Source organism: Miscanthus floridulus, chromosome 6, assembly GCF_019320115.1.
Source record: "Miscanthus floridulus cultivar M001 chromosome 6, ASM1932011v1, whole genome shotgun sequence".
NCBI lineage: Eukaryota > Viridiplantae > Streptophyta > Magnoliopsida > Poales > Poaceae > Miscanthus > Miscanthus floridulus.
Window position 1 is genome coordinate 126,255,895 of NC_089585.1, and position 70,778 is coordinate 126,326,672.

Sequence of the window (70,778 nt, forward strand, 5' to 3'; positions counted from 1 at the left end):
CCGCTTCGGCCGCGTCGCTGCGGGAGAGGCGGAGCGCAAGCAGCGTGGTGCCGGTGCCGCCCGGCACGGCGCGGAGCCAGCTGTACTCTGTGCCGCCCGGCGCCCGGGTGCGCCACTCGGCCGCGTCGTCGAGCTCGGCGCCCGCGCTGCCGTTCGCGGGATCCATGGCGGAGGGGAACGCGGCTGCCGGTGCTGCTACCGGCGCTAGTATGCGTGTGAATTTGGATCGGAGATGGAGCGATGATGTGTTGGATTGGATTGGTGTTTGTGTTCTGATGTGGTGGGTGGTGGTGGCTCTTGTCGTCTTGCTCGTCCGCTCACCAGTCAGCACCTCGTTGCGTGGCCGCCTTTGTGATGGTGAACGACGAGACGTATAATGGCCCCGTTCGGCTTGCGTTTCGGAATAATATTTTTCTTTGGTAACAATTTAATTAGAACAATATTTTTCAATCCGTTTTAATCAAGATTTAGCGAGCCGAACAAGACCAGTAATGTCATGCTCGGCGTTAACGGGTTGGAAATTGGCGCGAAATTCGCAGCTCCTCGTAGTCGTACCTCCACATAGTCCATGCTGCAGTGCCGTCCTGTGACGATCACAGTAACGAGAAAACACGGTCAACACACTATAGTGCGGCGATAACACGATCCGAGCTGCTCTTTGATTGGCAGCGCGCTTGCTAATCGGACTTCGAGCAGCCTATGCATGGTTCGGCGACGGCGAGGGAAGCCTGGCCTGCGTTTTCATCAAGATAAAAAAAACTGCAGGAAATTTTGGTGCCCTGGCGCCATCTGAAATTCTAAAACTGACCTGCCAACTATGAGAAAATTGCACTTTTACCGGCCCAAACAACATGCTTCGCAAAATTAGCATCTCAAACGTTGCTTTCATAAAAAATAGCAGCCAAAACATTTATCACTTCTTTTCTCTACCATTTTCCCACTTTTGGCTGCTAAACCGTAGAGAAAACAAGAGACAAATGTTTTAGCTGCTATTTTTACAAAAGCAGATGGTAGCTTTGCGAAGCATGTTGTTTGGTCCGTTAAAAATACAATTTTCTCACCAACTATCAGGTTACCTATGTAAAATTTTAAAAAAACAACGTGTCTATCGTTAGAACTTAGAATCGAGTGAAATGATCCTCGTAAAAGTTTAAGGATCCATAATGCACATCGCTCAATCATTATTATGTCAAGTTGGTGGTCAATATCTGGACAGAGACGGAACATTTTCTCCTTAAGGCCTTGTTTGGATACGTATGTATACGTCTTAATCCACATGTATTGAAGTGGATTGGAGTGGAATTAAACTAAGTTTCTTCCATTCCACTTCAACATATGTGGATTGAAGTGAATACACATGCATCCAAACAAGGCCTAATTAAGGGAGAGCCTGAGTATTAGAAAGCTACTTCAGTTGGTTATGTCTTTTTTGGTAGAATCCATCCATATGAGTTTAAATTCTTGACTTCACAACGATGCTTGTATTTTCTTAAATTCGTTAGGATTTAACGACGTTATTTTTTTAGTGGTAGATTCTTACCGCCTGTGACCGGAAGGTCCCGGATTCGAGTCACGGTCTTCTCGCATTGCACAGGCAAGAGTAAGGCTTGCCACTGACACCCATCCCCAGATCTCGCACAGAGCGGGAGCTCTCTGCACTGGGTACGTCCTTTTTTTATTCTTTTAGTGATAGATGACGTGTCCGTTGATAGCGAAGCTGTTGTGATAACTTCGTCAATATCAAAATCATCCGGGTTGATATCTAGGATGAGAATGTGCGTGCATGCATTCCTAGAGATAACCGAGTGAGTGTGCTTGCATGTATACGAGTGTTTGCGTTTGTATGGAGATGCAAAGAGCTCTCTTGTCAGGAAACAGGATGAGTGAAGAAATGGTAAGCGCAACGTGTTGCTAGAAAAGAAAGAAGGAAACATGCATAGAGCTCTGTTGTCAGGAAATAAAATGAAGGGAAGAAATCCTGACATTGTGAGCTTCCAGGACCCTCAGGTAAATGGTTTTGATGGCTAATGGCAAATTTGCTTTTGTGACTAACGCGTGTGTATTGGAGAACATGTTTCATGTTAGGTCACAAAACATGAAGATGAAAGTGTATTCAAATGATGATGAAAAACAAAATCGAGGACAACTTGACATGTGTAGCTAACGAGTGTTTTGAAGAAACAAAGTGTCAACGTTAGACCACAATTTGGCCCCGTTCGCTTCGCTGAAAAAACAAGCCGAAACACTGTTCCGGCTGATTTGTTATGAGAGAAAAACACTGTTCTGACTGAAAAAACAAACTGAAAAAGACGGATTATAAGAGAAGCGAACAGGGCCAATACATGAAGATTATGGTATCCCCAAATGTTAATGAGGAGGCAATAAAGAACTCAAGACTGAAGATGAAGATTGCTCAAGAGCCAAGCAAAGCTATCCAGGACTCAAGAACAAAGGTCTCGGAAGAGTCAAGTTACGCTATAAAGATTTAAAATTGAAGATTTTTTTTATAGAGTTGAGTGACGCAAGAAGGTGATTTTAGAACATGGAGCTCGACCAAGTGTTTAGTGTGCATGATGGTGCAATCTTGATGAACAAATGATCTAGAGAGCTTGGGCATGCAGTAAGGAATCCAATGAAACAAGTTTCACCTCAATCAGAGCTGATCTGGAGAATTTGGAAGTGAAACCAGAAAAATGCACAGAAGGGACAGTCCGACGCTAAGAAAAATTCTATTTTAGCTGAGTTGTAGGATCGATTTTGGAGTGTTTGATGCCTTTGGAACTCGTTCATATCACGGTTTGATGCCCAGTTGAAAGCCTTAAGTTTGGTTTTGATAATTCAATGACAAATAGTGTACTAATGCTTTCAATTAAGTTGTGATTGAGCTAGAATCCACATCAAGATGGTGTGCAAGGTTAGAAGATGGTTGAGAGGTGATCAAGCCATATGGAGCGATCTCACACTAGAGCCTTCAATTCCCGTGTGCATATATCAGATATCCAGATCACACAAAAAGCATGCATGAACCAAATATGGCAACAAAAAAATCCATTATGGAAGCCCAGTACCAGAGGCCGGAGATATATATGCTGTTCTCACCGTACATTAGGTTAGATAAAAGACAGATAACACAATCATCAACACGCATGCAAACTTTGGGATTGAAAAAGAGAATGTGCAAGGAAAAACGATAATATTAAGCACCGATCTCTTTTTTTATAACATCCAATAAATCTGCAGAAAGAGCACGGGATCATGTATACTTTCCTCTGTATTATTAACAGAAGGGTGCAACATGTCCACAGAAAAGAAGCAAAGAATTCTGGTTGGGCAACAATATGAGAGAAGAAACGTTATCGGTTGTCAAACTCAATATGTCACACTAAATGAAGGTTCCAATTGAAGGTACCACTCAATTTTGAACAGCTGATAGAAAGTTAGGGACCATGATCTCAAGTAGTCCTTTGGGATTGTCCACATGAACCCAGTGGCCAGAGTTGGGGAGAACGTGAAGTGACACTTTTCCTACATCAGGCTTGGACTCTCTCTTGGCTAATGCTTTTAGCCTTTGAACATCATCAGGGACCCATCGATCACTGCGCTCTGCTTGCACTATTGCAATCTCCAAGTCCTTAGGTGGGTGTTCCAGCAGTGCCCAATAGTCCCTTTCCCTGAAAATTAACAATATTTGAACCAGCAACATAAATTAACAGCAAAGCATAGGCCTGCCTGATGTTATGATTCATGTCAAAAATTAATTCTTGATACTCATGAATAAAAAAAAAGGGCAGACCCAGTGCCGGAGGCTCCCACATGAGTGGGGTCTGGGGAAGGGAAAAACCGAGGCAAGCCTTCCCCCCGCAAAATCTGCGGAGAGGCTGCTTCGAACCCGCGACCTGGTGACTCAGTGAGACAGCTCTCAAAGATACTCATGAATAATACACAGTTACACGAGAACTTCACTAAACTTTACCTATAAGAACTAAACATGTCTATGGCAGCCTGAAGATCAAAAGCCCAGGTCACATGATCATTGTCCTTCTTCAAGTTACTGCCAATCCATTCAGAAAGAGACTTCGAAAATCCAAGGCTGAGCATGTGGTCGACAACCCACCTGGTGGCATGCAACAACTGAAATCAGCATTAAGGATATGAACACATGTAAACCATTTAACATGTGCAGTTCCAGAATCCAGACACTGCTCATGCTAAACATTCAGAAAGGTCCAAAATATTTCCTATTCTTGAACATTAATAGTTGCTTGCCAGATTGAATCTACAATGAAAAGAAAATCAATGACCTTCAGGCTTCAGGCATCAGGCATCACAAGAGCATATTTCAAGTTTTCAGTGGACTACGACTCTTCTGGACTGTAATTCAGAAGCGATTTGATGAAGGACCATATCCTAGAATCTAAAAATACACGATCATCACTCATTAACATTAAGAAACAAAATTGTCCAAGACACACATACCTTATTTCTAAACCTGCTATGCTATCGAAACTGTTGTTAAAAATGTTCTACCCAAATTTTGCAACCACCCATACCTTGTTTATAAACAGTTATGTGGTTATAGCCTATGGTTGACAAGAGTTTAGTTATGGAATCACAACCCCACTTTCACAATTTATTCTTCATTCCTACCATTATTATCTATATGTTGGTGCTGTTAGTCTGACAGAGTGTTAGTCTACATACCCATGTAGCTATATATAAATACAAAGGTAGAAAGAATGACTAAACCGAGATAGTACTTGCGTGATGGAAGTGAAGAAGGAAGACTTGCTAGTGTTTGCAAAACCCGTTCAACTTCACCATCACTGTTATCCGTTTCTACTTGTCCAGGGACTGAATCAAGGACCCAGAGCTGTTCTGCATCGAAGGAAAATATAACATAGTGATACATATCATGTCCTCTTATCCAGTAACATGCACTGTATGCATGAACAACAACCACAATCCCACAGATGAGCAATTTATTCAAAGAAATGAACCTATAACACTGTGATACTAAAACAAAGGATGAGAAGTAATGAACTACAAGAATAGGACAGTTGTACATTCATGGCAGAAGCAGCAAAGAAATTGTCCAAAACCATACTGTAATTTAGACTCTAATTCCAAGTACACAATAAAAAGAATGTGCTAAGTGTTAACCAATAGAAGCATGAAATTCCAGTTTTCCACAGACAATAAGTTATCACATCATTTTGAGTTAGATAAAGCAAAACAATCTTTTGAATCTTTCTTAGAATAAACCATGCCAAAACTAATCATGGCTCCTCCCACCTGTTTAGGAAGATCAGCAGAATCTCCATACACACCACGAGAGCAGCTCTCCGCAAAATCTAGTGCCACCTTTCCACCCATGGAGTGACCCACAACAACATCCGGCCATGGCCAACCACGGGCCTTCACCAAATCGGCGAGGTCCTTAGCGGCAGTAGATATGCTGTGGGGTGGACCGAACCCCTTGATCCCAGCCGACCTGCCATGGTTCCTCAAATCCACGAGAACCATCCTCCACTCTGCACAGCAGTACACAGACGAAGCCTCAACAATTCAGCTCTATAAACAACTTCACAATGGAAAATGGGGAAATCAGTGTGCTTCATTATTGCACTACTGAAGGGGATACCGTCTGAAGGGGAGCGGTTATAGAGTTCGGAGACGAGGGCGCGAGAGAAGGAGCGCCAGTTGCGGCCGGAACCGAGGAGGCCGTGCAGGACGAAGGCGGTGGCGGTAGGCGGCTTCTCGGGCGACAGCTGGATCTCGTCGAAGGCGAGGGTTTCGGTCTGGTGGGAGGCGTCCGAGTGGACAGGCGAGGAGAGGAGGAGACGCCACGGAGAACAGCCAGAGGAGGACGAGAGGAAGCGCGAGCGGAGGGAGGACGAGGCCCGCAGAGACGCCGCCATGGCCGATCGCGTCGCGGGAGCCTTGTCCGAGGCCGCGGCGCCGTTGTGAAGCAGCAGCGATGGTTACCAAAGGGCCTGTCTCGCGTAACCAGTTGGGGCCGAAAGGAAGAGGCAAAATACGTGGTGGAATTTTGGAAACCACTTGCTAGACGGAAAAAAAAAACAATTTTTTAACTTAACATATTTATAGTTGTTGTATATAAATATAATCACATAAAAGTTTGAAATAAAAACTCAAGCTTAAAAATAGCCATAAAAATGACAAATATGGGGTTCATGTGTAGTATGAATTTTTTAAATGTGGGTTTGAATTTCAAATTTATCATTTGAGAATATATTTGTATACAATATGGATGTACCAAGTTTTAAAAATTTTCAACGATCCAAATATGTTTTATGAAGTGATTTTTTATGTTTCTATCTATTAGGTGGTTTTTACCACATTTTGTCAAAAGAAAGAAAAAGGAGAGAAGAAACTTAATTCGTGTGAAGAAAAATGTAGAGAAAAAACTGACATCTATAGTTAACAAAGGGCTTGGCTCGCTTAACCAGTTCAGAAAAGGAGGAAAAAAAACTCAATTCGTTCCAAAGAAAAGAAAGTTCTGGCCAAAAGAAAGTAAAAGGAGGAACATACTCAATTCATGCCAAACAAAGATGAAAGGAATAGGAGAAAATCTCAATTCAAAAGTGATAGATGAAAGACAAAAAAAAATAGAAAAAAAACTCAATTCGTGCCAAAAGAAAATAGACAAAATATGACAGCTGTGGGATTTTGTGGCAGAACCGCCTAATTTAATGCCTCACAGGAGTGCTTGTCTTCCATTAGACACTAAGCACTCAGGGGAGAACACTAGATTACTCGGTTCCGTCGGACACACCCCAGGGGAGAACCCGAAAATCCACATTTTTGCCATCAGGATCACAAACGAGAGAATAAAGCTTACATCATTCGTAACCAATTCTTACATCACTTTACATGTACATCAGAGTATAACATTTATTATTATAATAGCGGAATGTAATCATATAATCAGAGTTATAAACAATTTAATTAAACAGCGGAATAGAAACATATGAACAGAGTTACAGCGGAAATAAACATCTATTAATGACATGATGAAGTATTGATATATAGACTACGACAACAGATTATGAAACTTTCATTTATAAAAGTATTTGGTGAGAGTTATAAATAACAACTACGATCGCAGCGTAAAGGAAATCCTCTCTGAGCCCACCAGGAGGAATCCACACACAAAGGTCAGCTCTAGCATCCACCTGTCACCTGCAACAGGGGGAATAAAACCCTGAGTACTCAATTGTACTCAGCAAGACTTATCCGACAGGAGAAAAGAAAAGACTCCAAGGATATGCAAGGCTATCTGGTTTGTGGGTTGCATTTGCAGAAAGCATTACTAAGCGTGCGTCCTTATCTTTGATTTTTAATAATAGCCGCATTGGTTCATTAACTAACCATTCTATGTAAGCACCTGTGCTACTTTCAAGCAGGTGGTAAGCAATCAGACTTCCTTTGTCCATCTTCCATCTTTCATCTTTCAGTTCTTACTACGATGCTAAACCGTAGACAAGCCGTACCGGATAGCCCGGCGATTCGCGAATCAATGCCCCCAGCTGGGTACCCCGAAAAACACACGCCCCGCTTGTACCCCAGGGCACAAGCAGGACCAACCCAGTCACTCTCCTGTCCCGGGTGTCCAGGTCCCCGTCCAAACTGGGACTCCAAGCCCCCGCCCCTGAGTCCCGGACTCAGTGCGGTGCAAGGACCTCCTCCACCAAAATAAAACCCTGACAGTCGGTCCGGAAAGAGCCGGATCCGCGACAAGAGAGCAACAAGTCTTCCAAGCGCCCATACACAAGTATGTGCTCGGGATAATAAGTCTGTGACCTGCCTAGAGTCATATGCAACGATCGGTCCTTAATCGACCAGACAGGGAAAGACGGTGTAACCAAGCTATGACCCGCCTCCGTGGCGACACAACTTCTTACACCCACCAATACCCAAACCATATCCCTGTCCGGTCACCATTTTCTTTCCACCATTTATTATTTTCCAAGTGATAGTAATCCAATAATATATTTCCTATATCTCGCGAGTGACAGGCAATCACTCGACTTCTACCGGAGTCCTATAGCATAGCAATCTACACGATCCTGTCATACTAGTAAGACTCATAGGATAAAGATATATATGCAAGTGGGTTTCATTCAACTCCTTAAACTTAATGCACAAATATAATTTAAACTACAGAAGGTAGGGGTTATGCACCGGGGCTTGCCTGGGTAAGATATATATTAAAAAGTTAGTATCTGCATCTTCAGATCATCCACAATCATCTAGATAGAAAGCCCATTGCATCATCTTCTGGAGAGAATACCATTACATCATCTTTGGATTTCCAATCATCCTTTGATCGACCCATTGATCCATCATCGTACCTATATGATATGCATACGATGCAATGCAAAGATGTAATTAATCAGCTGCAATCGTGACTCGTAAAATACGACGTACGCCTCTCGAGTTAACGGCTAGTTCTGACGACGACCGTACTTATGCTACATACATACGTTGTCGGATAAGATGCTATTTCCCAACAATTATTTTCGTTACATAAACCCAAGTCGTTTCTTTATTAGCAATAGGACATTATTATTTATCTCGCAACTAATTATTCCGGAGCTACAAAATTTATGGTGAGTAGCTAATATTGCTAGAAACCTACTGTAAAGATTTCAGATCCACTACTATTACCAATTTACCACGAAAGTGCCTACAAGTTTATATTTTGCAATATTAAGTATCTTAGATTAATTATATGGCTCCCAAAAATATCAGCGAACCATGTGAACAAAATATACTAATAGGTAGATCCTAATTTTAAGAGACTAACAAAACTGGTTTCATCATTTTTGGACCACTACGCAAATTTATATTGATTTTTACAGGGCACTAACAACCTGTAATAGAAAAGCATTTTAGACAAAAGGAAAAAAAAACTGGTGGCCACCCCTAACTGGCTCCACGGCCCAGCACGGCCAGGGCCGGCGGGCAAGCAGCCCAGGCGGATGGGCGCATGACGGCCCAGGCGGGGCGCAACCGGCCCAACGCCACGAAACGGCGCGGAGTGCAGCCAGCGGCCCAAGTGGCACGCGGCCAGAGGCCCAGCGACCGGGAGCGGTGGCAGCGGCCCAATCAGCCGGCCGTGGCCCAGTCACGCGGCACGGTGAGCAGGCCGGCCCACAAGGCCAGGGCCAGACAGCGACGGCGCCAATTTGCAACGACGCCCTCGTATTGTCCTCAATTTAACCCGCGGTACGAAAGTACTATTCACTTGAGTCTTGTAGTTAGCAAATAAGACCCTGTATAAAACGGCGTCTTGGATTTATACCCCTTTCCTCACCTCATCATCTCCTTCGGTACAGAGTAGAGGCGGAGAAGCTCTGGCCGGCGACCAAAACCGGCCGGGGAGGCACGGCAGCGACGGGGGTTGCACGGGAACCCACCGGCGACCTCGGGCTGAGGAGGCCAGGAGCCGACGATGGCCACAGCAGCCAGTTGCGTGCGCCAGCGGCGATGCGGGACGTGGCGCTACGGCACGGCGTGGACCAAGGGCGTGCGCGCGTGGAGAAACCGAGCGACGGGGCAGCTGCGGTGAGACGCGCGGCTGCAACCGGCCTAGCCACGGCAGCCACGGACACGGAAAGAGCCGCGGCGGCTCAGGCGCGCCGCGAGCGCCGAGGCAGCGAGGGCAGCGACTCGCGGGAGGGCAGCGCCGGTGCGAGGCGCAACGAGTTGTGGCGGCATGGCACGTGGTAGCCGAGCCAGGCGCGCTCGAGGGGAGACAGGGCGACGATGGCGCGGCCGCCGGCGAGACTGCGGCTGCGAGGAGGCAGGGGCGTGGGCGGCTGTGCCTCGGCGGCACCCGGTGGGCGCGGGGGCGCGGCACGTCGGCCCGGCGCGCAGCCGCGGGCAGGCGCGGGACCGAGGGGCGCGGGCAACGTGGCCAGGCATGCGCTCGCGCAAGAGAGAGGGGAGGAGCCGGTGCCGAGCAAGCAGAGGGAGGCGAGGGAAATGGAGAAGCGCGGTCCTCTGCTTAAGACGCCCGAGGCAGCGCACAAGGCAAGGCGTGGGCTGCCCAGCTTCCCTGTGCGGTGCAGCGAAATGAGAGAGAAGAAAATGCACAGACCGACGCAGCATGCAGTGGTAGACAGACAAGACATGGTAGACAGAGGTAAAACAGGGAGTAGACTTGTGTGAGAGAGAGAGATGGGACAAGCAGCAACAGCTCAGCATTCACGCCATCCATTACTCCTCTGTACTAGTTCCTGTGTACGTACATGATTGGTTGGCCATGAGACAACGGACAAGCAGAGCCCAGGACACGACTGAGGCCGCAGAGACAAGACTGAACGGGCAGAGGAGTAGGTCAACTGGCACAGTTACACGTTGTTGATTTAAGTTACTGCCGTAACGTATATATATATATATATATATATATATATATATATATATATATATATATATATATATATATATATATATATATATATATATATATAACGGTTTACTACTTTAGTCAATTTGCAACGTCTAGGCATATGAAAATCTCAGTAAACCTCAAATTTAAATTTGATTCAAAAGCTATATATGTGTATATCGTTCTATTTATTAACGGATTTATTTTATTTATAAAAGTTGTTTTTCATACTTAATCTAATAGAACAAACTATTCGCTAGAATCGTCGTCAGACATTCACAAATATTCCTACGCACGGTGTAGTTTAACTTTGAGTGTTTAATTTGAGCCCGCGAAACTAAGACACACGAGATTCGCTTATCACTTCACGTATGTTTTTTTTAATCAAAAATTCGAGAAACTTGTTTCGAAAGTTTTACTTAGGCCTAAATCGCGGCTGCTAAAAAGAATCGTAACACCAAGGATGTTACAACCAACCCCCCTTAAAAAGAATCTCGTCCCGAGATTCGAAGCTAGAACCAGAAAAGGGGAAACGCGATTACATTCGTAGATCAGGGATTACACGAAAGGTTACCCGACTTCGAATACTAAACCACACGGGGATCTAGGGATACATGGTTAAGAGCAACTTGATACAACCAAGACCTACTCCCAAAGTCGGGATAGACGAGGGCAATGGAGAAACAACAGTAAGATGATTATCCAAAACATGGCGTAGCACCAACAGATCCAGAAACAGTCGACTGAGAAGTAAAACATCGTGAATCCTAAGGCATACTAACCAAGGAAACTTGAACTTCTTCGACGAACTGGATCCCTTCTTCTTCTCAGATCACACCATCACCTCAGACAGACGAACTTAGCTTCAAAGTGACAGCCGGATCTCGTAGCTATGCGTCGGAACGCGAGGGGAATGAGGATGAAGAAGAAGAGCAAGGACCAAGGGTATTTATAGTGGAGAATGGAGGTGGGGAGCAACACACCGGAGTGGAGATAAGATTGGACATGTTGCGCTCCCTGCGTGAGCGATGGAGGGGGGAAATAAAGGAGAGGAGAGGGGGACGGGTCCGCTCGACGAGGCAGGCGTGCGGGCGGTCGTGTCACCAAAAGAAGAAGGAAAAGAGAAAGAAATGGGGGGGGGGGGTCCGGTACGGTGAACGATGGTGTGGGGTAGAGAGCCGACCGAATGCTGGGAAAGGAGAAGTGCACAGTGCACAAAGATGGCGAGCACTACACGATGCCGCGGCCACGCAAAAATGGGACGATAATGGACCCGACACCGACGGCATTCACAGGGCACGCAGCGAAATAACCCGGCATGCGTAGCACGGTCAACTAAGCATAGGGCTTGGGACAAAACGTCCACTCTGACTTTTGCATCTACTCCCGACTATCCACTGCTGACCTTTCTCGACCACATCCGTCTTTTCTGTAAACCCAGATCATGTCATACTTCCTTTCTCCAAACCATCTCCTTTTTACCTTGAAAGACACTTTTGCATCCCCATTATGGACTTCCCGTTTGAACACCGAACATTTTCAAGGAGAAAACTTTTAAAACAAAACAGTACGGTGGTGTAACTTGGTAAAGGTACTTGGTCAAAAACCTCGATACCAGCGCGTGCCGAGCAGCGTCACCATGTGGTAGCTGTTCCACAGGGGGCCCTCAGGTTTCGTCGCGGCACCATAAGCTTTTAACCAGGCAACTACTACCAACTTACACGCCATGAAGGCAGGTGGGGTCATAGACCACAGAGTAAGGGGGTATCGCAAGGGAAAAATTCAACAACAAAGGTTTCCCTCCACAATAAGGGACAAGGAATTCAAATCCAACGACGGATTTGTTTTAAAAAGATTCAAGTGTTCTGTTGGGACATCCAAAGTTAGTCGATACAGTGTCCAATAACATCCAATCACGGCTGATCTGCTTGGCATCTGAATGACAACTTCTCTTGTAACCCGCTTAATATCGCCCTTGAAAATTTGGAGCACGCCGAACGAGGCTTTAAAGTAAATGAACGCAATAAACACAGCGAAATAATTAAAATGCATGTTCCAACGATCTTACACGGGTACAACGTACAGGCATTCAGGCTCACATTCACGACATAGCATTCACCTATGGTCGGACGATCTCAACAACTACGGACGACAACAACGGCAAGAGTAAAATACAGGGGGACAGCAACGAAAAACACTACTACTACGGGCACAACGTCCCAAGGCAACTAGTCTACATCCTGGCGGGGCAACGGCTGAGTGAGAGGAACCAAGGGCTCTTCATCTGACACTTCCGAGGGTGGAGGTGCGGGCGGTGCTATAACACCAGTTCTTCTTCTTTCTGGCGGGTGGAGAGGGATCCCTTCCAAGATCGGGGCATCCTGCCTTCCATCAACCAGCGACCTCCGCCTGGCCCTAGTGAACAGATAGGCCTCACCCAGCTGATGGACATGCCGATCTTCAGCCTCCTTCAGAGATTCCTCCATGGTAGCCTCTCGGCTCTCAGCAGCTGCAGCGCTGGCATGCGCTTCGGCGAGCTGCACCTGGAGCATCCGGTTGAAGACCTCGGCTTCCTCGGCGCGCCGAAGGCACGCCCTCAGCTCCAAGGCTTGACGGTCGTACTGCTCATCCAGAGCGAGCAGGTACGTGGTCAAGTGCACCATAGTGGGACTGTCCTCTTGCACATCCCGCCCTTGCAAAGCCTCCATGCGAGCCCTCCATGCCCGCCGGTTCCTATCCAAAGGTGGAAAGAACCGCATGGGGGTACGGGCAATGGGCTCCTCATAGATCTGGCAGAGGTACCGTAAGGCTTTGCGGGCCACAACCTGGTAGGTGTCGATGAAGCTAAACCCGGTTGCGGTCACACTCCAGGCTTCGGTGAGGTTAGGGAACTCTTCACTCTTCCCGATGTAGACTGTAACCTCACACCGCTCGGTGCCATGCTCCTCATACTCACGGCCCTCATACTCGGGGCGATCATTGACTCCGAGCTTTTGCAGGGTGGCATGCAGGATTTTGGGAAACCCCTCAACATTCAGGCAGTAGGTGCTAACCCAGGCTCCTGCCATCTCTGGCGGTGGTTGCAAGGAAGGCTGAGTGAAAAGCTGGCTCAAAGGAGAAGCTAAGCGAGCTAAAGTGCGCTGAGTGGTGGTACCAATGGCTAAGCCAGGCTCTACTTATAAAGGCGGAGCGTTCAGTGGTCCTGGCACGGTTCACCAGGGTTCCCGCGCGATATCACTACGGCGGATCGACCAAATTCCAGCGAGTTCGAGGCGAGCGACGTGCGATGCCATTACTGACTAGTACGGACTGCAGGGCAAGGGTCCGACAAGAGCGCAGAAAAGAGGTATGGGGAGACGTGGGTCACGACCGGCGTGAACCACGGGCGAACACGAAACACGAAGCCACAGTTCAAACCTACCTCTAGAATAGGACGAGACAGTCGTGCACAATACGACACGTGTGACACCTAGAGATGGTGTATCTACCAGCAATACGAGCGCTACCATGCACAATTGGAATATGCATGAATGCACGTCCTATACGTCCTTTCACTGTTGCCACATATAGGGCAACCGTTCTCAGAATTTTGGCACATCGTTCTCTCCCTGTAACTAGTCGATACTATTGAACTATGCTCGAGTCAGTGTACCTGCAGAAAACTTGATTAACCCTATCTAAGTCAGCTAAGTGCCATCTATTCTGGATACATAACCATAGTAATAGGGCTACTTATATAACTTCGCATATAAACGTCCTAACTTTTTGTAACAATAGGTTGTCAAATTTTAGTTTAGAAAATGTTTTCGAAGCTTTATTTCCTCATTTATGCTCTGATACCACCTGTGGCAGAACCGCCTAATCTAATGCCTCACAGGAGTGCTTGTCTTCCATTAGACACTAAGCACTCGAGGGAGAACACTAGATTACTCGGTTTCCGTCGGACACACCCCAGGGGAGAACCCGAAAATCCACATTTTTGCCATCAGGATCACAAATGAGAGAATAAAGCTTACATCATTCGTAACCATTTCTTACATCACTTTTACATAACATCAGAGTATAATATTTATTATATAATAGCGGAATGTAATCATATATCAGAGTTATAAACAATTTAATTAAACAGCGGAATAGAAACATAGTGAACAGAGTTACAGCGGAAATAAACATCTATTAATGACATGATGAAGTATTGATATATAGACTACGACAACAGATTATGAAACTTTCATTTATAAAAGTATTTGGTGAGAGTTATAAATAACAACTACGATCGCAGCGTAAAGGAAATCCTCGCTGAGCCCACCAGGAGGAATCCACACACAAAGGTCAGCTCTAGCATCCACCTGTCACCTGCAACAGGGGGAATAAAACCCTGAGTACTCAATTGTACTCAGCAAGACTTACCCGATAGGAGAAAAGAAAAGACTCCAAGGATATGCAAGGCTATCTGGTTTGTGGGTTGCATTTGCAGAAAGCATTACTAAGCGTGCGTCCTTATATTTGATTTTTAATAATAGCCGCATTGGTTCATTAACTAACCATTCTATGTAAGCACCTGTGCTACTTTCAAGCAGGTGGTAAGCAATCAGATTTCCTTTGTCCATCTTCCATCTTTCATCTTTCAGTTCTTACTACGATGCTAAACCGTAGACAAGCCGTACCGGATAGCCCGGCGATTCGCGAATCAATGCCCCCAGCTGGGTACCCCGAAAACACACGCCCCGCTTGTACCCCAGGCACAAGCAGGACCAACCCATCACTCTCCTGTCCCGGGTGTCCAGGTCCCCGTCCAAACTGGGACTCCAAGCCCCCGCCCCTGAGTCCCGGACTCAGTGCGGTGCAAGGACCTCCTCCACCAAAATAAAACCCTGACAGTCGGTCCGGAAAGAGCCGGATCCGCGACAAGAGAGCAACAAGCTTTCCAAGCGCCCATACACAAGTATGTGCTCGGGATAATAAGTCTGTGACCTGCCTAGAGTCATATGCAACGATCGGTCCTTAACCGACCAGACAGGGAAGAACGGTGTAACCAAGCTATGACCCGCCTCCGCGGCGACACAACTTCTTACACCCACCAATACCCAAACCATATCCCTGTCCCGGTCACCATTTTCCTTTCCACCATTTATATATTTCCAAGTGATAGTAATCATATAATATATTTCCTATATCTCGCGAGTGACAGGCAATCACTCGACTTCTACCGGAGTCCTAGTAGCATAGCATCTACACGATCCTGTCATACTAGTAAGACTCATAGGAATAAAGATATATATGCAAGTGGGTTCATTCAACTCCTTAAACTTAATGCACAAATATAATTTAAACTGCAGAAAAGTAGGGGTTATGCACCGGGGCTTGCCTGGGTAAAATATAATCAGAAGTTAGCTTTCCATCATGGCGACATGATCTCCAAAAGCACCATTTCTCCAGCAACTCCTGACAACTCCGTGATCCACCGACGTCCCTATTATGATATGCAATGTAATGCCATGCAAAGATATAATTAATTGACTGCAATCGTGACTCGTAAAATACGATTTACGCCTCTCAAGTTAACGAGCTAGTTCTAACGACGACCGTACTTAGGCTATATTTCCGTGTTGTCGAACAAGGCATTATTTCTCAACAATTCTTTTAGTTATATAAACCAATGGTGTTTCTTTATTAGCAATAGGACATTATTATTTATCTCGCAACTAATTATTCCGGAGCTACAAAATTTATGGTGAGTAGCTAATATTGCTAGAAACCTACTGTAAAGATTTCAGATCCACTACTATTACCAATTTACCACGAAAGTGCCTACAAGTTTATATTTTGCAATATTAAGTATCTTAGATTAATTATATGGCTCCCAAAAATATCAGCGAACCATGTGAACAAAATATACTAATAGGTAGATCCTAATTTTAAGAGACTAACAAAAACTGGTTTCATCATTTTTGGACCACTACGCAAATTTATATTGATTTTTACAGGGCACTAAAACCTGTAATAGAAAAGCATTTTAGACAAAAGGAAAAAAAAACTGGTGGCCACCCCTAACTGGCTCCACGGCCCAGCACGGCCAGGGCCGGCGGGCAAGCAGCCCAGGCGGATGGGCGCATGACGGCCCAGGCGGGGCGCAACCGGCCCAACGCCACGAAACGGCGCGGACGGGCCACACGGATGCGCGGCCTAGGCGGACCAGCGGCCGGGAGCGCGGCCCAGCACGATGACAGGGCGGCCCAGTGCGGTAGGTGGCGCGGCAATTTGCTAAAAAGCCCCTGAACTCTCCCTAACGCAACCGAGCTCCACGAGCACTATTCTACGAGTCAAGTATTTCGCAAAAGGGACCCTGTATAAGGCTGCGTCTTGGACATATACCCCTTTCCTCACCTCATCTTCTCCTTCGGTACAGAGCAGAGGCGGAGGAGCTCTGGCCGGCGACCAAAACCGGCCGGGGAGGCACGGCAGCAACAGGGGGTGGCACGGGGACCCACCGGCGACCTCGGGCTGAGGGGGCCAGGAAGCCGACGATGGCCACAGCAGCCAGTTGCGTGCGCCAGCGGCGATGCGGGACGTGGCGCTACGGCACGGCGTGGACCGAGGGCGTGCGCGCGTGGAGAAACCGAGCGACGGGGCAGCTGCGGTGAGACGCGCGGCTGCAACCGGCCTAGCCACGGCAGCCACGGACACGGAAAGAGCCGCGGCGGCTCAGGCGCGCCGCGAGCGCCGAGGCAGCGAGGGCACGACTCGCGGGAGGGCAGCGCCGGTGCGAGGCGCAACGAGTTGTGGCGGCATGGCACGTGGTAGCCGAGCCAGGCGCGCTCGAGGGGAGACAGGGCGACGATGGCGCGGCCGCCGGCGAGACTGCGGCTGCGAGGAGGCAGGGGCGTGGGCGGCTGTGCCTCGGCGGCACCCGGTGGGCGCGGGGGCGCGGCACGTCGGCCCGGCGCGCAGCCGCGGGCAGGCGCGGGACCGAGGGGCGCGGGCAACGTGGCCAGGCATGCGCTCGCGCAAGAGAGAGGGGAGGAGCCGGTGCCAAGCAAGCAGAGGGAGGCGAGGGAAATGGAGAAGCGCGGTCCTCTGCTTAAGACGCCCGAGGCAGCGCACAAGGCAAGGCGTGGGCTGCCCAGCTTCCCTGTGCGGTGCAGCGAAATGAGAGAGAAGAAAATGCACAGACTGACGCAGCATGCAGTGGCAGACAGACAAGACATGGTAGACAGAGGTAAAACAGGGAGTAGACTTGTGTGAGAGAGAGAGATCGGACAAGCAGCAACAGCTCAGCATTCACGCCATCCATTACTCCTCTATACTAGTTCCTGTGTACGTACATGATTGGTTGGCCATGAGACAACGGACAAGCAGAGCCCAGGACACGACTGAGGCCGCAGAGACAAGACTGAACGGGCAGAGGAGTAGGTCAACTGGCACAGTTACACGTTGTTGATTTAAGTTACTGCCGTAACGTGTGTGTATATATATATATATATATATATATATATATATATATATATATATATATATAACGGTTTACTACTTTAGTCAATTTGCAACGTCTAGGCATATGAAAATCTCAGTAAACCTCAAATTTAAATTTGATTAAAAGCTATATATGTGTATATCGTTCTATTTATTAACGGATTTATTTTATTTATAAAAGTTGTTTTTCATACTTAATCTAATAGAACAAACTGTTCGCTAGAATCGTCGTCAGACATTCACAAATATTCCTACGCACGGTGTAGTTTAACTTTGAGTGTTTAATTTGAGCCCGCGAAACTAAGACACACGAGATTCGCTTATCACTTCACGTATGTTTTTTTTAATCAAAAATTCGAGAAACTTGTTTCGAAAGTTTTACTTAGGCCTAAATCGCGGCGCTAAAAAGAATCGTAACACCAAGATGTTACAGATTTGGACCCACGCCCTTTGGGGCCTGAGCCTAATTCTGGCGCCTTAGACTGTCTCCAACACAGACAACCCAAAAATAAGGGTTATTTTGATTCATACCCTTATAATTTTTGCGCTTCTAAAATATACCATTACTATTTATCTATTTGGAAATTTACCATTACAATTTTGTCTCTACCTCATCTGTGCCATTTTCTACGTTTGAAACCATAACGGGACCACCTGCAGGTCACTGTATTTTCATATGACCTAAAATGCCCCTATCATTTTTTTTCTCTCCACCCACTGACCTAGAGGGCCCACATGTCATCCTCTACTCCCTTCTTCCTCCGTCCACTGGTGCTCGCCTACACAGGGCACCGCCCGCTTGCAGGTTCACCAAGGCGACTGGGGCTGCTCTTGAGCTCACCGGCGCTCGACGCAACGCGCAGGGGGAGGCCTAGGTGCAAGAGGCGAAGGCAGAGCCCACGACGTCGGAGGGGAGCATGCTGCGGCTGCCGGCGCCGCGAAAGCCGGCGTGGGCGCCTCTGCCGCAACAGCCTTCTTCCCCGTCGCGCACGACCTCACTACCGTGTTCCTGGCCCTGTTGCCAAAGAAGCGGATCCAGGCAGGTTGACAGCCGAGCGCAGGCCGATCCGCACTGCCGCGGCTGAACTCGGGACGGCGAGCTTGGGTGCCGGCGAACACAGGCGCGGGCATGGAGCATGAGGCATGGGCTCGGTTGAGGGCGTGCGACACCTCCTGCCTCTATCCCTGTTCGGCGCTCGTGCTTGCCATGGAGCGGGTGAGGTCGTGCTTGCCATGTCGCTCGCTGAACCGGCCGCCACCATGAATTCAGCTGTTTCCGCTCGTGCTTGCCATGATGTCCAGCGGCGGCGCACGGGGGCTGAGCCAGCTAGCAGCGGCGTGCGCGCAAGGCATGGCCAAGGGCGGCATGGGTGGGGAAGAAGCTGTTCTGGAGGAGACGGGAAAGGAGAAAGGAGATGACTAGTGGGGTCCACACGTCAGTGATTTATAGAGAAAGGAAGGTGGAGGGGCAGTTTTGTCCATACAAAAATACGATGATTCAGTGTATGTCTGCAAGTGGGCCTAAATCCTTTCCAAGTGTATACCGTGGCATATTTTAAAGAGATGAAGAATTATAATGGTAAGATTTAGAATAGGTGAATAGTAATGACAGTTCTCGAAACTTTAAAAATTACGATGATAGCAATCCAAATAACCCAAAACAATACCCGTTGAAAGGGTGACAGACCCAAATATCGCCTTCTCCCTGCCCAGGGAGGGCCGCCGCTGGAGCGAGCTCACTCCTCCATGGTCGGCGACGCTTCTTCCCCTCCTCCATGCCCGGCCGCCGCAGTCTAGAGTCGGCCCAACTCCCTCGCTCCTGCACGAGCAGTTTGGGTGTCGCCCCAAACCCTAGCAGCCGCCATATCCCCTCCGCCGCGTCACGGGCACGCGCGCGTGTCGTGCGGGCGTGGGGGATTCGTCGTGCGCGAGCACCAGGAGATAGAGAGAGAGGAGAGAGCCTTGGCCCGGCCCGCAAGCCCCTAGGCCGGCCACGCCCGCGGCCACCCAGGCCGGACAACGAGGCGAATAGCCGGCTGCTCGTGCCGTCCAGGAGGTACGGCGTGCACTTCTCAGCGTCCAGCTTCATCAGGCGGCGCTCACCGTGCTGCTCGCGTACTCCGGCATGCTCCGTCCAGATCCCGACGACGGAACCCAACAGGCCGGTGCCGAGGATGGGCCGGGCGAGGCATCGATTTGTCTCATTGGCCGCGGCGCGGGGCGGACGCGGCGGCGCGACGACGCTGCGGCAGGGAAGCGGCGGCGCGGTGCGGACGCGGCGCATCGTCGCTGCCACCGTCTCAGGGGCCGTCAACGAGGCCAGGAGGCGTGGGGCGCCGCAAGAGGCCGGGGAGGACGGGAGGAAGAACACGGACATCGGCACACTGGGCAACAGAGAGACGGTGTTTTTTTTTCTTCCGACTCGCCTGGTACTCGCACGTAAAATGGGTGCTTTGATTTCTTGGACGCAAATGGGTCGCCTTTTGCATGCGCTGTTGGAGACCGTCTTAGACCACTCGGCCAAACTGTCATTCTATATTGTTTGGCGCTCTTAATTTTATCTATTCACTAATAAAGACTCTCTAATTACCTCCAGTCCTCAATCAACCGCCAGGTCGAGCGAACCACACAACCCGTGAGACGTGAGGCCCATCAGCTTATCCATTCTTGCCCTCACGAACGAATACACAGCGCTCACCCGAAGAGAGCGTGTATGCGCAGCTGCAGCTTTGCAAGGCGGCAGATGTTGCTGACTCGCTAGCTCTTCTTGCTCGTCAACAGCGCAGCAGAGGCATGCGTGCGCCGGCAAGTTCACCGCTGCTTGCTGGAAGAAGCGTGAGAAGCTCCCCGGCTTGAGGGCCAGACTGGCCGTCAAGCCGCCGCGCGCTGCTTCAGGGAAGGGTGGCATTGTCCCAGCCAGCGACGATGACGACGGGGTCAGCCTCGGCACAGTGAAGCTGCCGGGCAACATCGACATCGCTCGGTTCGAGTCCTTGCTCTTCCAGGTTAGCCTTGTTCATGTCGTGTGCCTGAAAGAGTACGAGCTCCGTGCAATCTTTTTCGGTGCCTTCTAGAGAGACTGATGCTGTTTGACGCTGGCCGTGGGGGAACAGCCTCTGCCAAGGCGCCAACCTGCCACTTCCGGTGCCTCTCAAGGTAGGAAAAAAAAATAGCGAGCTACTGGTATGACTTGTTGATCCGGATCTCTTCACCGGAAGGAAAAATTCGTGTGCAGCCAGGTGGACAAGGTTGAGGGCGGCATCAGGCTAGGGTTCATCGCGGTCGACGACGGCGCGACGCAGACGCTGGTCTACATCGACTGCCTGGTTTCTCCGGCGCCGGACGGCTCCGGGCTGGTATTCCAAGCGATCAGGAACGGTCCTATGAAGGACAAGCAGCCACCTGGGGAGCCCAGGATCATGAGAAGCCTCCTTGAGGCTCTCCAAAAGTGTATTCAGATTGCTCAAGTTTGACCGTGTAAATGGCACACGATTAAGGGCTGCATCTCTGTAACTACTAAGAGCCCTATAAATCCTGCTATTCTAGTTCTCTCATGAGCACTTCAGGAATAAAACAAATCAAGCTAAGAAAGCTACAGGAAATTGCACCATGGTACAGCATTTCTTCATTATTGATTATATCATTATTACGAGATTCCAGTAGTTATGTCAATTGATCTAAGAAAGAAGACGGTTACAAGCTCAAACAGCAAGAAATGATGTCAACTGAATCTAACAGCTGGAGCATTTCCAAACAGCAGTTCAAGTATACAGGATCAGTGTCAAAACAGGCTGGGAAAAAAACAGCCTAAAACTCACCAGCTGCCAACCCCTATCCCAATTCCCAAACATCATGAGGAAACACAAATCACATTTATGATGTGGAACAAGCTTCAAGCTTTGGGAGGACGCTGCGCCATGCATCGGCAATGTCTTTAGCTAGCTTAGCCTGACCTTTGGCAAATTCATGGAATGCGAGTCCAATATCAGCTGTCTTTTGCTCCTGGAAACGAGCGAGCTCTTCATTCATTAGTCTAACTATGTGCTCAAACTTCTTAGTAGCCTCCTCACTGTCTGCTTTCAACTGTAAGAACAACAAGACATCAGTTAGCAAAAACTTCTGTAAACCTCATCGACAAGACTACATCAAGAATTCCTCAATGAGAAGTTACAGCAACTTGCCTCTCTAAACTCAGACTCTGCTTCGGCATACTTCTCAGGGTTCATGAACTTCAATTTTTCACTGCAGTGAGAACAGCATTAGAAAGTTCTTAAGTTGCAGTATGTAACAACCATGAGATCAGCACTACGAATAAATTAGAGAGTCCTAGTTGGTTGAGGACCCTGAATTTGGTATTGTAAACACACAGGGATTCCAATTTTCCTGATTACTTAACATTATTCTTGACTGGGCAGGAAAAAAAATGGACTTTGCAAAACGTACAGATTAAGCTCTTTATACTTCCTCTCCTGATCCAAATCAAAGTGCTGCCTGAAAGCATTGGCTCGATCCAGCATAGTGGCCTGTAATGAAACCCAATTTAGTTAAAATTTCTGACATCACAACAAATAATGCGATACCATAGAGATGGCGAGAGAGGGAAATGCTCACTTTTATAGATTGTACAGCACGCACATAATCTTTCAAGGGTTCTTCAAAGTTAAAGAGAAGGTTGTCTGCCTACAGTAGAAGTGTGCCAACATGATCAGGTCACAGAAACATCGATATAAACTGTTCCGTAAGATATCCAGTACCAAGCAGTACTATGTAAGAGTATATCATGATTACCTCTCTTTGCAGCTTTATTGACAACATCTCTGACTTCGAACCAACTTCAGAAAACACCTTTTCCATCAAATCTCCTTCACAAGCGCCCAAGAGCTTAATCGCCTTTCCGAAGTCCGCCAAAGATTGCCCAAGTTCTAATGAATCAAAATTAGGACTGCGTAACTCATCTTGCTATCCAGTTAAACAACCAGGAAAAAAAAATTGAGGGTCTTATTAATTGTCTTTGAGTTTGAGTTCCTAATGATGTTTAAGCCAGATCATTTATCTCTTTATTTTTGGAAAACCAAATTTAGAACAAACATTATTTGTTTGCTGAAATTAGTCAAAACAATCTCACCATGAAAAAGAAATTGTAAAGTTGCAAGGTATGTTAAACATGAAGAAACTCAAAGTAGTAATGAAGGGCCTTTTCAAAGGACCAACTGAATACCTCTGTGTCTTTTCACAAGACGGTATGCTTGTTTTTGGGCCTCTGCTAAATGATTTTCTAGCTCAAATATGTAATTTTTAAGCTTCTCATATTCAGGAGTAGATTCCTCCACAGGCTTTTCTTTTCCCAGAACAACATCACTGACTTTTGACTGTACATCCTAAAAAATGATGCCACGATTGTTAACATGCAAATGCGATATCAATAGTGACAGGGACAGAGGGGAGCTATACTGCATAATGTTGGTTATAATCCTGTAAGAACTAAGAACAGTGTTCACAAAGGAGCAAGGATGTCTCACTGGAGATACGAGAGACGGTACCTTAAATATCTGTAAGAAATCTGTTGGTTTCTTAAAAATACCAATCTCATAAGATCTTGCCCTATCCATTATCTGCTTCAAAAGCATAGGAAAAAGAAACATGAGCAGAAGGAATGCCATCAAAACCAAGTAACCATCAATGAATTATTTAGTCAAAAGAATGAGATGTGCAAGGCATGGAGTCATGGATATAGAAAGTTATAAGACAACCATCACCCAAAGCTGTGAGGTACTCCCTCCGTTCCAAATTATAAGTCGCTTTGACTTTTTTGGTACGTCCATTTTGCTACGTACCTAGATATAATATATGTCTAGATACATAGCAAAATGGATGTATAAAAAAAGTCAAAGCGACTTATAATTTGGAATGGAGGGAGTAGAAGGTTGCAAATGACTATTGCAAAGCCAGCAGTTGAATTCATATAACATACTCAAACTATCAAACCTTCACAGCGGACATATCTGACTTATTTATTTATGTTGTGATGGAAATTTCAGCAAGAAATCAGGTCAAATGATCACTAGACATAAGAGTTATGTGGCTATTGGCAGCTATCCAAAGGACACCTATGCATATCATGCCAAGAGAATTTCATCGAAAGAAAATGCCAAAAGATTTCAATTCACATTTCTCAAAATAAATCAATACTCAAATTTCAAGGACCATGAGTTTATGAAAACAAACTAATAAACTAATTAAATACCGATACCAATTTCGTGATGAACCTATCCAACAAAGTTTTGAGTCAATTCTCAATAAGAATCCAATGGAAATTTCAGCAAGAAATCAGGCCAAATGATCACTAGACATAAGAGTTATGTGGCTATTGGCAGCTATCCTAAGGACACCTATGCATATCATGCCAAGAGAATTTCATCGAAAGAAAATGCCAAAAGACTTCAATTCACATTTCTCAAAATAAATCAATACTCAGATTTCAAGGACCATGAGTTTATGAAAACAAACTAATAAACTAATTAAATACCGATACCAATTTCGTGATGAACCTATCCAACAAAGTTTTGAGTCAAATCTCAATAAGAATCCAAATAAACGCACAAGAAAAGGCGCAGCAGTCTGCTGATCTGCATCGAAACATTTTACCTCTTCATCTGCCTGCAAAAATGTCCTCAAAACGTCACTTTGCTTGAGTTCAGGGTGTGAAGCTATCCTGTTAACGAATAAATCCAGAGCTTGACGACGCAATTCAATGAACTCCTTGCTAAACCGGAATTTCTCTGAAGGAAATGAATAGAAATAGATCAGCAAGCAAAACAGATGCATTATCGCTACAACAGCAATCCAGAGATTCCCTGTCCTCAAGAGATTAAATGAAAAAAGTTGATACAAAAATCATAGTTTAGGATCTCACCAACAGCATTCTTCTCCGGAAGGGGAGGTATAAAAACGCCTTTGTACCTCTCAGCAAGCCGATCATGCAACCATTCAAAATCACTATAGCGTCGAATAACAATTTTCTCTGGTCCCTCAAATTCAGGGAGGTTAGTCTGCAGAAACAAATGTTACTAGATTGGCAAATCAACTAGTGTTGAAGGTGAACAAGGCACATATGTCGGTACAAGAAAAGTGCACAGTCACTGGCTATTAGACATAAGATTATCATGCCATTCCCATTGTTAAGTTGCTTAGATAGCATCTTTCATCTAATTGATACTGTTTTGGTCTCTTATTGAAACTTAAATATACATTTTTCACAAACTCCAACACACAACCACCTGTCAAGTCATAACACCACCTTCCTTCATAGCTCTAGTGCCACATAGTTTGTTCTTCATTGCTCCTCGACTTCAATGTTTCAGAAACACAATTTGATTTCCCACTGTTTTCTTTCCCCAGCAAGTACTTTGCTGATAGCTCTACTGATTAATGCTCTACTCAAACCTAGAACGACACATGAGTTTTGCAAACCAGTGAGCTCCAATTACTACTGGATTACATCCGATATTAGTTCCAGATCTGTATTAGGAGGTCATAATCCAAAATTAGAGTTCCACTGATCCAGCTTTTATATCTCCACACACACTGTGCAAAAACTAAAATTAGGCAAGCCCGCACGGGAACAAGCAAAGCATATGCTCGATGAGCACCATGTTACAAAAATCAATCACTAAACCAGGAGCAACTCACGACTGGTTTGGTAGCCGAGACCAAACAAGATTTTTACCCTGGTGATGACGCGGTAGGAGATGTAGGCCTGCACGCCGGTGCCCATCTTGACGGGATCCGTGACGGATATCGACAGGAACGGCGCCCCCGCCGGCGACCGCGGGCTCTGTGACGAGCTCCTCTCCTGCGAGAGCCCCATAGACAGATTCAGCGCCAATTTCCAGCCGACCAAACCAATGGTCAGAAGCGAGGCAGAAGAGATGAGGCGGAGGAGCGGGTATAGTGGTTACCGGCGAGATCATGGCGAGCTTCGCGGCGAAGCCTCCTCTCCCTGGTGCGGCACGGCGAAGCGACGGGAAGAAGAGGACGACTTCACAAGGAAAGGGAAAGGATTTTTTTTTTCCTCGATTGTATTTTCCGTGGGTATTTTTGTTGTAGATGGTTTGTTAGTTGCGGGATTACGCGGGGCTTGATGAGTCCCCGCTCGGCCCGAGCCCGAGCTGGACTGGGCCCAAGAGTGGTCGGTCCAGAATCGGATCCGTCGAAACGGTGCACGAATCTCAACACCCTGGCAAGATCTCTTGCCTCGCCGCTCATTTTCTCCAAATGGCTGGCTCCGCCACAGACTCGTGGACCCCAAGTCTGCATCGGCACGCCTCCCGTTAAATTCTCGCTGATCACCTGCGTACGCATCGCCGTCTCGCCACTTCTCACCAGTGACGTGACATCTCCCCCACTGGCACACGCGACGGCACACGCTCCGCAGCTCAACCATGGATCGCGCGCGCCACAGGAGCTTCCTCAGCTCCGAGCGCTTCCTCAGCTCCTTCGTCCGCTCCGCAGCCTCCGGCGAACAGTCTGCCTCTACGGCCTTCGAGCTTGACGAGGACGACCTCTTCTCCGCAGGATCTGGCTCGCCCGAGCCGCCGCAGCCGGTGCGCCGCCCATTCATCCTGTCTTCCGTCCGCCCTGCAAACCCTAGCCCTCTTCCACGCCTACGCCGCCCGCCGGAGGGCATCCTGGACGCCCTCCCCGAGCGCCGCCGGTCGCCGCCTCAATCCTCTTCGTCGACGTCCTCGTCCCCCGCTTCCCCGGCTGCGGCCCCTCCCCGCATGATCCCCGCCGTTCCCCGCCCGGCGCCGGCGCCGTATATGCCGCAATCATTGCCGGTCAACGTCCCTGTGGCGCAGCTGCGGAAGCCGCCCGTGGTGATGGTGATGGGGGAAGCGGAGGATGAAGACGACGAGATGCTACCGCCACACGAGATGGTAGCGCGCGCGCGGGCTCGGGAGTCGCCGATGACGACGTTCTCAGTGCTGGAGGGAGCCGGGCGCACGCTGAAAGGGCGGGATCTCCGCCAGGTACGCAATGCTGTCTGGCGGAAGACTGGATTCCTCGACTGACCCGTGCCGTTTGCACTGGCCAGTAGCCCTCAGGTAGATTGAAGTGATTGAAAATTTATGTCTGGACATCTGGTTGACATGTACACTATTGATGATTGGGTGTTAATTTTAGTGGCGCCTGTAAAACATGTCTGGTCTAGTACTTGTAAACTCTTCATTTGGTGTGGTATGAGAACTAAGATGAACTATGTCACATGAGTGATTCTGTGTTTGTTAGGAGTAATTTACTGCAATAAAGAATAAGGTGTTCATTTTTTAGTTCTACATTTACTAGAGGTGTCAGTTTGTGTACATTGGCGTGATAGAGGAGTGGAGCAGATTGGTTCAAGTGAAGCTTCTAGTGAAGCTTTGACCCCTCTAAATCCTGATTCTTCCGTGAATTCTAGTGAAGCTTTGACCATAGGATGTGGAGATCAATTTGTAGATGAATAGCTTGTTCCTGTGTGACATAACGGTGGGATTATCTGGATAGTATCCTATTAGTCATTTTTAATTTAGCCATTTCAACTTTTCAGGATAGATATTACTACTTTGTACACATATCCATGCTTGGTAGCTTTATTTTCTTAAATGCGATCTTTCCAATCCAATGAATAAAAATGAACCAAAAGGAAGGTATCCATCAATTAATATAATTTAGGCCTTTGTATCTGTATTGAACAATAAATTCAAAAGTCAAGAAGTTTGTTCTCGCGGTGCAACAGTAGCGGGATGAAAGTGATGAACTTCAGGGGAAATGAAACCCTGTAATGAGCAGCAGATTCAAAGCGGAGGTACTCTTCTTTAGGACGAAATCAGAGGGATATCTCTCCCTCAGTTCGTCCGTGGCTTGTGTGCTTGCCTACTTGGCTACACTGGTTGACCTTGACACTTCTTTAGTCACCGATAAACCCAGTTTTCCCTTCCCTTTAAATTTTGAGGAAAGAACAAGCTAAATGGAACTCTGTGTGAGATTCTAGGTTGGAGTATGATTAAATCAATGTCAAGTTTTGCTTTGCATCTTAGACTCTTAGTCGTAAAGTATTTGCCGAATCAAATCAGGTATTCAACCAAACTGTTGCAGAGTAGGAGTACAGGGGAATATCTCTTATTGCACATTTGAGATCTATTTCTGAGATTCTGAATATGTTTTGAAAAAAAATCATTGGGTAGGTACTGAAATGGTCATAAGAGAAACTAAACCTTACCGAACTCCATGATTTATCACTAGATTGAACCAAAAGAAATAGTAGCGATGCTTGTTACCACTTCCCAGCTATGCTGGAGGAACCAGGAACGGGTGAAGTATATGTTCATAGAAAAGGGTTGAATTATATGTGAGGGTTACATGTTTCAGGTGTTATATCCTTCTGTCTTAGCTCTTCTCTATGCAATAATGCAAATCATGGATTGATTCTCCCCATGGTTTCAAAAGTGACTAGGCGTAACTAGACCTCCAAGGCGATCTGGTCTGCCTGGACACCTAGGCGACGCCTTTGAAACAGAGATTCTCCCACTTAACAAGATCTTTGTATGTTTCAACCTGCCTCGCCTGCTTTGGTTTTTTAGATAGAAAACCTACCCTTGCTAAAGCCCAAAAGACTTGATACTGTAGTCAGGTCAGGTCCAGCCCGTTACACCAATGATGTATTTGAACATTCTATACTAAGAGGTTTAGTTCTTATTCAATAGCAAATCAATGCAAGAAAAACGGCAAGTTTGTGGTGCTCATTTCAGCACTATGATTCTAGTGAAAAGTTTAGTGTTCTTCATCTTCTCAATAGACTGTATTTGTGGCGTTAATGCAGACGTCTGTTGTGAAAGAGAAAAGAGGATGAAAGTTTTGTGAAAGACACTGAATTAAGCGCTGGGCCCTGCAATTCATAAAAGGATGAAACTTTTGTGCAAGAGCTGCAATACTTGATTTCACAGTCTAGATAGAACTAACTGCAGGTAAGCAGTATCATGCTTCCATGGATAGTGGTAGTGCCACTTAGATACCTGTGATGGTGGGCAGACAAACATGTCTCCTTCCACGTTCGCTTCGTTGAAAAAAACTAAGCCGAAACACTGTTCCAGCTGATTTGTTGTGAGAGAAAAACACTATTCCAGCTAAAAAAATAAGCTGAAAAAGACGAATTATAAGAGAAGCGAACAGGGTTGGTCAGCCATCCAATTCTTGCTCTTGTTTTTGTAAGTCTCTTTGTTGCACCATATCTGTGCTGTCCGTAGGCTGCAGTGCAGCCATGATAGAGCTGGAACAGCTGACTGGATGCCACCCAAACCCTGCTCCTTTCAAAAAAGGACTGGCAGCACTGAATTTCAGCATATGTAAGATTTCCAGGCTGGTTACAGTCGATGAACAGAATTATTTGGATACAAACAAGGGCAGGAAAATGATGGCTGGAAGTTTTTGGTTTCACTCGCCTCGTTTGAGTTTCACCTCCACATGTGTTATGATTCCCTAGGTGATGGCTGCATGTGGTTCACTGGCTTGTTACTTCCTATCATATTGGATGTTTAATACATACATGAAGTATTAAATATAGACTAAAATAATAACTAATTGCACATATTGCAACTAATTTACGAGACAAATCTTTTAAGCCTAATTAGTCCATGATTTGACAACATGGCAGTAAACATGTGCTAATGACGGATTAATTAGGCTTAATAATTTCGTCTCGCGAATTACTGAAGATTTCTGTAATTTGTTTTATTATTACCATCCGAACACTTTCACGTGACATCCTAAACTTTAATCCCTGGATTTAAACACGACCAGTGCACTGGTTCTATAGTGCGCCAATACAATTGAGACCGTGCAGACAACTGCAGCCAGCTTAGCTGACTAAACTAGTCAACTCTGAGTAGTGCAGTGAGCGGGCGAGTTCAGCTACCAAAAACGTAGACTAATGTGATTGTCTGGTTTGGTTGGTTTCTAGACTGGTTTGGGCTGGCTGGTGCTGGTTTGTTATGAGAGAAAAATATTGTTGGCTGACTGGTTTTGGCTGGCTAAAACTAACAAGCAAACAGGCTGAAAGGCTTGACGCAGTGACACCCGGAGCAGCTTTGGCTCCGATGGCTGCACTAAGGTGTAGTGACTTGTTGAGGTCATCAAGGAGACAAGGCTCTGTATCGTTCAAGGCAGTGAGCGGATTTTATTTTGACAAATACTGTGAGACTTTGTTAACTTCCAGTTATCTTGTTACGGGCTGTTTGGCTCCCAGCCAATGCCCGCCACGCCACAGCTTGTGGCTGCCACAGATATTCTTTGTGTCGTTTGGTTAGTAAGTAACTTGTGGCCGCCACAGCTTTCACAGTTCAACTTCTCGCGACAGCTTAGGCGGCAGTTTTCTTCGCCGCACCTTAGGCAGGGCCGCCACAGCGGCATGGCGGGCGTTGGCCGGGAGCCAAACAGCCCCTATCTCTGTTTTCAAATATATTGTTAACAATCAGTTATACTGCTACTGCCTTAATTTTTGAATGTATGACACTTAGGACAAGCTAATTGGTTCAAGTTTTTAAATTGAACTAATTAGGTATCGTAATATATTTAAAAACGGATGGATTGTTTCCCCATTTCAGCTGCCAAAAATTGCTTCCTGCTATAAGTATTGACAACACAGAGCTTTGTCTGCCTCAATAACGCTACACCGTAGAGAGTAGAGTGCCGCCATGCATCGAAGCCAATTAGCTGTTCTGACTGTCACTGGCCCACTGCGTCAGCGACCAAAGAGTTGGTCATTTTATGCGTCAAGCCTTTGACTCTGAAACCAGACAACGACATTGGTCTTCGTTTTTGACAGCTGAACTCGCTCCCTCACTGCAGAATGCACTATTCAGAGTTGATTCTTCAGCTAAGCTGGCTACAGTAGTCAATTGTCATGGTCGCATGTGGAGGTGGGGCCTTGTTTAGTTCCCCAAACTCCCAACTTTGACACTATAAAAAAAAAGATTTCCCGGTCACATCAAACTTGCGGTACATGTATGGAGTACTAAATGTAGATGAAATCAAAAACTAATTGCACAGTTTGGTTGAACTTTGCGAGACGAATCTTTTGAGCCTAATTAATCAATGTTTAGACAATAATCCACAAGTACAAACGAAATCGCTACAGTATTTGCTACAGTATTTGCGCCATATCTCACTGTGCAAACGCCGATTCGACCACGAACTAAACGCGGCCTGGAGTGCACAAGCACAACTCATGAGGCTGGAATAAAGACTGCTATTCCTTTACTTTTTTTTTTTACTAGCGTCCGCGAAATGCACTGCTGAATGCAGATGATGTTGATCAAGTAGCGGTGGTCCTCGTGCAGTCTGCCTTAGAATTGGTATCCTCCCTCCAAAACCAGAAGAATACTCCCAGATTTGATTGCTCTATGAGAAGGACTTCAAGTTGTTCACTTCTGAATGTATTACGGAGGTGGTTATGGATTGAGGCCCCGTTGGCTTCGCTGAAAAAACAAGTCGAAACACTGTTCCGTCTGATTTGCTGTGAGAGAAAAACACTGCTTCGGTTGAAAAAAACAAGCTGAAAAGTACGGATTATACAAGCGAACAGGGCCTGAGATCCAAATCCATTTATTTAGCTTTAAAGTCCAAGACCATCCAAGATGATCAAATAACAGTAACTTCTGCCTCGATGTGAAAGCAGAGAAAATAACACGAGAAGGGAGGGGAATTTCCTGCTTGATTGCGCTATGTGCCTTTGGCTCCATTCCCATGCAGTTTCAATCGAACAACGAATGGTACCTCGCTGTTTTGCATCGAACTTGATTCTATTTTGCGCTATGGGGCTCGTAAGTCTGAACGCGTCGCAGTTACAAATCTGGAAAAAGCGAGCTGTATTCGAGGATAGCAAAACCCCTTGCGACGGTGGTGCCATCGCACAGCACGGTAACGCCAAGCTGCGTGTAGTGTAGCTGACAGACGCAGTGATCCCGGACAAGCGGTAGCTGCGGTTGTCGGTTGAGTCGCGGCCCGTGAGGCGACCGTGTCCTGGTTGCGGTCGCCGTCAGCTCGGCGACGCAGGCGGCACCGGGCCGCCTGCCTCCCGTCCTTGCCGTCGTCCCCCGACGCCACGCATCCGCCGGTCCGGTCCGGTCCAGATCTTCATATCCCACGAGGAACAGCGTCTTGCTGTGAACTCCGCGAGATTCCCACGTCTCCGTTCCGCCAGAGCGCCCACATTTCTCATCCAGACACCCAGTCACCCTTGTTTCAATCCAGTGAATCCGGACGGACGAATCGTCTGCCTCTTCATCAGTGGATTTGGTCTCGCTGCGGTGCACCGCGCGGCCCCTGGCCACTGGCCAGTTAATCGCCCGCCCTAATTTTCGCCGTCAGCGCCTACGCAACCGCGGCCGGAGGAACGACGCGTCGGAAGCCCGGGCGCCACATTGACCGCAGCGATTCGCCGGTTCGCCTCAAGCGCACCTGGCAACTGGCAAGCACAACAAGCCCCGCTCGGCGGGCGCCGGGTCCTGCGTCTGCGCGCTCGTCTCGGCTTGACGGCCCGCGTGGCCACGTCGCGTCAGCAGCAGGTAACTGGTACGCCAGCGCGGGGGGCGCGTGTCGCCGTCGAGGTGAGCTGGTGCCTGCTGGTAAACACAACGCCCATTCACTGCCGGTACGCCACTACGGAGTAAACGGGCAGGACGCGGCAGGGAATTGAAGGGCGACTGGGTCCGTCCCTCCCAGCTCGCTGTCTCGCCGAGCGGGGAGGGAGCAGAACAGCAGTCGTGCCCGGCGTCAAGGCGACATGGACACCAGTATATAATATTACCAGGCTGGTTGGCTGGGGCTGAAATGATCGTATACGATCGTGGATTATTATTGCTGGCTGGTTTAGTGTGAGAGAAAAAATTTAATCGTTTACGACCCAGCCAACAACCCCTAATAATACGGCCAAGTTCCAATGCCCGACCGTCCAATCCTACCCCGGTCCGTCGTTCGTCTTCAATTCTGTCTCTGGGAGCGTCGAAAAATACTCTGCTTCTGGGCTGTTTTAAGGATTGATGGCCGGCTTTTATGAACCAGTCAATTGATAGCTTCTGCACCCGCATGACGGCGCAGATGCATGTCCACGGTAATTATAACGCGGTTATACTTTCTCGCTTTATTACTCCGGTAGCAAGTAGCATTACGACTAACGAGGACTTGGCCACTTACCTCGTTTCGTAGCTTCCTCCCGTCCCGAATGTGGTGAACTCGACAGTGAGAGGCAGAGAGCTTATTTGGTGTTCCTATGGATAAACATTTAGGTAATATACTTCCTCCATTCCAAATTATATGACCCCATTTAGCATAGCTCACCTTCATGTTTTTTTTAAACAACTTTATGATCAACATTCTAGGTGAAACTGAGCTGTTTTGAAAAAACTGTTTGAATAAACAGCTTCGCTGATAGCTTCGTGCATGAATGAGAGAGAGAAATGAGGAAGAGAGCTGAGATAAGCTATTTTTTTTTCTAGTTTCATCCCACTCATGCCTTGGTGAGAGGACGAGAAAAACAGCTTCATCCTTGAAGCTGTTTTGGAAATGAGTGTTTGGCAAAAAAAAAGAAGCTCACAACAACCCATGAAGTTGTCGTGAGTTGTGTCAAACAGGCCCTAAGTCACTTTGATTTTTTTATACATCCATTTTGTTATGCATTGTATTAAAAAGTCAAAGCAATTTATAATTTAGAAGAGAGGAAGTAGATATTAATAAAATATCTTGGTGTATATACCTTGATAATTAAGTTGCGTATTGCCATTCATTATTACAAAGCTACAATCATAACACACCACATTTATAAAATAGCCCCGTTCGCTTGGCTGAATTTGGCTGAAAAAACAAGCCAAAACACTGTTTCTACTGAATTGTTGTGAGAGAAAAATACTGTTCCGGCTGAAAAAAGAAGCCGAACAAACCAGATTTTAAGACAAGCGAACGGGGCTAGTGTCGGAAATGTGGCAGTAGAAATTCAAATTATACTACTAACCCCATGTTTAGATCCATCTGCCTAGGAGGGCAGTAAGCAAGTACGTCATGAGTGGACCACATTTACATTTTGAGATCCTCCTTTTGTAACAGAAGGCAAGAACTAACTCCAATATGCACCTCTTAGTATAATTATGATATACTAAAGCGTTGTCTTGTAGAATTAACGTCATTGTGGTTTACGCCTATTGTCCAACATGGGAACTTGCTTCAGCCAAATTTTTTTAGACATTTCCTCCCACCAGAACCTGATAGCTGATTTCTTTTTATTCAGACCATAAAAGCAAATCTTGAAACATTTGCTAGATATATAAGAGTGAATCTAACTGCTTTTATCAGGGTCAGCCGACCATGATAAAATTTCATAATCCATTGACAAAATATTGTTCATTCCTAAACTTGAATCTACGTGTCGGCGTTTTGGGTCCGGCAGGTCATCAACCGACTAGTGAAAGTATACTGCGCGCCCTTAATCCCGGATGGTGATGCAAAGAGACACAAGGTTTATACTGGTTCAGGCAATAGGTGCCCTACGTCCAGTCTGAAAGAGCGATCTTGTATTCCTTACACCGAGGTGCTTGTAGTAGGGGCTTACAAGCTGAGCGAGAGAGGGAGCTAGTCCCAGGTTTCTGCGTAGAGTGGCGTGGGTTGCTTGAGATGTTGATCTCTTACAGTGAGGGAGCGTGTGTGTTATAGAGCGTTGTGCGTTGCTTGCACGTGTGAGTTCCCCCTCCTTAGAAGCGGCACTGGTCACTCCCTTTTATAGTCGAAGGGAGGCACAGGGGCGGTACATGTATTTGCTACGTGGCGTTTTGTGAGCAGAGGCAGTATGTTTGAGCCCTACAGCTCGTCACTGTGGCGGCATAGTTGGTGGAGCGGTCTTGTCCTCGGTTCACTGGAGCGACGCGCCGGTCACGCCTGATCCTGTGCGACGTGGGAGCTCCTGTGGTGGCATGCGCGCCTTCTTCTATTGGAGGCGTGCTGGTCACTGTATGTTTGACCGGCGCGGAGAGCCGAGGCTGGGTAGATGCGACGGCGCGGGTGCGCTTAATTCCAAGGCTACAGGAGCTCGGCCCTGTGCACGACGTGGGAGCTCCTGTAGCTTGACGCAGGGCATGGAGCGTACTACGGACGACGTGTCGGTCCCAGAGTGCTGACAACGTAGAGAGCCGAGGCCCTAGTTGGTGCAGAGGCTGAACCATTGTGGGGGGCTCGGCGGGACACGAGTCCCGAGGCTATAGGAGCCCTAGAAGCAGATAGCCGAGGCTCGGAGGGTGCAGTTGGTCTTGTACGTCGATTCCTGAGGCTACAGGGATCCCGGACTTGACTTTCACACCGCGCACTGTCCTTGGAGCAGGGGTTAGGCAGCACAGTGCAGCACGGGTGTCAGCCGTGGGCATAGTGCCGAGCACAGCGGCCTGTAACCCCTGCCCCGTCCTGTCCCGGACGGACATGGCATCGATGTGGCTCCCGTCTCGTCGGCCACTCCGCTGTATTGTGCCGTCGTTCGGCTGACGTCACGGGAGTGGTTGGGCGCGTTAGTTGGACATGACGTCCTGTCAGAGAAGTCGATCAAGGCGGCGGTGACGGGGTTGATGCTGAGCCGGCCTCGAGCGAGTCGGTAACTAGGTGCTCGTCCGAGGCCTCGTGGCACGGGGTCTCAGGCGAGTCGGAGAATCGGTACCTCGTCCGAGGCCTTGTGGCGCGGGGCCTCAGGCGAGTCAAAAAACCGGTACCTCGTCCGAGGCCTCGTGGTTTCGTTCTGGGCCGAGCCCGTTTTGGGTGAGCCTGGATATTGTTCGAAGTGGGCCGGGTGGTTCAGCCGGGCCTCAGATAAGGTGGGGGTTTGTCGGTGGTTATCTCTTGGCTTCGATATTTACAAGGTCTAAGCGATTTTTTTAGTTCTTGCTTAGGGGACCCCTTTTTATGGTACCCGACAGTAGCCCCCGAGCCTCGGGGAGAGTATGAGCGCTCTCCCTGAGGTTTTGATGAGACTTGGCTCGCGGCAGCTCCTGGCGGGATGGTGTTTCGTACTCGAGGCTTCAGTGGGTGCGCGCGAGCGCACCCGCCGGGTGTAGCCCCCGAGACCCTAGAGGAGTGGATTTATTCCTCCAGGGGCTTTTTTCATGTTGAGTGAGGGGTTTTATCGCGTTTGCCGAGCCCCCGAGTGCAAGTTCAGGTCGTTGGGCCTCGGCTTGGTTGTAGGAAGAGCCCCCGAGCCTCTGCTCGAAGCAAGAGGGCGATCAGGAGTTTTCCTGTCTTTTTTGTGCAGCCCTCGCGCATCCTTTTCGTTCGGAAGGAGGGGTGGAGTATGCCAGGCTACCCTCGGTGGGCGAGCAGTGACACCTCCGGTGAGCTATTACCGGGTAAGTCCGAGTGGAGGCCCGTGCCCCATTCGATAGGGGTCGGCTAGCGGTCTAGAGACGCACTCCAAAAGTACCAGAGGGCATCTCTAGTGGGTCCTAGGGCCATTTGATTGGGCCTGGGGGCTCGGTGCCTCCCTACGGTGGGATCCTATTCAGAGACCTCCCTGCCGATCTCGGACACGACTTAGGGCATCCCAAGCAATTGCTTGCTTGGGCCTCGGCCATGTACGGGCTCACCCATAGTCATCCCTGACTCTGTTTGTCCTGGGGCGGCTGTCGAGGCCCTCGGGGGATTAGCCTTCGAACCCCTGGACCGTAACGGGCTCGGTGCCTAGTTCCTTAGTCTGAAAGGAATCGGGTGGGGGATATTCCCTTCCCATCGGCTAACGACGGTGGGTGCGCCTTTTGAGGCAGTTCCTCGGGGAGACGAAACAGCGCCTACCGTCGCTGTGGTCGAATGCGATGCGACGTCTACGGATGGGACGTTACTGTGTGTGCGCGGTTAATAAGAAAAAGGTGGACGCGTGGGCGGTTTAGTCGGATCCGGATTAATTGCGCTAGATCTGAGGGAAACTTTCCCGGTTTCGTCGCCCACCTGTTTTGCCTTCTTTCCTCCCTCATAAATACGTGACAAGTCACGCCCCATCCCTCCTTACCTTTTTTGCCTGAGTTCGCCCTTTCTACCCTCGAGCGGTTGCTAAGAACAGCGGAAGAGAGCGCCGGGGAGAAGAAGGGAGAAGGGGGAGGAAAGGAGAGAGAGAGAGAGATAGCGAGAGCACGCCTTACCGCCGTAGCCACATTCTCCACTACACCATGGTCGGCGGCGATGTTGTCCTCTAGGCGGATCCTTAGGGTTCGTCTGACGTGTCCACGGTGACGCTGCAGTTGCTCGTCGACGATGGTCTCCTCTGCCCGGTCACCGACCCCAACAGACCGGAGTGGATTGCTCCGGGGGATGAGTCGGAGCTGAGGCCACACGATGGCTACATCGTGAGCTTTGTGGCCTTCCACGAGCACGGCCTTGGCTTGCCGGTGGACCGGTTCATGCGGGCGCTCCCGCATTACTACGGCGTGGAGCTCCACAACTTCAACCCCAACTCCATCGCGCAGGTGGCCATCTTCATCACCGTCTGCGAGGGGTACCTGGGCATTGCCCCCCCCGGAAGCTGTGGCTCCACCTCTTTTGGGCGGGGCTCACCACCAAGCCGGCGGGCATGACGGGCACGCGGAAGGAGTTGAGGGCCGGCGGCTACACTCTCCAAGTGCGCCAAGACCGACAGCCCTTCTACATCCTAGCCCAGCTCACGTCGTCCAACCACCGCTGGTACAACAGCTGGTTCTACCTCCGCAATGATGACGGCGGGCTTCCCCCCCTATACCGGGCGGGGCATGGAGAGCCAACCGGAGAGGTGGAGGTACGATGTCCCATTGGCTAATCAGTCCAAGCTGCAGCCGCTGCTGAGGGCGCTAGAGAGGCTGCGTAGCCATAGCCTTACGGCGGTCATGGTCGTGGCGGCCTTCCACTGCCGGAGGGTGCTGCCGCTGATGGCTCGATGGCAATGCCTGTTCGAGATGACACCAGGTGAGCCGATCGATGGTGAAAGCATCTAGGCCCCTAAGTGGATTTTGGTGATTAGTGTCAATACAAGATTACTATGACTAATGTGTGTTTTGCAGAGGCAATTAAGTTAGGTCATGGTAATGGAGATCGATTGGGCAATTGAGGTTGTCATGCCCCTACGATGAAAATTGTTTCGGTTTTCAAAGGATGGACAACAAGGTTAAGGATAACTAGTTCTAAGTGTCAATTGAAGTTGGAGAGACACTTAGAGTAGTTTAGGACTTTGTTTTTTCCTTTGGCCGTACTATTAAGGGGGGTATGAATAGGTAGCTTGATCTAGTTGAGTCTAGTGAGTTAGGTGTGGTGCACACTTGTTAAAACTAGCTCTAGGTAGCTCCTATGAATGCCTAAGATCCTTTGGTGCAAACTTCATTCACATATGATCGAGAGTTGGAAGTGAATGGAGGGTCAAATACTGACCGGACGCTGGCTCTGGTGCGACCAGACACTGGCCGCAGGGTCCGGTCAGTTCATTTGACTGAGAAGAACAAGTCTGGAGTGATCGGACGCTGGAAGGTCAATGTGACCGGACGCTGAGAGCCAGCGTCCGGTCGACTCCAGTAAGGGTCTAGACTTGAGAAAGTGTGACCGAACACGTCCGGTCAATAGTGACCGGACCTGGAGTATCCAGCGTCTGGTCGATTACAGTAAGCATCCAAGAGTGACCGGACCCTGACAGCGTCCGGTCATCACATGAAAACTGTTGCGCGGGTTGAACTGACCGGAGCGTCCGGTCAAAACAATCGGAGCGTTCGGTCACCCCGCAGAAGCTCATAACGGTTCTTTTTTTAGGCTGCCTTATAAATAGAAGCTCCACTCGTGAGTGGAGTCACTTTTGCTCATTTCAACAGCTGAGAAACACGTTTGTGAGTGCCAAAAAGAGCAAGGTCCTAGTGAGGTGTTTGTGATTTGAGAATCCAAGAGTGAAACCTCATTAGTGAATCAAGAGTAGACAAGTGTGCATCCATCTTCTCATTAGGCTTCACGTGGTCAAGTGAGAGTTCGTGCTTGTTACTCTTGGTCATCGCCATCACCTAGATGGCTTGGTGGTGATTGGGAGCTTGGTGATCACCCGGCGGAGTTTGTGGGTGACCCAACTCAAGTTGTGAGCAGCTTTGGGTGATTCGCCGCGATGGAGTATCGAAGAATCAACCCGTAGAGAGCACTTGATCCTTGCGCGGATCAAGGGGGAGCTACACCCTTGCGCGGGTGCTCCAACGAGGACTAGTGGAGAGTGGCGACTCTCCGATACCTCGGCAAAACATCGCCGCGTTCCTCTCTCCATTTACTTTGAGCATTTACTTTAAGTATTTACTTTAAGTAATTCAATACTTATCTTTACATTCATAGAATTACTATGCTAGAGTAAGTTTGAAACATAGGTTGCAAGTCTTTTGTGCGTTGATTTGATAGAAACACTTTTCTAGGCACAAGGGGTTAATTGGGCTATCCGTAGCATTTGATTATTGCAAGAAAATTTAGAATTAGCCCAATTCACCCCCCCTCTTGGGCATCTTGATCCTTTCAATTGGTATCAGAGCCTCATGCTCATGTTTTTAAGCCTAATTGCTTAGAGCAAGATGTCTCACGGGGATGGACCTCCTCCTATCTTCGAGGGGGATGATTTTCCATATTGGAAAATTCGCATGGAGGCTTACCTAGAAGCTCTAGATGTTGGAATTCTTAGAGCCGCCTCTCAAGGGTTCCCAACACCTAAGAATGCCGCACAACTTCAAGGCGATGAAGTAAACTATGAAAAATGGAATGCAAAGGCTCGCAACACCATCTTTAGAGGCCTTTGCAAAGATGTGTTCAATCATGTAAGGAACCACAAAGACGCCCATGCACTATGGTCGGACGTTTGTGCGCTCCATGAGGGAACCAAGAGTGAGCGTGAGGAACGCTATCATCTTGTGATTAAAAAGCTAAATTCTTTTGAGATGCTTCCCAAAGAAATTGCTAATGAAATGTATTCTCGTTTAAATATTCTTGTAGAGGAAGTCAATGGGCTTGGACTTACTCAAATGTCACCATCCGACGTTGTGAGAAAGATCTTGAGTGTTCTTCCCATTGACAAATATGGGCACATTGTGATCGTGCTATATCAAGGTGATCTTTTCGCCGCTACACCGACACAAATCTTGGGAAAGATCAATGCTCATGAGATGTACATGCACATCACGCCACAAGATGGCTCATCCTCTACAAAGAAGAAAGAGAAGGACTTAGCATTCAAAGCGAGACAAGATATGGGCAAGGCAAGACTTGAGTATGAGAGCTCAAGTGATGAAGATGATGAAGAAAGTCTTGCTCTCATGGTGAAGAAGACCGCCAAGATGCTAAAGAAGCTAAACAAAAGTGGCATCAAGTTTGACGGCAAGAAGAAGAAGTTCTTCACTAGCTCAAGAAGAAAGCCAATCTCCGAGATGGATTGCTACAATTGTGGCGAACTTGGCCACCTAGCTCATCAATGCACAAAGCCCAAGAAAGACAAGTTCAAGAACAAGGGCAAGAAAGATGATTCAAGTGATGAAGATGAAAAGAAAAAGAACAAGCCATACAAGAAGAGAGATGGCAAAAAGAGAGACTTCTACAAGAAGAAGAAGAGTGGCAAGGCCTATATTATCGGTGATTGGCTCACGGACATTGATTTATCAAGTGGATCATCCGATGATGAGAGTGACAATGAGAAGGTGGCCGCCATTGCTATTGATCTTGCATCCTCACCGCCATCATCGCCATCATCCTCTACACATCTATGCCTTATGGCCAAGGGTGAACGCAAGGTAACTAAGAGTGATGATAGTAGTGATGATGAGCAAGCTAGTGATGATGATAGTGATAGCGATGATGATTCACCCACATATGATGATCTTGTCAAAATATTAAGAAAATACACTAAGATCATTAGAAAGAGTAGAGCTACAAATGAAAAACTTGATGCTAAAAATGATTCACTCTTAGCTAAGTGTGATATATTGGAAAAGGCTAATGATGAGCTCAAAGAAACAAATGACTCTATATCATCCAAACTCAAGGAGCTCAAATCTTCTAAGAAAGAGCTTAAAGATAAACATGATAAACTTGAGTGGGTGCACAATGAGCTTATCATTAGTCACAACAAGCTAAAAGATGAATATACAACTCTAAAGATCAATTATGATACCCTTGTTATTGCACAAGAATTCTTATCAAATGAGCCACATGTTGCTACTAACCATGTTGTTAAGATTGATATAGCTACCTCATGTGATGATTTAATTGATGAGAGCATTGAGCATGGATCTAGTAGCAAAGGCAAGTAAGTGGTTGAGTGCAATGACTATGATGAGTATGTCAAGCTCAAGAGTGACCATAAGAAGCTCATGAAAGATCTTGAAGAGATGAAAAGTCACAACATCATTGTGCTAGAAACTCTTGATCATGACAAAGAGTTGATCCTTGAGAATGAGAAGCTCAAAGAAGAAAACAAGAAACTCAAGGAAGAGAAGAACAATGATATTCTCAAGGAAGAGAACAAGAAGCTCAAAATGGAGAAAGAGCATCTCAAGGTGGGATTGAGCAAGTTTGCTAGAGGCAAGCATCTCCAAAGTGAGCTACTCATGAATACCGTCATGAAGATGGATAGAAGTGGCATTGGATATATGGCAAGTGTAGAGAAGAAGAAGGCTCAAGCTCAACACCAACAATCAAAGCCAAAGCTAAAGCCAAAGAGATGTTTTGAGTGTAGACAAGAAGGCCACTTTGCTCATGAGTGTCAAACTCCACCACCACAACCCTTACCCAAGCATGCTAGACCCTTTGCTTTCAATGCTCACTATATGCTTAGAAAAGATTCTAGTGGAAAGATGAAAGTCATGTTCTTAGGACCCCCAACAAGAGTAGGCCTAAGAAGATTTGGGTGGCTAAGTCACTTGTTGAGAAGGTGAAGGGCCCTCAACAAGTTTGGATCCCTAAAGCTTGAATCTCTTGTGTGTAGGTGAACTACAAGACCGATGGAAGTTATTGGGTTATTGATAGTGGTTGCACTCAACATATGACCGGTGATACTCGTATGTTCACCTCACTAGATGAAGAGGTAGATGGACAAGAGAAAATAACATTTGGAGATAATTCAAAGGGCAAGGTTAAAGGATTGGGCAAAGTGGCAATATCAAATGATCATTCCATCTCTAATGTGCTCTATGTTGCCTCATTGAGTTTCAACTTGCTATTCGTTGGGCAATTGTGTGATCTTGGCTTCCAATACTTATTCATCGAGAAGGAGGTTGTTGTATCCAAAGTAGATGACAAACAAGTGATATTCAATAGATTTAGATACAACAACTTATATCTAGTTGACTTCACCTCTGAAGATGTAAATTTGAAGACTTGCCTATTCACCAAAACAACACTTGGGTGGCTATGGCATAGAAGACTTGCTCATGTTGGGATGAGCTCACTCAAGAAGCTTATGAAGAATGATTTGGTGAGAGGGTTGAAGGATGTGAAGTTTGAGAAGGACAAGCTTTGTAGTGCATGTCAAGCCGGCAAGCAAGTTGCAAACACTCATCCAACCAAAGCTTTCATGTCAACCACAAGAGTGCTAGAACTCCTACACATGGATTTATTTGGACCAACAATATATAAGAGTTTGGGAGGAAATCTCTATTGTCTTGTGATTGTGGATGACTATTCAAGGTATACATGGGTGTTCTTCCTTCATGACAAATCCGAAGTTGCATCTTGTTTCAAGAAGTTTGCCAAGAGAGCTCAAAATGAATTTGAAGTAAAGCTCAAGAAGATAAGAAGTGACAATGGCAAAGAGTTTGACAACACAAATATTGAATCCTATTGTGATGAAGTTGGAATCAAACATGAAGTCTCCGCAACCTATACTCCTCAACAAAATGGTGTAGTTGAGAGGAAGAATCAGACTTTGATCACCCTTGCAAGGACAATGCTAGATGAGTACAACACCCCCGAAGCTCTATGGGCGGAAGCAATCAACACCGCATGTTATGCATCCAACCGCCTATTTTTTCAAAAGTTCCTTGTCAAGACACCGTATGAGTTGCTCAATGGGAAGAAGCTGGACGTCTCCTTCTTTAGGGTGTTTGGTTGCAAGTGCTACATCTACAAGAAGCGGTAACAACTAGGGAAGTTTCAACGATGTTGTGATATAGGTTTTCTTATTGGTTACTCATTAAAGTCCAAAGCATATAGAGTATTTAATCATGCCACCGGCTTGGTTGAAGAAACATATGATGTGGAATTTGATGAATCTAACGGCTCCCAAGGAGCACATGAGAATCTTGATGATGTAGGTGATGAACCATTGAGGGAGGCTATGAAGAATATTCTAGTGGGAGACATCAAGCCAAAAGATGATGAAGATGATGTATAAGTCATTAACCAACCTTCTTCATCAAATGTATCACAAGATGGTGAAAAAGATGGGAGAGTGGAAAATGAAGATACTCATATCTCTCATGAGCAAATGGTGGTACAAGCACAAGATGTTGACGCTCCACAACCTCCTCCTCAAGTGGTCAATAGAAGAAACACACCTCTCCTACAAGATCATCCACAAGATCTCATCATAGGGAGTCCATCAAAGGGTGTGATGACTCGATCTCAAAAACTTACTTCATTTATTGCTCATCACTCTTTTGTCTCTTGCTATAAGCCTACCAAGGTAGAAGAATCTCTTAAAGATCTGGATTGGATCAATGCCATGCATGAAGAGTTGAACAACTTCACTCGCAATGAAGTTTGGACTCTTGAAGAGCGACCAAAAGGTGCAAGAGTCATTGGAACGAAGTGGGTGTTCCGCAACAAGCAAGATGATCAAGGTGTTGTTGTGAGGAACAAGGCAAGACTAGTTGCAAAGGGGTTCTCTCAAGTTGAAGGTCTGGATTTTGGAGAGACCTTTGCACCAGTTGCAAGATTAGAAGCCATCCGTATCCTTCTTGCATATGCATCACATCATGAAATGAAACTATATCAAATGGATGTGAAAAGTGCTTTTTAAATGGCTTTATAAATGAACTAGTCTATATTGATCAACCTCCCGGGTTTGAAGACCCTAGATATCCTAATCATGTTTATAGGTTGTCCAAGGCACTATATGGGCTTAAGCAAGCCCCAAGAGCTTGGTATGAGCGCCTTCGGGACTTCCTCATTGAGAAGGGCTTCACCATTAGGAAGGCCGACACCACACTATTCACCAAGAAGCTTGATGGGCATATCTTCATTTGTTAAGTATATGTTGATGATATCATCTTTGGATCATCAAATGAAGACTCATGCAAAGAATTTGGTGAATTGATGTCGAAGGAGTTCGAGATGTCAATGATTGGTGAGCTTACATTCTTTCTTGGTTTTCAAGTCAAGCAAATGAAAGAAGGCATCTTCATCTCTCAAGAGAAATACACAAAAGATCTTCTCAAGAGATTCAAGATGGATGAATGTAAGCCAATCAAGACACCAATACCTACAAATGGACATCTCGACCTAGATAAGGGAGGTAACCCGGTTGATCAAACTCTCTACCGTTCTATAATTAGTAGCTTGTTATATTTAACCGCATCTAGGCCCAACATAATGTTTAGTGTGTGTATGTGTGCTATATTTTAAGCTAGTCCTAAGGAAACACATTTAATTGCCGTAAAAAGAATCCTTAGGTATCTTAAGCACACACCAAGCATTGGTCTTTGGTATCCCAAAGGAGCTTTATTTGAATTAATTGGCTATTCCGATTTGGATTATGCCAGATGCAAAGTTGATAGAAAGAGCACATCCGGAGGGTGCCATTTGCTTGGTAGATCACTTGTGTCTTGGTCCTCCAAGAAACAAAATAGTGTGGCTTTGTCCACCACCGAAGCGGAATACATTGCTGCAGGTGCTTGTTGTGCACAAATATTATACATGAAACAAACTTTGCTAGACTATGGAGTAGTTCTAGAGAAAGTACCTCTTTTGTGCGACAATGAAAGTATGGTAAAACTTGCAAATAATCCGGTTCAACACTCTCGCACCAAGCATATAGATATCCGACATCACTTTCTAAGAGATCATGTGGCTAAAAATGATATATCATTAGAAGGTGTAAGATCCGAAGATCAATTAGCGGATATCTTCACTAAACCGCTAGATGAGGCTATATTTTGTAGATTGCGGAATGTGCTCTTTAGCAACTTCACTAAAAATTGAGCTTGTGTTGTCCCTTGCATTCATTGTAATATACAACATGTTTAATTTGTGGCAATGCATATAGGGCTTGTCTAACATGGTTAAGATAACCGCCCAAAAGCGTGTGAAGAAGCTTAACCTTGGATCAAACTTGACAAGCAACTAGATTTACTTACAAGTAGTGCATATGCATGAATGTTGTTTCATCGTTTTGTTCCATTTGCCCTCTTGTTGCCTATTTTCTTAAAAAGAATTATAGCCTAAGGCAAAATATTTTGAAAAATATGAGGGTTTGAGAGAGGTCACTCACATCAGTCCCAATTGGTGTTTATTTGGATCTTATTCAAGTTGGGACTTGATTAGGAACAGGCAGCGTGAAGGAAGTTTGAAGATTTTTGCTGGAAAAGGTGCACCAGACGCTGCACCGGACGCTGCTGTCCAGTGTCCGGTCAGTTCACAGGAGGTGAACTGCTGGTGAAGGAGTTACCGGACGCTGCGTCTGTGCGTCCGATTAGGAAGGGTTCAGCGTCCGGTCAATCGAAGGAAGACCAAGTTGTACTGACCGGACCCTGCCTGCGTTCGGTCATGGACCACCGGACGCGTCTGGTCCCGATTCCAGAGGATTTGGACCTCTCTAGAATCGACCGGACGCTGGGTGGTAGCGTCCGGTCGCTACCACCGGAGCGTCCGGTCAGTGGATCTCGCGCGGCTTCAGGACTCCTTTCTCTACTTCCTTTTCTATCACGTGTGGGGAACTATTTAACCGCAAGCCGTACCCTTGTTCGCCCTCATCCCGCCGTGCCCTAGCCCAAGCCGCCGCCAAGTCACGCCGCCGCAGCCTCACCGCGCCGCCGTCCAGCTAGCTCCACCCGAGCCTTCCCATGTGCCACCATGTCAGCACAGCCCACGCCGCCATAGCCGCGCGCCACCGTAGCTCGCCGGAGTTGCCTTGTCCGCGCCCCTGCTCTGCCTCTTGCCAGAGTCGTCTAACCCTAAACCTTGGTAAGCCCTTCTTTTCTGCCGATTCATCAGGCTACTCATCTTTTGCGCTGCAACCTGAACTTCATCATTGTCACTGATCCACAGCCAATTCCTCGCAGTGCTTCGAATACCCTAACCCTAGCTTGGTTCTGAGAATCCCCGCGTGACATCTTATCTTTTCTTGGATCGCTAATCGTCAGGTAGAAAGCCATTCGATTCAAATTCGCATCTACATTGCTTTCTCTATTAGGGTTTCGCATCTATTAGACATATGGTATTTATTTATATATCCATCTATTCTATCGTGCAACGAGTCGGTTCCGTTGTGGTTCTTCTGGCAGTTGGCAGTTAACTCGGAGCCAAGCTCGCGAGTAAGGATCGAGGCCAAGCCTCGAAAGCGGCAGTTTGACAGCTGATCTTCATCAGCGGCAGTTCACCATCTTGTCAGTTTAGATGGCTCGCACCAAGAACGTTGGTGGTGGCCTAGGTGATGATGATCGGAGGCCCCCGCCTCACCAGCCAGCCGGATCTAAGGGCAAGTCAACCAAGCAGGTGACATTCAAGAAGCAGAAGTACCCCGATGCAGAGACAGCGAGAGCAGCAGCTGTTGTAGAGGCTGCAGAGCGTGCCGAGAGAGGTGGTGCCCACAGCGGAGTTGTCATTGCAGATCAGCCAGTTTCACCAGCAGTCAGAGCTACGATTGAGGAGGTTGAGCATCGTCACGGTAGTCCAACTAGGACTGCCACATTTGTAGGACGACGGGTTGCTATTGAGGAGGGTCCATCAGCACAGCAGCAGCCCCCACCAGCAGAGCCTCAGCAGACCCAGGAGGCCGAGGAGATAGAGCCGGCACCCCAGCTTCGCCGCTCTAGATGGACCCGTGTACCAGTCTCGTCGAGGCCGCCGACACAGCGGAGGGGATCACGTCCTCCACCTAGACCACAGGGTCCACCTTCAGTGGTACACCTCGACTTGAGGGCCGCTACCGCCAGGCAGGTTCAGCAGCTGCGTTTTGTTGAGTTTGAGGTTTGGTTTCCTCCGAGGAGGGATGAGAGAGCAACTGAGGGTTTCTACACACCACTGCAGGAGGATTTCTACAATGCTTATCTCAACAGTGGGGCAGTGTTCAGATCTCAGAGAGTCTGTCAGATAGAGTCTATTGTGGCAGCAACCGGAGAGAGCATTCGACCATACTTGTCATATTTGCTAGGACTGATAGATTTGATTAGACGGACGGGGATATATGTACCATCTTGGGTTCGTCAGTTTTATGCTTCACTCTTCATCGATCCACATCACAGGTTTATTCACTTTGCTTTTAGAGGCAAAGACTACAGAGTGACGAGTGGCAGGGCTAGAGAGATACTGAGGCTACAGGAGTAGCCTATCAAGATGCATGAGGTTTGTTATGGACAGCAGGGACCTCCCAGGCGTCCTCATGGAGGGCTAGTGCCCCCTACAGATTTAGTGCGCCATTGCTTCAAGGAGCCCTTTGGTGAGGGGTCGAGCAGGAACCCCAGTGACTTGACTCCTACAGCGAGAGTGCTAGAGGCCATCATCAGGAGGACACTGCTTCTCAGGTTGGGATATAGGGAGGGCCTGACTCGCTTACAGCTCTGGCTTCTCAATGCCATCATGTAGCAGACAGTATTTGATATCTGGGATCTCCTGCTTTCAGAGATGGAGGATACTATAGCTGAGGGATTCAAGGGTCGTAGGTAGCTTCCCTATGCTCACTAGATCACGTTCCTCATTCATAGAGTAGTGCTTGATAAGCCCCCTGGCATGATGGATGAGTATATAGGTGCCACCACAGAGTTCCTAGCTTACAACCTATCACAGAGGATCAGACACACCACTCCTCAAACACCCAGACAGTCTAGCCGTCGTCCCGACGTGCCAAAGTCCACAGCTCAGCAGGATGAGATCATCAGAGGGATTGCAACCACTGAGGAGGAGGAGCTAGAGGCACAGCAGGAGGTGAGCGAGTACAGTGACAGCTCTGACGATGACTACCAGCCTATACCTCAGATGCCGCCACGCAGACACGATGCAGAGGCCAGTAGCTCCAGTTCTGCTCCACCTACTCTGCAGACAGACCCCGCTCTCATTGCTATTCTTGAGCGGATGTAGCAGGATCAGACACGACGGGCATAGGAGACAGCTGCCAACTTTGCACAGTTTCAGGCTCGTCAGGATGAGTTCCAGCGGCAGCAGCAGCTCCTTCAGCACCAGCAGTTACTTATGCAGCAGTAGCTCATGGGATTCATGCAGCATGTAGTGACAGCCATTGGGGTCCCACTGCTATAGCCTTCGCCCTAGCTTGCACAGCCTCCTACCACTTCGACGACTCCAGCAGTACAGCCCAGTGGGCTCCAGAGTCAGGGACAGCCTCCAGCTCAGTTTGCTTCACCTCTTATATAGGTGTCCCAGTGGTTAGCCTCACCCATGGTAGCCCCGCAGTTCACTCCACTTTAGACGGGCTTCACACCAGAGCAGTCTTCCTCGCTATTCGTGCCTGAGACGTCAGTCTCCAGGAGTCTTGGAGCATCCTTCAGCGAGTTGACCGGCATGCCTACTCCGCCTCATATGCATACCGCCGGTCCATCTACAGCAGCTCCAATCACAGTGACTACTCAGAGGCTCCCCTCGTCTGTCGCCTCGTCCGATCCTACGACAGACATACTTGCAGCTTCACAGGCAGCACCAGCCCCAGCTCAGACCCAGACCACTTCAGCAACACTTCCTGCCACAGAGGGTCAGTCAGTTCAGAGCTCAGGGTCAGATGATGATGGTGCCCAGTTCCAGTTTGCCCCATGTTCTTCAGCGCCCGGCTCGTCCGCTGCAGCCCCACCGACCGACCCCTAGGTTTTGGTGTTTGACGCCAAAGGGGGAGAGGGAGTTCGAGTATGTAGTCTCAGGGGGAGCTACATTTAGGGGGAGCTAGTTATATAGTATTAGCTTATTATATACATTTGGAGTTTAATTTGTGTGATACACTATTACTTATGCATTCATGTGTTTACTTTCATGCATACTATTATATATATGTGATAGTGCTATCTACGTGATTGTGATATTTGACATGTGTGTTTTCTACTTTGCATTATCTATATGTCATATAATTTGTGATGCTCATTTGCTTTTGCTTCTGCGTTTATCCTTCGAAGCAAATGAGCTTTGTTACTCGTACTCATGCTTAATTCATATTCTTTGAGTACATTGTGTTGGCTTGGGTCATATAAGCTTGCCTAACTCTTTTGTTCTTATCGACAAAAGCTTATATGAACCAAGCCCTTCAAAAACCTCACTCTTTAACATACTCGAGGTGGTATTGTCATCAATCACCAAAAAGGGGGAGATTGAAAGCATCTAGGCCCCTAAGTGGATTTCGATGATTAATGTCAATACAAGATTACTATGACTAACGTGTGTTTTGCAGAGGCAATTAAGTTAGGTCATGGTAATGGAGATCGATTGGGCAATTGAGGTTGTCATGCCCCTACGATGGAAATCGTTTTAGTTTTCAAAGGATGGACGACAAGGTTAAGGATAACTAGTTCTAAGTGTCAATTGAAGTTGGAGAGACACTTAGAGTAGTTTAGGACTTTGTTTTTTCCTTTGGCCGTACTATTAAGGGGGGTATGAATGGGTAGCTTGATCTAGTTGAGTCTACTGAGTTAGGTGTGGTACACACTTGTTAAAACTAGCTCTAGGTAGCTCCTATGAATGCCTAAGATCCTTTAGAGCAAACTTCATTCACATATGATCGAGAGTTGGAAGTGAATGGAGGGTCAAATACTGACCGGATGCTGGCTCCGGTGCGATCGGACGTTGGCCGCAGGGTCCGGTCAGTTCATTTGACTGAGGAGAACAAGTCTAGAGTGATCGGACGCTGGAAGGTCAATGTGACCGGACGCTGAGAGCCAGCGTCCGATCGACTCCAGTAAGGGTCCAGACTTGAGAAAGTGTGACCGAACGCGTCCGGTCAGTAGTGACCGGACCCTGAGTATCTAGCGTCCGGTCGATTACAGTAAGCATCCAAGAGCGACCGGACGTGTCCGGTCAGTACTGATCGGACCCTAACAGCGTCCGGTCATCACGTGAAAACTATTGCGCGGGTTGAACTGATCGGAGCATCCGGTCAAAACGATCGGAGCGTCCGGTCACCCCGCAGAAGCTCATAACGGTTCGTTTTTCAGTCTGCCTTATAAATAGAAGCTCCACTCGTGAGTGGAGTCACTTTTGCTCATTTCAACAGCTAAGAAACACGTTTGTGAGTGCCAAGAAGAGCAAGGTCCTAGTGAGGTGTTTGTGATTTGAGAATCCAAGAGTGAAACCTCATTAGTGAATCAAGAGTAGACAAGTGTGCATCCATCTTCTCATTAGGCTTCGCGTGGTCAAGTGAGAGTTCGTGCTTGTTACTCTTGGTGATCACCATCACCTAGATGGCTTGGTGGTGATTGGGATCTTGGTGATCACCCGGCGGAGTTTGTGGGTGACCCAACTCAAGTTGTGAGCGGCTTTGGGTGATTCGCCGCAATGGAGTGTCGAATAATCAACCCGTAGAGAGCACTTGATCCTTGCGCGGATCAAGGGGGAGCTACACCCTTGCGCGGGTGCTCCAACGAGGACTAGTGGAGAGTGGCAACTCTCTGATACCTCGGCAAAACATCACCGCGTTCCTCTCTCCATTTACTTTGAGCATTTACTTTAAGTATTTACTTTGAGCAATTCAATACTTGTCTTTACATTCATAGAATTACTATGCTAGAGTAAGTTTGGAACATAGGTTGCAAGTCTTTTGTGCGTTGATTTGATAGAAATACTTTTCTAGGCACAAGGGGTTAATTGGGCTATCCGTAGGATTTGATTATTGCAAGAAAATTTAGAATTAGCCCAATTCACCCCCCCTCTTGGGCATCTTGATCCTTTCAGACAGCATCCGGTTGTTCGCCGTCGCCCTTTCCGACGAGGAGATTCTGCGTCAGGTGAGAGAGACGGTGGAGGGGCGGTAGAGGAGCAGTGATCTGACCCCGTTCCCGATGCGCCCATCGTGAGGGTACATCTCTCTAGTGAGTCACACGTCACTGCAGCCCCCGAGGCCTCCTTGCTCCATACATTTTCGATATGTTCCCTTATTTGCGTTTGTCGTTCCTGCAGGGGATGAGGGATGTGCGAGCCTCCCCACCGCCCGTTCTCAAGGACGCAGAGCGGCGAGCGGAGAACAGGGCGCATGCCAAGGTGTACAAGGAGCGGAAGGACGCTGAGGAGGCAAGGCGCAAGAGGAAGAGCCTCGAGGGCGACGAGCTAGAGAAACATCGCCAGCAACAGGGGCGTGATGGTCTCTCGGAGGAGCCGTCTCCGTCATCGTCGTCGATGGATTTTTCGAGCGATGACGACGAGAGCGAGGCGGGGCGGGGTCCCCTGGACCACCTCTCTGACGTTAGGGAGACGGCGACTGGGGCGTCGGTGAGCAACCTGGCATCTCTAGGAGGAGGAGAGGGTGCCTCAGGGCTAGTGATCGCCCGCCCCAAGGCCGAGGCCGACACGCCCGAGACACGGGCATCGAGGAAGCGCGCCGTCAGCCCGATGGGCTCAACGGTGGAGGTGGAGCGAGCGACGGCGGGGGCGACTCAACCACCTCCACAGAGGACCGAGAGGGCGTTAGAGTCTAACGAGGGTCGGCCAGTACCGGTGGACATAGGGGTAGTGCCACTGCCGCCGCCACCGCCATTGCCGAGGACGAGGGACGCGGTGTGGAAGCTATTGCTTCCCCATTCGAGGTAAGTGTTTTGTTAGTGGAGTTTGCAGCATCTCCCACTCATTCTTTGGTCATATGCTAACCTCGTGAGTGTTTTGTCTTCAGCCAGAAGCATCAGGCGGAAGCGCCCGCCCTAGTGCCACTTAAGGCACTCAAGGTGAGCACCAGCTCCACTGCCCGATGGGTGGTGGACACGCAAACCGCCGTGCAGCGTGGCGCGATGTTAGCCATGGTTGACCTGAAGGAGCCGGTCGCCCAAGGAGAGGCTACCGAGGCGGCCACGAAGCAGACGGGGGAGGAGGTGCCTACGCCCCACAAGGCTGGGGCCCTTGAGTCAGGTGAAGCCGATGCGCCTTCAATCGTTGAGGCCACCGAGGGCGAGGCCAAGGCCCCTAGGACCTCCGAGGCTGAGGTGGCGGAGGCCGGGGCTTCTAGGGCTTCCGAAGCCGAGGTGGTGGACGCCGGGGCTCCCAGGACCATCGAGGCCGAGGTGGAGAGGCAGGAGCTCCCGGGACCACCGAGGCCGAGGTGGCGGAGGCCGGCTTGGGCGTGGCGGAGTCGGCGGCCTAGGATGCGGAGACGAAGGCGAGGCAAGCTTCGGTATCACCCCTGGTCCAAGACCCACCGCTGTCGTAGGAGAGCGCCCGGGAGGTGGAGGTTCATTCAATCTCCTCTGATGATACTTCCTAGGGGAAGGAGGTGGTGGACACAAAGGCGGCCAACACCACGGAGCAGCTAGCTCTAACTTTGGGCGAGGGGAGCTCGGCCCTCGTCCGAGTATGACCTGAGCCCCACGGGTGGGATAGCCTACGTGTCTTATGGCGGAGCCAGGACAACCCTAAGGGGGAACCTCTATTCGCCCTCGAGGACATGGATGAGGGGAGACACTGGGGCTCCCTCGAGCAATTCCACCGGCTGGCGGAGCGGTCACTACGGACAGTGCTATCCATCGTGGCTGACAACCTACCTGGTGTTGCCTAGGTACGCGCTTTCTTTTCTCATGCTGTGTCGTCTTCTTCCTGAGTTTTCTCGCAGTGCTTGACATTTGTTCTGCCTATCCAGGAGTTCGAGGCCTGGTCCCTCGAGAAGTCGATGTTCCTCCGACAGGAGAGGGATGTCTGGGACCAGCTCCGGTGGTAGAAGGACCTGCTCGCCAATGCTAATGAGCTTCTATCGGTATGGAGCATGGAGGTGGAGGACCTCCGTCTTCACTGTGCTGACATGAAGGCCGAGGCCGCCACGGCTCAGGAGAGGGCCGCCCCTTTGGCGGCGTGGACCTAGGAGCTGGAGGAGGAGCTGACCTAGGTGGCCGGCGAGCGGGACACCTTTAGGTCCCGGGCCGAACAAGAGGCGGCCTCTGCCAAGACCATCACCGAGCAGCTAGAGGCGGAGCAGGGTGCACACCTGCTGATGAAAGGTGCCCTGGCGGAGGCTGTTAAGGTGGCCGAGGCCTCCCAGGTCAAGGCCTTAGCCTAGAAGGAAAAGGTCGAGGGTGAGTCCTGTTGAGCCGCGCCCCTTGTTTTTTTTGTTTTTCTTGCGTTCGACCCCTAACTCCCCGATGTGACATAGAGCTGGAGAGGGAGGCTTCCAGGGCGGCCGAGGCTTCTCGGGTCGAGGTCCAAAATTGGAGGGAGAAAGCCGAGGGTGAGTCTCATAGGCTTGCGCCCCTGTTCGGCTTGTTTTCTTTCATGCTTAACCCCATCCCACTTGTCTTGGCGCAGGGTTGGAGAAGGAGGCCTCCTAGGTAGCTGAGGCCTCCGTTGCAGTGTAGGCAGTGCTCCAGGCTAAGATCTAGGAGCACAACGCGCTGCGGAGCGCCGCCCGTACCACCTGCGAGGCCCTAGAGGTCGGGGGGTCGATTTGGGCAGCTCCCTCGGGAGCCGCTTGATCGTGTTGAGCGGCCGAGTCCACGAGCGGCTCTAGGGGGCGCTGCATACGAGCGTCAAGCGCGCCCTGGCCGTCATCTCCTCGCACTACGCCGGCATCAACCTCGAGGCCATCAGCGACGGTTACGTCGTGGCGGAGGATGATAAGAAGGCTGAGGAGGAGGTCATGAAGCTGGTGGAGGCGACTGAGGCCCCTAGCACGGCACTAGCCAGGTTGTTCAAAGAGGAGAAGGTTCCTCCTACGCCGACCGCCAACGCTGGCGACCCTGAGTTTTGACCTGGGCCAAAGGGGCCATGTAAATAGATTAGGACTTACATCATTGTACCATGACGCTTGTGGCCGTCGAGGCCTTTTAAAGTACTTGTGTGTATATGCTTTTTAATCATTTTTTATTATATTTTTGAGCCTCTGCCCTCTGTCTTGTCTTTGAACATATCTCTTGCAAAAAACTTCCTCGGAGCCTAAGCTGCCCTTCGGGCAAAAGGTGGTGAGGGAGTTGCCGTAGCCCAGAGGTGTAGGCCATCTCGCAGCTCGGCTAGCCTTTTGGCCCTAAGACAGACTTTTGGTCCTTAGGTTTTTTACAATCGATTTGTCAGAGTACGCGAGAGAGTTTGGCGTAGAATTTTTTTCAAAAAAATGACTAAAATGGTGACTGAGACTTAGGGGGTCCCCCTTCTAGCCCCCGAGGGAGGCTCGGTTCTATAGAGACAGAGCCGAGTCTCCCTTATAGCGTTATCGTAACGTCGATCCCCATAGATGGGCTCAGGGGGTTTCTCGAAAAATTAGAACAACTAAAGAACGCTTCTTTATTGTATTTCGAGAAACAATGTATACAATGCTTGAGAATTTAAGGGTAGAAGCGACGTAGCTGTTCTATGTTCCAAGCATTGGTGAGGAGCCCTTCTCGTTGGCTAGCTTGTAGGTCCTGGGCTTTAGCACTTGGGCAACGATGTACGGCCCTTCCCATGGCGGGGTCAGCTTGTGGCGGCCCTTATTGCTTTGCCTCAGTCTCAGCACCAGGTCGCCCACTTTCAGGTCTCGGCTTTGAATGTGTCGGGCTTGATAGCGGCATAGGGCTTGCTGGTACTTGGCCGAGTGTAGCAGTGCAATGTCTCGGGCTTCCTCTAGTTGGTCGAGGGTGTCCTCGCGGGCAGTGCAGTTGCTTTGCTCATTGTAGGCCTATAGCCCCAGGGAACCATACTCCAAATTAGTGGGGAGGATGGCCTCGGCTCCATAGACCAGGAAGAACGGTGTGAACCCCGTGGCTCGGCTCGGAGTGTTCCTTAGGCTCCAGATGACCGATGGGAGATCGGCAACCCATTTCTTGCTAAATTTCTTCAACCGGTTATATATTCTTGGCTTGAGACCCTATAGGATCATGCCATTGGCACGTTCTACTTGGTCGTTTGTCCTAGGGTGTCCTACGGCCGACCAGGCCACACGGATGTGGTGGTCATCGCAGAACGTCAGGAACTTGTGGCTGGTGAATTGTGTCCCATTGTTAGTGATGATGGTGTTTGGAATCCCGAACCTATGGATGATATCAGTGAAGAACAGCACCGCTTGCTAGGATTTGATTTGAGTGATCGGACAAGCCTCGATCCACTTGGAGAACTTGTCAATAGCTACCAGCAAATGGGTATAGCCCCCGGGGGCCTTCTGCAGAGGCCCAACCATGTCCAGCCCCCACACGGTGAATGGCCATGTAATGGGGATGGTTTGGAGGGCTTGGGCCAGGAGGTGCGTCTGCCGTGCATAGTACTGGCATCCCTCGTAGGAGCATACCAGCTTGGTGGCGTCAGCAACCACCGTTGGCCAGTAGAACCCTTGGCGGAAGGCGTTTCCGACGAGCGTCCGAGGCGCTCCATGGTGCCCGCAGGCTCTCGCATGCAAGTCTCAAAGTAGGGATAGGTCTGCCTCGGTGGTGATGCACCATTGGAGGACGCCAGATGGGCTTCGCCTGTACAACTCACCGTTGCTGAGGACGTAAGTTTTGGCTCGTCGTGCAAGCCGTTGGGCTTTGGTCCTATCTACAGGAAGCTCTCCTCGAACAAGGCAATCAAGGAACGGGACTCGCCAGTCCGTGCCCTAGTCGGCCTCAGGAGGCTCCACGTTGATTTCCATGGCCTCGGGCTCAGCCATAGGGGTCTTGGTGACAGAGGGGGCCTCGGGCCCTGCGGTGGGCTCGACCGATGGGACCTCTTCTACCGCCGAGGCGTAGTCGATGGAAGGCTTGTAGAGGTCTCTAGCGAAGATGTTTGGGGGGACCAGGGCCCGTGCCGATGCCATCTTTGCCAGTTTGTCCGTGGCCTCATTGAATTTTCGCACAATGTGGTTGAGTTCGAGGCCGTCGAACTTGTCTTCTAGGCGACGTACCAACTTGCAGTACGCCTCCATTTTGGGGTCATTGCAGTTCGACTCCTTCATCACTTGATCGACGATGAGCTGTGAATCGCCCTGTATGTCGAGACGCCGTACTCCAAGTTCGATGGCGATCTGCAAGCCATTGACGAGGGCTTCGTGCTCGGCTGCGTTGTTGGAGGCGGCGAAGTGAAGCCCGATCATGTAGCGCATGTGCACTCCGAGGGGTGAGATGAAGAGCAGACCCGCGCCTGCCCTGGTCTTCATCAGGGACCCATCAAAGTACATGGTCCAGCATTCTGCCTAGATTTGAGCAGGTGGCAGTTGGGTGTCGGTCCACTCAGCCACAAAATCAGCCAAGACCTAGGATTTAATTGCTTTCTAAGGCGTAAAAGATAGGGCTTCCCCCATGAGTTCAATGGCCCACTTGGCTATTCTACCCGAGGCCTCTCGGTTCTGGATTATCTCTCCCAGAGGGAAAGACGACACCATGGTCACTGGATGGGACTCGAAGTAGTGACGCAGCTTGCGTCGAGCCAAGACTATGGCGTAGATTAGCTTCTGGATGTGGGGGTAGCGTGTCTTAGTCTTGGAGAGCACCTCGCTGATGAAGTAAACAGGTTGTTGGATGGGTAGAGCATGCCCTCTTCCTGCCTCTCGGCCACTACGGCCACGTTGACGACTTGGGTCGTTGCAGCGACGTAGAGTAAGAGGGCCTCACCCTTGGTCAGTGGCACCAGGACGGGAGGATTGGTGAGTAGTGCTTTGAGCTTGGTGAGGCTTCTTCGGCTTCGGGGGTCCAAGAAAAGCATTTGGATTTTCTCAAGAGGCGGTATAGAGGCAAGCCTTTTTCACCAAGGCACGAGATGAAGCGGCTCAGGGCCGCAAGGCATCCCATAACCCTCTGCACTCCCTTGAGGTCTTAGATTGGTCCCATGTTGGTCACGGCCGAGACCTTCTCTGGGTTGGCCTCGATGCCATGCTCCGAGACTATGAATCCCAAGAGCATGCCTCAGGGGACCCCAAAGACACACTTCTCGGGGTTGAGCTTGATGCCCTTCTCTTTGAGGCATTTGAAGGCTATCTCCAAGTCATCATTGAGATCACTGGCCTTCCTAGACTTGACCATGATGTTGTCCACGTAGGCCTCGACGGTTCGCCTGATGTGCTCACCAAAGACCTGGGTCATGCACCGCTGGTATGTGGCTTCTGCATTTCTAAGGATGAATGGCATAGTCACATAGCAGTACATGTTGAATGGTGTGATGAAAGAAGTCGCGAGCTGGTCGGATTCTTTCATCTTGATTTGATGGTAATCGGAATACGCATCAAGGAAAGATAGGGTTTTGCACCCCGTAGTGGAGTCAATGATTTAGTCTATTCGAGGTAATAAGAATGGAACTTTTGGACATGCTTTATTCAAACCGGTGTAGTCTACACACATCCTCCGCTTCCTATTTTTCTTCTTAACTAATACAGGATTAGCTAACCACTCTGGATGGGACACTTCCTTGATGAATCTAGCCGCCAAAAGCTTCCGCACCTCCTCGCTAATGGCCCTGTGCTTTTCCTTGTCGAATCGGCGTAGGCGCTGCTTCACCGGTCTGGAGCCAGGCCGGATGTCCAAGGAGTGCTCGGTGACCTCCCTCGGTATGCCCGGCATGTTCGAGGGACTCCACGCGAATACATCAGCATTCGTGTGGAGAAAGTCGACGAGCACAGCTTCCTATTTACTATCGAGGGTGGCGCTGATCCTCAGCGCTCAGTCGTTGGAGCAGGTGGGGTCGACCGGGACGAGCTTGATGGCCTCTGTGGGATCGAAAGTCCTGGCATGACGCTTGGAGTCGGGCGCCTCGCTACCAAGTCGGTCGAGGTTGATGATGAGGGTCTCGGCCTCCACGAGGACCTTGGCGTACTCGATGCATTTGACATCGCAGTCATATGCATGCTCGTACGTGGACTCGACAGTGATGACGCCGTTGGGGCCTAGCATCTTGAGGTTGAGGTAGGTGTAGTTGGGGATCGCTATGAACTTGGCGTAGCACGGGTGCCCTAGGATGGCGTGATAGGTCCCCTTGAACCCAACCACCTCGAAGGTGAGGACCTCCTTGCAGTAGTTGGGGGGAGTGCCAAAGCAGACGGGCAAGTTGATGCGCCTGAGGGGTCACGTGCGTTTCCCTGGCACGATGCCGTGGAAGGGCACGGCATTGCCTTGGAGCCATGATTGGTCAAGCTCTAGGAGCTCTAGGGTGTTGGCGTAGCGGATGCTGACCCCGCTGCCTTCGTCCATCAACACCTTAGTGAGCCGGGTGTTGCCGATGATCGGGTCGATGACGAGTGGGTACTGCCCGGGGTTTGGGACATAATCGGGGTGGTCATCCCGATCGAAGGTGATCACCTCCCAAGACCAGTTGAGGTACCAGGGAGTGGCCACCTCAATCGAGAAGACCTCCTGGCACTCCTTCTTTCACTGACGCGCCATGAGGCACGCTGAAGGCCCGCCAAAGAGATCATGAAGGCGTTGTGCACCTCAGGGAACCCGTTGTCCTTATTGTTGTCCCTATCACCGGCGCCCTTCTTCTTGGCATCGTCGTTGGGGAGCCCGAGCTTGGCGTAGTAATGCCAAACCATGGTGCACTCTTTGAGGGTGTGCTTCACTGGGCCCTAGTGGTAAGGCTAGGGGCTTCTTAAGTATGTCGTCGAAGAGCCCGGGACCTCTGGCGGGGCCTCGGGGATTCTTGCGATCTACGGCCGTGACTAAATCGGCCTCTAGGACCTCCTGCTTCCCCTGGTGACCCTTTTTTCTTTTTCTTGGGGAGGTGGGGGCCGAGGCCCCAGGGGCCTCGTCCCTCCTCTTCCCCTTGGCATTGTTGTCGGGGAAGATGGCCCCGACAGCCTCTTCACCTGAGGCGAAGTTGGTGGCGATGTCGAGGAGCGCGGCCACCGTGGTCGGTACATTCCGGCCTAACTCTCGAACTAGGTCTCAGTAGGAGGTGCTGGAGAGGAACGTCTAGACAATTTCTGAGTCGCCGACGCTGGGTAACTCGGTGCATTGCTTGGAGAAACATCGGATGAAGTCTCGGAGAGACTCGTCCAGCCTCTGGCGACAACTCTTGAGGTCCTAGGAATTCCCGGGGTGCACGTATGTGCCCTGGAAATTCCCGACGAAGACCTTTATCAAGTCACGCCAGTTGTTGATCTACAAGGGAGGGAGGTGTTTGAGCTAGGCTCGCGCTGAGTCTGACAGGAACAAGGGGAGGTTGCGAATGATGAGTAGGTCATCATCCGCGCCGCCTAGCTGACAAGCCAGGCAGTAGTCGGCCAGCCATAGCTTGGGGCTGGTCTCGTCACTGTACTTTGAGAGGTTGGCCGGTTGCCAAAACTGGGCCGGGAAGTGGGCGCCGCGGATGGCCTTGATGAAGACTCATGGGCTAGGTGGCCCAGGAGAAGGACTACGGTCCTCCCCACTGTCGTAGTGACCGCCTCGGTGCGGGTGGTAGCCTTGGGCAGGCCCATCATTGTTGTGGCGCCATCGCCTGCTGACCACTTCGTGGTCACCTTGCGCCTCGCGTCGGTCGCTGAGGCGGTCGTGCACCGAGGGGGCCTTGTTGGCTTTCGGTGCCTGAGCCAGCTCAAGACAAATAGAGGCCTCTCTATCCTGCCGAGGTGGTGCCACAGGTAGTTCCGAGGCGCCCCCACGTCGTCGAGAGGCGGAACTTTTGGCCTGCTGTACCGTGGCGGTCTCGAGGAGGTCTCAGAGCTCGCTGTGGACCCATCTCCCCTCTGAGGTAGAGGGCTCGGGCATTGTTTGCAGTAGCATCGCTGCTGCCGTGACATTCTGGCTAGCGCGATTGAAGATAGGGGGTTGCTCGCCCCCTTCATCGTTGTTGATGCGGTGGTTGACGTCGCGAGCCCTCCGCTGGGCTGCTCCGCCATCGCCGTGACCCCGCTGCTCTTGCTCGAGAGTGTCTCGGAGCTACTACAGAAGGAGTCGGTCTTGTTCGACCTTGGCCTGAAGCTCACGGAGCTTCTCCAGGTCTAGGCGTCGAAGATCCTTAGGGCGAGGTTCTCATTTCGCGCTGTCGGGGGCTCGATGCGTGGAGGTGTGGCATCGCCTACCCCCTCGTGGGGCGGGAAGCGATTGCCTGCCCCTTCGTCCTCATCACTCGCGCTCGGCACCCCGAGCATGACGTTGAAGCATTCACAAGTGGAGTCGTAAGTGTCTTCGTCATCGGAGTCGGAGTAGCCGAAGCAGTAGTCGCTCATGGCCATAAAGCGGCGCATGGTTTTAGGGTCATGAAGCCCAGAGAAGCCCGCTCTAGCCCACGCCTCATCCTCCTCCGAGGAGTCAGCGTGGGTGTGGGTCGGGGTTGTGGCGATGAGGTCGAGGGCAAAATGTTGGTAGGCGGAGGTGGCATTGCCCAACCCGAAGGGGTACAGGGATGGTGTCATCGCCAGGCTCCGCTCTGCCGGAGTCGACTCCTCAGGAGGTGGCGGGGCAGAGCTTGATGATGGGGCGTCGCTGCGTACCACCGGCGTCTTTCCCTTGCCTAGGCTTAAGCTGGACTGGTCCCCAGCCAGGGACTATGTACCAACAGCCAGGTATGGGATACTGGCGGAGCGCGGTGCGTCGCCCTGAGCTCGCGTGGTGTCAGGATGTTCCCACCCACGTCGTGCCTGGCAAGCGTGATGAGAGCGGCGGCCTAGGCGCCGCCTGCACCTAGGTTGCTGGTGCGTGATGTCGTCGTCGGTCGATGGGGCTCTGGGTGGGAGAAGTACCATATCGTACTCATATCCTAGAGACATGAACTCTAGGCTCTCGAACCAGATCACCGCGCCGAGACGCAGTGGTCGCACTGGGTCTGCCATCCGGAACTTGTTGGGATAACTAAGCTGACACGCAGTATGGCCCCTACCTGGCGCGCCAACTGTTGGTGTTTTGGGTTCGGTGGGTCCTCAATCGACTAGTAAAAGTGTACTACGTGCCCCTAATTCCGGATGGTGATGCAAAGAGACACAAGGTTTATACTGGTTCAGGCAATAGGTGCCCTACGTCCAGTTTGAAAGAGCGATCTTGTATTTCTTGCACCGAGGTGCTTGTAGTAGGGGCTTACAAGCTGAGCGAGAGAGGGAGCTAGTCCCAGGTCTCTGCGTAGAGTGGTGTGGGTTGCTTGAGATGTTGATCTCTTACAGTGAGGGAGCGTGTTTGTTACAGAGCGTTGTGTGTTGCTTGCACGTGTGAGTCCCCCCTCCTTAGAAGCGCCCTTGGTCACTCCCTTTTATAGTTGAAGGAAGGCATAGGGGTGGTACATGTATTTGCTACGTGGCGTTTTGTGAGCAGAGGCGGTATGTCTGAGCCCTACAGCTCATCACTATGGCGGCATGGTCGGTGGAGCGGTCTTGTCCTCGGTTCACTGGAGCGACGCGCCGGTCACGCCTGATCCTGTGCGATGTGGGAGCTCCTGTGGTGGCATGCGCGCCTTCTTCTGTTGGAGGCGTGTTGGTCACTGTATGTTTGACCGGCGTGGAGAGCCGAGGCTGGGTAGATGCGATGGCGTGGGTGCGCTGATTCCGAGGCTACAGGAGCTCGGCCCTGTGCACGGCGTGGGAGCTCCTGCAGCTTGACGCAGGGCAAGACGCGTACTGCGGACGACGTGCCGGTCCTAGAGTGCTGACAACGTAGAGAGCCGAGGCCCAATTGATGCAGAGGCTGAACCATTGTGGGGGGCTTGGCGGGCGCGAGTCCTGAGGCTACAGGAGCCCGGAAGCGGATAGCCGAGGCTCGGAGGGTGCAGTTGGTCTTGTACGTCGATTCCGAGGCTACAAGGACCTGGACTTGACTTTCCACGCCGCGCTATCCTTGGAGCAGGGGTTAGGCAGCACAGTGCAGCATGGGTGTCAGCCATGGGCACAGCGGCCTGTAACCCCTGCCCCGTCCTGTCCCGGACGGCATGGCGTCGATGTGGCTCCCGTCTCGTCGGCCACTCCGCTATATCGTGCCGTCGTTCGGCTGACATCGCGGGAGTGGTTGGACGCGTTAGTTGGACGTGACGTCCCGTCAGAGAAGACGGTCAAGGCGGTGGTGACGGGGTTGATGTCGAGCCGGCCTCGAGCGAGTTGGTAACTGGGTGCTCGTCCGAGGCCTCGTGCCGCGGGGTCTCAGGCGAGTCGGAGAATCGGTACCTCGTCCGAGGCCTTGTGGCGCGGGGCCTCGGGCGAGTCGAAAAACCGGTACCTCGTCCGAGGCCTCGTGGTTTTGTTCTGGGCCGAGCCCGTTTCGGGTGAGCCCGGATATTGTTCGAAGTGGGCCGGGTGGTTCAGCCGGGCCTCGGATAAGGTGGGGGTTTGCCGATGGTTGTCTCTTGGCTTCGATATTTACAAGGTCTAAGCGATTTTTTCGGTTCTTGCTTAGAGACCCCTTTTTATGATACCCGAGATCAAAATAGTATGTACTGTGAATTTAGCAAAGCGACAACAAAAATATGTCTTATATATACATATACGAGGCGTGTTCACTGCAGCTGCAGCTGTGATTTTTCTCGTGCAGATAAAAAAGCCACATACGGTGACTGTGGCTTTAATCTCAAACGAACACACCCATAGTAAACGTGCAGATGAAAAGGTTTTGCTTTTGCATATCCATCTACTAGTGCTGAAGGCACGAAAAAAAGAGGTCGTATATGTTTGTCCATATTACCATATATAAAGCAAACAACAATTTAAGTTGAAAGCGGGCATTGTCTTCGTGTCTCAAGACAAGACACCATGGCACATACAAGTCATCCTCTGACAACTAGGACTAGTTCAAAGTGCTAGATACTCTTGCATACTAGTATAGTACTAGCACTTTATTAGGATACGCCCTCGTGATTGACTTGTTAAAACAGCCCCAAGAAAAGCAGAAAATAAAGGAGATAATAAAAAGGCAGTGTGTGGTGTGTTCGTGTATGAACGCGCGCGCGCGTGGGACTTGGAACTCAGGAGCCTGTGTGAGATGACCTACGGAGCACGTAAAATATGTTTTGGTCGAAGACCTGCGGACGCGTTTTGCCGGGGTGACAGCCGACAGGGAGCCTAATCAAGATGGCACGGCTGATGGACGACACGACGACCAGCGACCTGGCAGAGGATAATTTTTTTTATTTTTAACACTTTTTTAAACTAATTTTAAATCTAACACTATTTTTTTAACTAACACTTTTGGCCGCGCCTATTGCCATGCGTGGTGACGCGGCAGGTGGATGACGTGGTGACGACCGGAAATGCTGATCGGTGACGTGGCAGGGTCTGCCGCACCACCGATCTTAGCGCGGCAGTGACGCACCATAGCCCACGGCGCGGCAGGACCTAGACGCAGACAGAAGATCGGCTGCTGTCGGTGAGGATCGGCAGCGACGCAACCATGGACCCTAGCTTCGCGTCGCAGTTGAACGGCACCCGCAGCTCCAACCCCAACGTCTTCGCCTTCCTTGACCCCTCGTCGGTGGGCTCCGAGCAAGTGCTCTAATCCGACATGAGGTCGCGCAGCACGGTCGACTACTGCACGTCCAACCAGGGTGCCTTCTTCGGTGATTTCGTGGCGGCGATGACCAAGCTCGGAAGGATCGAGGTCAAGACGCCGACCACCGGTGGCGAGATACGCTGGGACTGTCGGTTAACAAACTAGTTGCTAGTTAATCTCGCCGGCAGTACAGCCGCGACGTATTGAAATGAATATGAAGCAAATAAATAAAGTCCGTGCGCAAGTTAACAAGTTGCCACATAACATTTTCATTGATTCGACATAAGTTCGATATAACATAACCAACTAAGCCTGCAAGTTTTGGGCGCCAATATTCGTTCGACCTAACAAACTAAGACCCAGGAGTATAAGGATCTCTCGGATGCCTCTGTCTCTTCGGATTTGTTGGCAACACATTAGAAGTGTAGCCAACGTCGATGTGGTCGCGTTGTCGGTGCGTACGGCTCGTACCCTGCAAGTATATGATATGCACGATTACTTATAATCTTTATGATCATTAGTTCGTAGAGCCTACGTATTTAAAGAAACTACCTTTGTTACTACCTGTGAGGCTCCTTGGGTACCAAGCGGGGCACCACCTAGCTGAGACATGTCGATCTTGTTCTACGGCCAATCGTCCCACTGGTGGTGCTGTCTACGGAAGCCTGGGGGTGTCATCGTCGTCATCGTCATCGTCGTCCTCGTCGTCCTTGTTTACAGGGTCCTTCCCAGCGCTATGATGTGGTGGTGTACGCATTGCTAAAGTGGCACCTGTCACCGTCTGAGAAGAGTCGGCTGGTGTCCTCAAAGAGCCTGAAGACGTGCCACCCGACCGCGCCGAGAGTGGTGATTCCACCCAAGGAGTGTCCATGCAGCTCAGCTTCTGAGCTAGCTTCCTGCAGCTTCCCTTCACCTTCTGCATAAATAGACGTTAAAGTTAATGCATTTCCCAAACGTATATACACTAGAGATATATTTTAGGAATGGACAAATTTATGTTTACCTCCACAAAAGCCTCGAGAACGTCTGGCCCCTACCCTCTAGACTCGTGAAGCCAAAACGTTGCTTCGTTGGACATCCTTGACAATTGTGTCGCCTAGGTACAGAAACGTGGTTGGACAGTTTTAGTACACATACTTAATACCAAATAAGTAACAAATTGTATCATTCGAGTATCTTACCACGTATCCTTGAAGCGGAGCTCTCTATAGTTGTGTGTTCTCCCTAGTGGACACGTCGTACACATCTTCGATCGCATCTTCCTCTGAGTCATCGTCAATCGCCTCCTCAGTGTACGGGGGCTTGATATGTGTCCTCGTAGACCTATGAAGCCACCGTAGGTACTCGTCGAAGGTGTGCTGGTCGTGTGGGGGACCCGCATGGACCGGTGGTCGTTCCCTGTTCTGCCACAAGTGGATGTACGCGTTGTGTGTCACGTGCCAATCCTTGGTCTTGTACCTCTTTCTGCGGTCATACCTGCAACAAAACGATGTTAGTTGTACCACACACACCTCTGAATTGTAGCTTTGTTATTAATCGATAACGCACCCGTGCAATTCTTGGTTGGTGGAGTAAAATGGTGGTGGGTAGCCTGTCATTCTTCCAAACTGTCTGTAGACCCTAATGGGCAAGTGAATCTCGACCACGTGGAAGAAAATAGGAGGGACGTTGCAGCGATACTCGTCTGACTCATCCCTAGTGACAGGACTCAGATAGTACTCGAGCTCCGAAGCATCCCACGGACACCAATGCACCTGAACATTTCGTAATTAAGTTAGGTTGTGATATAGTGTACATCGAACAAGACATATGTATCATAGTAAAGAGAGCGTAACATGATGTTGTGTCAGAGCGTCAAGACCGTCCGTGTACTCCCTGTACTTGCGCCTCGCATTCCCTCTAACTAACTCTGCTTCCGTCTAGATATACAGAGCTGTAGGGAGTGTATCCTGCTCGTTCCATTGCTGCATTGAACACGATAATGAATTAGCCATTAATAATTTCATCATATGTAACTGTCTCGAAGAATATAGTGAACCAAAGTACTTATCGGTAAACCAGTATTAAGAGGCCTCCCAATGGGTCATCGTTCCCAACACCAAACCTGGAGTAGGTAGGAGCAACCCACAAGGTTCACATACCCTGAGGTGCGACGACAGGCAAAGCATAGCTATCGATACGTCCATGCCAGGACTGCGCTGCCCCAGCTATAAGCCGCTATGTTCTCCCACAGCTGGTGTCAGTGCAGAAAGTGACCAACAAGTAAATATTTGTAGTTTTGATGTACGTTGTGATCGGAGGTGACCTAGCACTCAATGACATAGGGTTTATACTGGTTTAGACAACGTGCCCTACGTCCAGTTTGAGTCGATCAGTGACTTTATTCCTGAGCCCAGGTGCTCGAAGTTTATAGTGGGGTTACAAATGAGAAGGAAAAAGATGGGGGGTACAAGAGGTCCGGTCGGACTCCGATCGGAAGGGTCGAGAGTGACGGGAGCCCCGCTATGAGCTAAGTGTTCAAGCGTATGCTTGTGGTTCGAACCTGGCTGTTCTGTGGTTGTGTACTAGTGAACTTGATCGATCTAATGAATCTATCTATTGGGAGAGAGCGCATCCTCTTTTATAGATAAAGGGAATGACCTTACAAGTGAGAGGGAGAGCTACTAAGCCTTGTTGCCCATGTCGGTGGGTATAGGATGATGGTAGGCGCCCACAATATTGTTGAATGTCAGATGCACGTGGGAGGTTGTGTTGTCTTCTTTGGGTATGGCAGACGTCGGCGCCTGCCACACTGTTGATACCTGGAGGCATGCAAGGGGTTTTACCATGTTTGCTTGGTACGGTAAATGCCGGCGCCCACAACACTATCGATGTCCAGAGGCATGTGGGGAGAGCCTTACCATATGGGAGTTAATGACGCCCACAATACTATAGGAGAAAATGTTGGCGCCTACAATACTGCTTGGGTTCTGACGTGCCATGGGAGGTCGCAGAGTACTGTTTCCGTAGGTGTACAGGGTACAGACCCCGGTATTACGGTTTGACTTGTGCGCCCTGCCTTACTTTCTCCGTCTGTTTCCCGGTCCTTACCGAGTGGGCGTCCTCGGTCGGTTGGGTCCAGTCGGCTCTGATCGTGTCAGTCGGAGAAGAGTAGTGAGCAGGGATTTAGTGCACCCTCGGTCGAAGACGCGAGTCGGAGTCGAAAGTAGTGCTTTGGCCAGGCCTTCCGGATGGAGAGGTCATCCGGAGGTGGGCTGGAGACCGAAGCGAGTGCTCTGGTCAAAGAGGTGGGCCAGAGTCAGAAGCGGACGCAGTTCCTCCTCGGCCAGACCTTCCGGTCGGTGATTGGATCGCCCTTCTAACCTATTGTTTAGGTACTTGGGCTGGCCCATGAGTTGCGCGTTTGTTTACAACATTGCCTGCTGGGCCGAGCCTCTATTGGGAAGCCGGTCCGCGAGGGACCTCGGGTTTATGAACCCGACAGCTAGCGTAGTATTTCAAGAAAGATCCAGCTGATGGTGTTGTCCGAGGCGTCTGGGAAGAGGAAAGCACAAAGGAAGTGCCAGAGCCACACTCTAGCGAACATGTCGATCATAGCCTCATCAACCTGTAGGTTCAAGTAATCAAAGCGCTCTGTGATCTAGGACGACGAAACACCAAAACTTTTCCTAAAATTCACCAAAGAAAATGAGACTCGATGGCTGCAGGAAAGCAATACAAGTATTAAATAGGCTTGAATTGTTTACTTATTTTTCTTGCAAACCTCATCGTCCGGTGAAAGAAAGCCAGTGAACGGAGCCACCAGCTCCCTCCAGTGATCGTTGTCAACTATATCTGTCACTGGAAGTCCCCCCCAACCGAAGGCCAAAGATAGCCTTCACGTCCTGCATGGTTAAGGTCATCTCGCCGCAAGGTAGGTGGAACGTGTGGGTGTCAGGCCTCCCCTGTTATAAGAATAGAACGACTGTTAGTTGCCTTAAATTTGTTATAAGAATGTTTACGTATAAAGAAGGCACTCGCACCTGTCTACAGCTGCAGTAAGTAGTGCTGGGTTAAGGGGCGGAAGACCGTAGTTGACAACACAGACAAACTCGAGGAAGCCAGCATGCCGTATGTATGGCGCGTAATGCTCGTCCCACTGGTGCGCCCTAGTGTACGTGCGAGGCCTCAAAGGAGGCAAGGCCACCTCTGCGTCGGTGTCACTCAAGATGTGTGCTCGGTGCTGGTCATCGTATTCCACCTCAAGAAGGGGAAACAACGGGTGTTGCGTGGGAGGGGCCATCATGTTATAAATTGATAAACAAAGGGTTAGAGTATTTAAATTAACATTATGTAGCATTGCAAAATTTGAACTACTTGTTATGCAATACGAACACAATATTAAAGCACATGTATATATTCAAAGTAACATTAACAGACGTATTAAACAACTTCACTAGGAAAATAAGCATTTAACGAAACTTCATCAAGTCATCCAAATCGCCGTATCACGCACTACTAAGTACCGACACTTGAAAACTAGTGTCTATACTGACAACCTTTACTACTATAAACTAACTAAATAATAAATACCTCATCAATCCCTAAACCCAAAATCCTATCTAACAGTAACCTAAACCCTAACTACCTAACTAAACCTTAATTATACTACAACACACAACCTAAACCCTTAAAACTAACTACCTAAATAAACAAATTCACTAACCTAACTATCCTAAATCACTAACCCTAACTAAAACAACAATCATAATAACATGAAATCGAGAGAGGGAGCCACCTTACCTTGATATGAGCAGGCTATTGCGGCCGTGATGCGCCGGCGTTCGTGGCGCGGCCAGCGCAGGCGCTGCGTGGCGGGAGTGGGTGGGCGCGGCCGGCGCGGGCGGGCGGCCATCGGGGCGGCGGGCAGGCGGGCGGGCGGGCGAGCAGGGGATGCGGCGGGCAGGCAGACAGAGGGAGGGCGGCGACACGCAGACGATATTTACATAGGCCTACCGCGCCGTGGGCTATGGCGCGTCACTGCCGCGCCAAGATCGGTGGCGCGACAGACCCTGCCACGTCACCGGTCAGCATTTTCGGTCGTCGCCATGTCATCCACCTGCCACGCCACCATGCATGGCGCGGCACAGGCTTTTCGCCGCGCATTGGCAATAGGCGCGGCCAAAAGTGTTAGTTTTGAAGAAAAAAACAGTGTTAGATTTAAAATTAGTTTATAAAAAGTGTTAAAATAAAAAAAATTACAGAGGAGCTCTCGATCACACGCCCGCCGACATACGGCATAGAAAAAAAAGTATAGGTGCTAGTGTGCTATACTCTCACAGTTTATGAAATATATATACAGTAACGTTTTAGTTTTGGCTATATACGAAAAAAAAGTAATGCCTTTGTTCACATCCCCGCCGGCCTCTAGGTTATATTCCCTCCATTTCAAATTATAAGTCATTCCAATCTTAGCGAGTCAAAGCGTCGTAAGTTTGACCGAAATTATAGATAAAATTATAAAGATTTATGACATCAAATTAGTATATTATAAAAATATAATTAATGAAGTATCTAATGATATTTAATTGGTATCATAAATGTTATTATTTTGTTATATAAATTTGGTTAAACTTGAAATGATCTGACTCTCCAAGAAAGTTAGAATGACCAATAATTTAGGATGGAAGGAGTACCTTTTTTTCTTTTTGGTTGAAACACGGTGGAACTAGATTAGATGAAAGCACTAGCTGAATTGTTTTTTTTTAATAAACCTTATCATCTTTGCATGTTGGTGCAGCAAAGAACGTCAATCTATCGTCACATAGAAAATCACACTAGAGTACTAGCTACGATACAAGTATTGCAGACAAAAGTTAACTTTTCGAAATGAATAATAGGCAGGCCGGCCCGGTAAGATAAAAAGTCTACACACGTAAAGTAAAAAAAAACTAATTGCATTGCAGGACAAAAGTTAACTTTTCAAGTGCAATTTGTCAACAGTTAGTCAGATACAGCTTATTTTTTTCAGGCCGTGTTTAGTTGAGCGAAATTTGGAAATTTGGCTACTGTAGCATTTTGTTTTTATTTGGCAATTAGTATTCAATCATGGACTAATTAGGCTCAAAACGTTCGTATCGCGATTTCCAACCAAACTGTGCAATTAGTTTTTTTTCATCTACATTTAATGTTCCATGCACGTATCGCAAGATTCGATGTGATGGCCACTGTAGCACTTTTTGGGAAAACTTTTTGGAACTAAACCAGGCCTCAGTTAAAGTGGTAGTAATTAATAGCTCTATGAAGACAACGAGTACGTCCGAGGTTTTCCTTTGCCCATAATTAATCATCAGTTATATGTACCATCATCTGATTTATCATAATCATGCACACCCACTGGCCAGCCCTATTATCATACCAATCTTCATTGGCACACATCAAGACTTTTCAAACATAATATGCAACCACTACGCTAGTGAATTACTAATCTCAAACATGCTACCAATGTCACTCTACTTTGATATTGGTCATGCTATGCTTTTCTACTTGTGACCAGCTTCTTGAAGAACTATTTGTGTTGCTTGCTAACCCCTCACGCATGAGCCACATATTTGAGTTGAGTCACATATAGTCAAAATCTCATATAGGACTAAGACTTTAATATATCTAGCATTTAATATGGGTCTTAGGATTTATTTGGTTTAATTAAATTAAAAATAAAACAAGTCCAATTAAAATCCAACATATTATAAGTAAATATGTTTCAATATGAATCTTTAAGATCATTTTAATTAAGAATCATATATTAGTAAGAAAATATTTTGGATAAAGATTTGTCTTCTGGCTCTGTTTATTCTACCTTACTACTAAAATAAAGTGTTTAATTCTACCTATATTACTAAAGTGCGAGGATAAATAGATTAATAAATAAAGGTGCAACAAGCAAAAGAGAAAATATGCAATTTGCGCACTAGCTGACCCAGTCGTCCCCACTAAATCGCACTGTCACTCCTCTCCCCCGCTCTCCTGTTTTTCCAACGGGCACCAGCCCGTCCCACCACGCCATGAGAAAATTCGCCCCGAACAAGCGGGCAGCTCAGCAGCTGCGTCATCCATGTCAAACATGAACCAGCTCGTGCTTCCCCATATATACGTCATGCGCAAACGCTTCCACACCTTGCTTCACCAATCACCACACCTCATCACCTCACCTC

The 70,778-nt window shown here is 48.9% G+C and overlaps 5 protein-coding genes and 2 pseudogenes across 5 annotated transcripts in view; 4 read left to right on the forward strand and 3 right to left on the reverse strand.

The window, feature by feature from the left end:
* LOC136459499 (uncharacterized) overlaps positions 1–345 on the reverse strand; it is a 1,926-nt gene extending 1,581 nt beyond the window's left edge. Inside the window, exon 1 of the mRNA XM_066459345.1 lies at positions 1–345. This exon is cut by the window's left edge and continues 608 nt beyond it. Within this exon, the coding sequence (XP_066315442.1) occupies positions 1–166 (166 nt within the window). The 5' untranslated portion in view covers positions 167–345.
* Positions 346–3,255: 2,910 nt separating this feature from the next.
* Positions 3,256–5,994, reverse strand: LOC136459500 (uncharacterized). Its single transcript, XM_066459346.1, has 5 exons — positions 5,642–5,994; positions 5,293–5,531; positions 4,758–4,870; positions 3,974–4,114; positions 3,256–3,671 (listed from the first exon to the last, which is right to left on the reverse strand). The coding sequence occupies exons 1-5, from the start codon at positions 5,916–5,918 to the stop codon at positions 3,413–3,415; spliced, it is 1,029 nt and encodes a 342-aa protein (XP_066315443.1). The 5' UTR covers positions 5,919–5,994; the 3' UTR covers positions 3,256–3,412.
* A 13,574-nt stretch (positions 5,995–19,568) lies between these two features.
* LOC136456897 (uncharacterized) lies at positions 19,569–21,407 on the forward strand (annotated as a pseudogene).
* A 146-nt stretch (positions 21,408–21,553) lies between these two features.
* On the reverse strand, positions 21,554–26,672 carry LOC136456896 (sorting nexin 1-like; annotated as a pseudogene).
* On the forward strand, positions 26,671–26,961 carry LOC136461191 (protein S40-7-like). Its single transcript, XM_066460594.1, has one exon. It carries the CDS (start codon positions 26,671–26,673, stop codon positions 26,959–26,961), a length of 291 nt encoding a protein of 96 aa, XP_066316691.1.
* A 10,725-nt stretch (positions 26,962–37,686) lies between these two features.
* On the forward strand, positions 37,687–53,999 carry LOC136461192 (uncharacterized). Its single transcript, XM_066460595.1, has 5 exons — positions 37,687–37,879; positions 51,011–51,063; positions 51,236–51,858; positions 51,942–52,326; positions 53,760–53,999. Exons 1-5 carry the CDS (start codon positions 37,687–37,689, stop codon positions 53,997–53,999), a joined length of 1,494 nt encoding a protein of 497 aa, XP_066316692.1.
* Positions 54,000–70,775: 16,776 nt separating this feature from the next.
* Positions 70,776–70,778, forward strand: part of LOC136459501 (NAC domain-containing protein 90-like) — a 2,031-nt gene continuing 2,028 nt past the window's right edge. Inside the window, exon 1 of the mRNA XM_066459347.1 lies at positions 70,776–70,778. This exon is cut by the window's right edge and continues 316 nt beyond it. The gene's annotated coding sequence lies outside the window, so the exon portion shown is untranslated.

Bases quoted from the DNA above. Each gene is read 5' to 3' on its own strand.
- LOC136459500 (XM_066459346.1), bottom strand. From the start codon at position 5,918: ATGGCGGCGTCTCTGCGGGCCTCGTCCTCCCTCCGCTCGCGCTTCCTC. The intron at 4,871-5,292 runs GTGGGAGGAGCC...GATGCAGAACAG, and splicing joins CTGCTGATCTTCCTAAACAG to CTCTGGGTCCTTGATTCAGT. The intron at 3,672-3,973 runs GTAAAGTTTAGT...GTTAATTTTCAG, and splicing joins GACATGTTTAGTTCTTATAG to GGAAAGGGACTATTGGGCAC.
- LOC136461191 (XM_066460594.1), top strand. From the start codon at position 26,671: ATGATCCCCGCCGTTCCCCGCCCGGCGCCGGCGCCGTATATGCCGCAA.
- LOC136461192 (XM_066460595.1), top strand. From the start codon at position 37,687: ATGGAGAGCCAACCGGAGAGGTGGAGGTACGATGTCCCATTGGCTAAT. The intron at 37,880-51,010 runs GTGAGCCGATCG...TGATCCTTTCAG, and splicing joins CCTGTTCGAGATGACACCAG to ACAGCATCCGGTTGTTCGCC. The intron at 51,859-51,941 runs GTAAGTGTTTTG...TTTTGTCTTCAG, and splicing joins CTATTGCTTCCCCATTCGAG to CCAGAAGCATCAGGCGGAAG.